The 69,725-nt window shown below is 39.0% G+C and overlaps 4 protein-coding genes and 1 long non-coding RNA gene across 5 annotated transcripts in view; 2 read left to right on the forward strand and 3 right to left on the reverse strand.

Moving 5' to 3' along the window:
- Nucleotides 1–8,114: 8,114 nt before the first annotated feature.
- LOC124252676 (sodium- and chloride-dependent glycine transporter 2-like) lies at nt 8,115–18,864 on the forward strand. Its single transcript, XM_046686336.1, has 13 exons — nt 8,115–8,246; nt 8,972–9,190; nt 9,689–9,854; nt 10,501–10,639; nt 10,761–10,895; nt 11,703–11,806; nt 12,015–12,139; nt 12,360–12,472; nt 12,798–12,929; nt 13,853–13,952; nt 15,143–15,285; nt 16,633–16,788; nt 18,298–18,864. The coding sequence occupies exons 1-13, from the start codon at nt 8,141–8,143 to the stop codon at nt 18,487–18,489; spliced, it is 1,830 nt and encodes a 609-aa protein (XP_046542292.1). The 5' UTR covers nt 8,115–8,140; the 3' UTR covers nt 18,490–18,864.
- A 4,091-nt stretch (nt 18,865–22,955) lies between these two features.
- Nucleotides 22,956–34,504, forward strand: LOC124252685. Its single transcript, XM_046686342.1, has 2 exons — nt 22,956–22,961; nt 33,903–34,504. The coding sequence occupies exon 2, from the start codon at nt 33,917–33,919 to the stop codon at nt 34,502–34,504; it is 588 nt and encodes a 195-aa protein (XP_046542298.1). The 5' UTR covers nt 22,956–22,961; nt 33,903–33,916.
- A 4,569-nt stretch (nt 34,505–39,073) lies between these two features.
- LOC124252657 (sodium- and chloride-dependent glycine transporter 2-like) lies at nt 39,074–44,433 on the reverse strand. The gene is made up of 7 exons (XM_046686319.1): nt 44,388–44,433; nt 43,428–43,540; nt 42,423–42,554; nt 42,084–42,183; nt 41,014–41,114; nt 39,622–39,777; nt 39,074–39,259 (listed from the first exon to the last, which is right to left on the reverse strand). Exons 1-7 carry the CDS (start codon nt 44,431–44,433, stop codon nt 39,074–39,076), a joined length of 834 nt encoding a protein of 277 aa, XP_046542275.1.
- Nucleotides 44,434–49,399: 4,966 nt separating this feature from the next.
- On the reverse strand, nt 49,400–50,517 carry LOC124252658 (sodium- and chloride-dependent glycine transporter 2-like). The gene is made up of 3 exons (XM_046686320.1): nt 50,415–50,517; nt 49,860–50,081; nt 49,400–49,569 (listed from the first exon to the last, which is right to left on the reverse strand). Exons 1-3 carry the CDS (start codon nt 50,515–50,517, stop codon nt 49,400–49,402), a joined length of 495 nt encoding a protein of 164 aa, XP_046542276.1.
- Nucleotides 50,518–69,650: 19,133 nt separating this feature from the next.
- LOC124252680 overlaps nt 69,651–69,725 on the reverse strand; it is a 22,174-nt gene continuing 22,099 nt past the window's right edge. The window contains exon 3 of the long non-coding RNA XR_006892000.1: nt 69,651–69,660. This is a non-coding gene — a long non-coding RNA (uncharacterized LOC124252680). The remainder of the gene's footprint in view (nt 69,661–69,725) is intronic.

Consider the following 69,725-nt stretch of genomic DNA (forward strand, 5'->3'; position numbering starts at 1 on the left):
GTTTCACAAATAAACGGGAAAGTGTTTTATTATACATTCGTCGTTTACACAGGTTTTTACGTGAACACTGACCTCCTCCATTCCTGTAGCAAAGGTAGGGAAATCTCCAGACGTTTCCCAGACCAATGGCGTATCCCAGACAGGATAAGAAGAACTCGAACCGGCCTCCCCAAGACCCTCTCTCTGCTTTCTCCTAGACATGCACACATTGACAAATGGACACAATATATATACATTTAGATTTAAATTCAATTTAACAGTATGAACTAACATTCAAAAACATGAATACTTGCCTGAATGGTGGGGAATAAAGTTAAAAGTGAACAAGGCATATGCATTCTCAATACCGGAAGTTCTCTCACCAAACCGGAAATAGGTTTCCCTATCGTGTTAGCTGGAGAGTTATACTTTTCTTCCTGCTGTAGACACAAACTTGTCAAAATCCAAACACGACAGAGTGAGATCGGAACAGCATTTGACAGCAAACACTCATTATTCCCCGCCTCGAAGGTATGGAGTTCTCAGTGAGGACTAATTTTCTCAAATTTTAGGACTGAAATTTTACACCCTGATGTTACTGGTCAGGGCCTATCGTGAGCTGTGTCTTATATCTAGTTTTTACAGAGATGTGGCCCTTGCTCCATCCTGTTTCCGACCTTTAGTCATTATGAGCGCTACTGTCACGTAATGTCCTGTCACAATGACTATTTCAAGGCTCAAGGCAATTTCGTACTATTGTCTTAAGTTTACTTATTTTATATACTGACGTACAAATGAAAGTATACACCCGGTGCTGTTGGATTACTTTCCAAAGAGCGACGTAAATGTTTTGAAAAGAGTTTTTAGAGTGATATATAAGTCACAGACTTTCCTAACATGTTACCAAACTACCAAATATATCATGCCCAATTGCGAAGTTGCCAGTCAACACTTTTCAAATAATCCCAAAACACCAGGTGTGTACTTTCTTTTGTACGTCAGTTTAGTTTCAGTATATATGGTAAAGTGATCAACTTGTCAGACATTAGTTGAGCGATGGTTGTTAAAACTACATTGGATATATATCTAGAAAGTCAGGACAAATGATATATTCAAGATGTCGACGTGTTGCAATACATATCCATAACATTATATACAAAGGAATTCACTAACACCAAAATAAGTTTTCTCTGAAATTATGAAAATCTCTGACTGTTAAAACCAAACTGTTCAGGCTGGATACAAAAAGACACATTGTTATTTTAGTTGGACCCTTTTTTCAAAGCGTAACGTGTAAACTCACCTTGCTTGTCATAGCTGTAAGTCGTAATGTGAAAGCAGTGCAACCACGGGAACTTCAAGTATCTGGGGGTCATTGAAACGGTCATGAAACCTGGCAGGAGCGAAGCATGGGCAGTCACGTCTTGTATAATGTGTACCATGTATGTTACAGACGTGTGTGTCGATGTGAACACTACTTGTGGATACCTATGCGACGTCATGTGCCTTGACTGGAACATGCAAGAACAGGGCTGTGAGGTCATGATGGCACCCAGAGAGTGAGTGAGTGAGAGAGTGAGAGAGAGTGAGAGTGAGTGAGTGGAGGAGTGAGGAGTGAGTGAGTGAGAGTAGAGTGAGTGAGTGAGTGAGAGTGAGTTTAGTTTTACGTCACTTTTAGCAATATTCCAGCAATATCACGGCTGAGGGACACCAAAAATGGGATTCACACATTGTGCCCATGTGGGGAATCGAACCCGGGCCTTCGGCGTGATGAGCGAACGCCTTAACCACTAGGCTACCCCCCACCGCCCCGGTGCCAAAGAGCTGGATATGCATAAATCCGACTAAATCAAGGAAGGACTTTCCTATTTGGAACAAGTAGAACTGAAACATATGGATTATCAAAACCTGAAAGGATCTGCATATTTTTCAAATTCAGTCAGATAAACGCTGTACACCACTATCACACATGTTCTTTGATTTACGCATTCCTTAACCCATGTGGCATTTGTTACATAACCTGCTGACCAGGTATATGGTTTCATCTGATCCAGGAAAACTTTCCAACGGTAGCAAATGTAATGTGAAGATATATGAAATGCCAGACAACCTCAGACCACGTCCATGTTAAAGTTTGGGATTGGACAATTTGGTAACTGGACATCCATATGCAATTCGTTTGGAGATCCCTTTCATTAATTATTTCTGTTCGACAGTGTGTGGACGTCTACAAGGGTACTAGAGGACGACTACGTCTCTCAAGTACCAAGAGAAGGATACAGAGTACAACTAAAAGCCACACCTCAGCTAACCCTCAGCCTGATGGTCTTCAACTATGCAGAGGAACAGGCAGACAAATTACAAGAAAGCCATCGACTCACTACTGATGAAAGATGGGGTAGAGATAATAGATCAGAATCATCTCACTCCAGGCTTCTATTCCCCAATTTTTCTAGTACCCAAGAAGAACTCCAAGGAGAAGATCAGACTGATTTACAACATGTGCAAATTCAACAAAGACTACTTACTAAAACCAGAGAGGTTCAGAATGATCCACCTACCTCAACTCAAACTTCCCGTCCGTCCAGCAGATTACATGGCCAGCATAGACCTGCAGGATACGTATCTTCACATCCCGATCCATCTGGAATCAAGAAAGTACCTACGATTCCTATTCAGAGGGCAGCACTTCCAATGGAAAGTCCTACCATTTGGAATATCTTCGGCTCCGTGGCTATTCACACAAGTAACCAAGCCTATAGTCGCATACCTATATCATCGAGGTCTACGCAGTGCCTTCTACTTGGACGACGGAATTCAGGTTCATCAAGATGCCAGTCAACTCAAACTACAACTGAACTTATCCTTTTATCCTGGTGTCCGGTCAGAGCCCTCAAGATATATCTTCAAAAGACTGAGACAAGGAGATAAAAATTCAAGCGCCTGTTCATCCCATTATCAACAGAGAGGTCAGCTGAATTCTCAAGAACGACCATATCGTTCTGGATGAGAGCCGTTATATTGAGAGCCACAGGCATTCACCACTTTGGGCCTCTCGTTGTAGCACAGCAACTAACGGTTCCTCAAAGGCGCTGAGTTGGAAAATCTCACCCTTTATCACGTTGACTTGTTGATAACTTTTACTAAGGAAAAAAGTAATAGTTTGAAAGTCCATGCGCACAGTCTAAGACAGGCTAGCATGAGTGATTAAAGATCCTGTACGGGTAAAGGTCTTACCTGTACGTGAAGGGGTTGCAAATCATTTATGATAAAGATCTTATCATAATCTATTGGTTGTTATAAGATATCTAGTAAAAGGAAGATACTAGTTTATCTGTAACCACATGAATCAACATGATTCAACTTGTCTGAGATTGAAGTAAGACAAGAAAGTGGTCCCCCCGAGTTATAACGGAAGTTGGAAGAAATAGGATCACGGAAATGCCGTTTCGCGGTTCCCTAGGGGCGGATACAGGACGTATCTAAGAACAGCTGTTGACCCACCACCAATCTGTTGGATTCTATAAGCAAAAGATCATGAGTTAGGATAAGTAAGAATATGTAATTTTTTAAGTAAAATTGATATTTTTATACTTATCCTGACTCATGACGAGAAGCCCTCCCAACCTCCCCGTTGAAGACACTTGAGATTTCACAGCAGATCCAAGTGCATGGGCAGAAATTCAGGAGAGAGTGACAAGTAAGGCTGGTCACCTGACTGTTTTGCGCGGGAAAGGGCAACAGGGAGGTAACTCGTCAGTGAGTGTATTTATACGTCCTCTTCGGGAACTTCGAGGGATTCAAGTGTTCCACTACCATTCGAAAAGGAACGGGAGATAAGCAAAAGATCATGAGTCAGGATAAGTATAAAAATATCAATTTTACTCAAAAAATGACATTTATTTACAAGACACGCCTTTTAACAATTTACATGAAATTTAGTATTGATACCATCTAAATACCATCGAAACTGTAACCATTATCCTTCATGGTTTTAACTCATCAACATTTCCACATAAAGAGTACACAAGCCGCCTTCCAGCAGCTAACGTTCGATAGTGCTATGTTCTCATGGAATTCATGTATTTTTATTCTGTACGTTGTTCAACAAGCGTTATCATATGAAGAGTAATATCCAAACCTGTATCTAAAAGAACGAACCATTAGGTGCATGTATAGGTTTCAAATGACATTGCTATAAAATGATTACAATTGTTTGAGTCACATATTTTTGGCACATTCTTTTAACTTCATGAATAATTATTGAAAGTGTATTTACGATTTGAACAATATGTGCTGTTTTATGCTTTCAAGTCTTATAACTTTTAGTTATTAAAGTATTTTGATATATATTCAGCATCGTTATATATCGAGAGTGTTTTAGGCACATCTGCCAGTTCCCACACTACCCCGTTCATGAATCAGGGTTGATCCTCGAGCATATCAATCGACCATTTCAGCGTCGCTCCTGCTTTTTAAAGACGATAAATGCAAACATTGTACGAACATTTCGAAAAACCTCCAGGGCGGGTAAGGTGTGTCAGTCTTTGCTATTTATCTATTATTATGACATCTCTGCTGCAAGTCGAGTCCACTGTGCGATTCCGGCTATAATTATATCCATGAGTCGGCGAACCACTATCAAGCAGTGATACCAAGTATTCTGGAAAAGGTGACAAGCCTCATTTTACCCAGTCATAAACACATGCAAAAGCAAGTCAAGAGTTCGTCTTGACAAAACTCATGATGGAAGCCGAACTAGGGAATTGCTTCGGACAACATTTTGATACTGACGGCGACAAATTTGAACATATCCTGCACGTTTGCCATAACGTAGCTTGAAAACACGACGCTCGTTGAAACAGACGAGGCAGCGTATCTTGTCTTTTAATTAGTTAACTTGGATAAGTAAGAGAAACCAAGCGGGGATCCGAACAGAAATAATTAATGAAAGGGATCGCTAAACGAATTGCATATAGATGTCCAGTTACCAAAGTGTCCGATCCCAAACTTTAACATTGCTGTTTTCTGAGGTTGTGTGGCATTTCATATATCTTCACATTACATTTGCTACCGTTGGAAAGTTTTCCTGGATCAGATGAAACCATATACCTGGTCAGCAGGTTATGTAACAAATGCCACATGGGTTAAGGAATGCGTAAATCAAAGAACATGTGTGATAATGGTGTACAGCGTTTACTTCACAGAATTTGAAAATATGCAGATCCTTTCACTCACTCACTCACTCACTCACTCCTCCTCTGCTCACTCCTCCTCCACTCACTCACACTCACCCACCCACCAACCCAAAACTCACTCACCCACTCACTCACTCACTCTTGGGCGCCATCATGACCTCACAGCCCTGTTCTTGCATGTTCCAGTCAAGGCACATGACGTCGCCTAGGTATCCACAAGTAGTGTTCACATCGACACACACGTCTGTAGCATACATGGTACACATTATACAAGACGTGACTGCCCATGCTTTGCTCCTGCCAGGTTTCATGACCGTTTCAATGACCCCCAGATACTAGAAGTTCCCGTGGTGGCACTGCTTTCACATTACGACTTACAGCTATGACAAGCAAGGTGAGTTTACACGTGACGCTTTGAAAAAAAGGGTCCAACTAAAATAACAACGTGTCTTTTTGTATCCAGCCTGAACGGTTTGGTTTTAACATTCAGATTTTCATAATTTCAGAGAAAACTTATTTTGGTGTTGGTGAATTCCTTTGTATATCATGTTATGGATATTTATTGCAACACGTCGACATCTTGAATATATCATTTGTCCTGACTTTCTAGACATATCCAATGTAGTTTTAACAACCATCGTTCAACTAATGTCTGACAAGTTGATCACTTTACCATCTATACTGAAACTACACTGACGTACTAAAGAAAGTACACACCTGGTGTTTTGGGATTATTTGAAAAGTGTTGTGATTTTAACTGGCAACTTCGGAATTGGGCACGATATCTGTGGTATTTTGGTAACATATTAGGAAAGTCTGTGACTTATATATCACTGTAAAAACTCTTTCGAAAACATTTACGTCGCTCTTTGTAAAGTTATCCAACAGCACCGGGTGTATACTTTCATTTGTACGTCAGTATATAACATAAGTAAACGTAAGACAAAAGTACGAAATTGCCTTGAGCCTTGAAATAGTCATTGTGACAGGACATTACGTGACAGTGGCGCTCATAATGACTAAATGTCGGAAACAGGATGGAGCAAGGGCCACATCTCTGTAAAAACTAGATATAAGACACATCCCATGATAGGCCCGGACCAGTAACATCAGGGTGTAAAATTTCAGTCCTAAGTTTGAGAAAATTAGTCCTCACTGAGAACTCCATACCTTGGAGGCGGGGAATAATGAGTGTTTGCTGTCAAAAGCTGTTCCGATCTCACTCTGTCGTGTTTGGATTTTGACATGTTTGTGTCTGGAAGAAAAGTATAACTCTCCAGCTAACACGATAGGGAAACCTATTTCCGGTTTGGTGAGAGAACTTTCGGTATTGAGAATGCATATGCCTTGTTCACTTTTAACTTTAATCCCCACCATTCAGGCAAGTATTCATGTTTTTGAATGTTAGTTCATACTGTTAAATTGAATTTAAATCTAAATGTATATATATTGTGTCCATTTGTCAATGTGTGCATGTCTAGGAGAAAGCAGAGAGAGGGTCTTGGGGAGGCCGGTTCGAGTTCTTCTTATCCTGTCTTGGATACGCCATTGGTCTGGGAAACGTCTGGAGATTTCCCTACCTTTGCTACAGGAACGGAGGAGGTCAGTGTTCACGTAAAAACTGTGTAAACGACGAATGTATAATAAAACACTTTCCCGTTTATTTGTGAAACATCCGAGGGATAAAACAGGGTTTAGTCGTCCTTGCCTTGGTGACATTCAAAACATTCCAAAGTAAACGTGAGGATGAGGATTTAAAAACTTATTAAAACCACGGAGAGGTATCAATGGTCGTTCTCATCTAACCGAAAATCTGATTATATGCATGTAAAATCTAAGGGACATTGTAACATCTGCATGTGTGATGTTTAACCTGATTGAAGAACAATAGGGTGAAGTAACATGGGGTTAAAGATTAGTTCAATGACTGAATCTTATACCATTTCAGGTGTTCCCCACAGTAATATTGCTGGAATATTGCGGTGTAAAACTAAAACTCACTCACCCACTGAATTTTATAACTACCAATAGAAGAGCTTTGCCAAGAAACAGACTTTAGTGACAATGTGCCTGTGAACATTCGGTCTTCAGCAACCAATGCTTGTCGCAAGAGGCAATATTTAATTCCCGTTAAAGCTAAAGAATAAACATTCTAAACAATATACAAACATTTAATCCTGTCACACAACTGACGGGATCGGGTGGTCAGTCATGCTTATCTAGTTCTCAAGTCACCGTATCCCAACTGCGTAGATGGATGCGCATGATGTTAATCACTGGAATGTCTGGTCAAGACTTAATTATTTACAGACCGCTGTCATATAGCTGGAATATTAACAAACATCAGTGCCAGAAATTATCAGTAGGTTCTAACGGTACGAATACACTGACAAGCAATACATCGTATATAAGTTTATATATGTTACTGATATACACACATGAACCAATATATATCCTTGTGGGGAATGACCGCCTCAGTGGTGTAGTGGTTAGAGCGTCCGCCCGGAGAGCGGAAGGTCGCGGGTTCGATCCCCGACCGCGTCATACCAAAAGACGTTAAAATATGGTACTTGTTGGTCACTGCCTGGCGCTCGGCATTAATGGTACAACAAGGACTGGTCGACTCGGAGTCAGTATACTGTGTCTGAGTGGGGTATTCATGCTTCACTGCGGCATGGTATCTCAGTGGGCTAGCACTATAAAACCAGCTTCAGTCTGGGCTAGTACAAGCAGCCGCACATACACATACACACGCATGCACGTTGTCATATGAGCGAAATATTCCTAAGCACGACGTAAAACCCAATTTCACCTCACCTCACCTTGTGGGGAATCGAACCCGTGTGGCCGGACCACTTGCCCAGCTACCCTTTTGGACATTAATGACTACAAGAGTGAGATTTCTGTGTAAGAAAGACCACCCGATCCTGTTTTCAGCCACGTTCCTGATCCCTTACGTCATCATGTTGGTGGTGGCTGGTCTGCCGTTATTCTTCCTGGAGCTAGCCGTCGGTCAGTTCGCCTCCGAGGGGCCGATCACGGTGTGGAAGGTCAGCCCTGCGTTCCATGGTATGTACCATTGTTGTCTTTGCAGTCGGTAGTTATCCAGATCTGTCGTAGGATCAGGGACATGTTGCTCTTCAGCCGTAAATGCTCTACACCCAAACACTGGGCATTAGAGACGCTGAACCAATACAATGAAAGTAACTGCGTATATACACGGCAAAGGATACAACGACCCTTCACTAGCTAAGATAAAATAGACAACACTCTTTGGCAGATGAGCGTTCATGCATGATTGCGTTGACCACTGATCACTGAACTAGTACAGGTGTAATACGCTTCCTTGATGATTAAATATCAATGAATATAATTATTGTTGATTTATCTACTCTTACTGACCTCATTATTAATTTGAGTTTATTGATGTATAAACGCGTGACTTCTTTGTGCATAAGTAAATAATTAAATAATCACCTGCAGAGATACGTTTAGGCTGGGTTGGGTGCAGTGGGGTAGCCCAGTGGTTACAAAACTCTGGTTCGATTCCCCAAGTGGGTGCAATGAACCCATATCTGGTTTCCCGAGCCGTAATATTGTTGAAATACTGCTAAAAATAGGTATCGGTGTGAGCCAGTACTTATTCAGTTAGACTAGGTTGGTACTTGTTCATTGATTATTTTTTACACAATGAAGGAGAATACATAAATTTCAAAGTAACAAACTACGTCATGAGGGTTCAGAGGTCATATTACCAACGAGTACACTTGGTCTGTTGAACCCATATATTCCAGGCATCGGGGTTGCTATGGTGACCATCAGCGGCATGGTCTGTATCTACTACAACGTCGTCATAATGTACGCCATCTACTACATGTTCGTCAGCTTCGTCAGCCTGGATGGTTCAGTTCCCTGGGGATCCTGTGACAATCCCTGGAACACCAACTCCTGCAGGACGAGTTATCCGCCCCTAGATCTGATGAATGAAACTTCCAAGATGGACATACTTTTCTGTGAGATATACACACATATATTGCGTATTTGGTATATTCGTAAGAGGAGGACTAATACTTTAGGAAGTCAAATTAATCCGTAAACTTCAGAAACCTGCATCAAGTGTTTTCGGACATTTTGTACATTAGCAAAATGACTTCAAATTATGTTAACTGGACGTTAACCCATCGTCGCCATGTCGTTGACTAATGCCGTCGATGGAATTGTATCCGCTCACTTTTTTAGACAAATATCTTTGTCAATATATAAATTGTTTGATAAAATCTTAAACATATGTACCATGATACAGTTGGAATAGTAGTTGACTCAACAGAAACTTCGTATAATCTTTATACACTTACATTTATAAACGCTGCCCTATCAACTGATCTATCTCTGCTACTCTCAGTTTTTTAACCAAACACTGAATCGTGTTTAACTGCATAACCTGAACCTACGTGTTTAAGAAACATATGTCAGTTTTACGATACAATCCTGACAATGTCCTTATGTTCCAGCCGAGCTGTACAACAAAGACTGTGTAGTGTCTCTACTTGATCGCATCTCCATCAGTTTCAACAACACCTTGACCGACTTCTCGCAACTCAATTCATCCATGATCGTACATGATGCTACAAAGGAATGCCGCACACGGTTCACCTCGCCTAGTGCCGAGTATTGGGAGTTAGTAACAATACCTTTACACTTCAATTAACTTTTCCAACAGTCATCTTTCCCTATATGAGGAGCATTGATCCAGCAGCCCCAGCCTTTTGGGTCTAGATTTTGAAGTTAAAACGTTCATGTCTTTTCTCAAATATCAAAGTGCTTAATATACTCTGCAAAATGTTCAAAAGAGACAAGCAAAAGTGATTAGGGTTGTATGGTTTTTTTCTGTTTTGTTTTCTGATCATTTTTATGTGGAGGGCTTGGGGTGGGGTTGAGGGTTTGTCCCGGGAACAACTGACTTGAATTGAATCGTTATGTTTTTATAGTCGGAATCATCGTATTGTCGTCTCTGCTTTTATTAAACATTCTCTTGATTATCAAATATTGGACCATTTTCATATTCTTTTAAGACATCTGGGGAAAGTGGATACATTATTTAAAATACACAAAAAATCAACACCACTTCCCCTCAACACACAATCACACCCCAACCCCACACCCCAACCCCTTCACCCACACCCCAACCCCCACACCCCTCAGCTACATACGACAACAACTAGGAACGAGTGAACCGAATAATGTGTTTAAAATGTGTTATTTTCATATTCAGATCTCATATTCTCATTCTTTCAAGCCGTCACTGTATCACTGTATTTTCAAGGCGGCATGTGCTCCGTCTTCACGAAGCTGATGGCTTTGAAGACATGGGAAGCATCAGCCTGAAAAACGCTGCTAGTCTCGTGGTTGCCTGGATCATAGTCTTCGCTTGTATCATGAAAGGAATCAAGTCCTCTGGAAAGGTCGGTGTCAAGCAACAAATTTAAACAATGTAAAGTTAGTTCAACGTAATATTTACTGACGGTTTGACACACGTGTATATGTGTGTATAGGAATTCGTCTTAAGGCTCCTATTACTTCCAGGTCGTGTACTTCACCGCCACCTTCCCCTACATCATCCTGGTGGTCCTGCTGGTCCGAGGCCTGACTCTAGAGGGATTCGAGAAGGGCATTACATTCTACATGACTCCACAGGTCCACAGGCTGACTGAGGCCAAGGTAAGGAGATATATATTAAGGAATAATCAAATGTTCTTGTAGATATTATAATTACCTAGATACAGTTCCATAGAGATAAGGTGCTCATTCATTTTTCAGCAGAGCTCTTAAGGCACTTTCGTAAACTCTAAAATCGTGCCACGTCTAATAATATAGTAAAACGTGATTCATCTAACAGGTAAACAGCACATTTTGCTGTCGGGTAAAAGGATATGGATGAATAAAACTGCAAACATTTCACATTCATGAAAGTTATAAGTACTCTTAGACATATATCAGTATTGAAATTATTATTGCATAGGAATTATGGCTAAAATGTCAGAACTGACTATGGATTTATATGTGTATGTTTTCAAACGTGCTTTGGTCTTTTACTAACCATATTTCCGTCTGCACAAGCCATTTCTCAAAGTGAGATAACTCTCAACCGTTACTTTTTGGTCAGTCAGTATTTTTGGTTTGGGATTATTAGATGACGTATGTGATTGAGAAGACTTACATTCCAAAACATGTTTTCAGGCCACTGGTTGTATCAGCACACATCATGAAGATATATGTAAATTGTAAACAAATGTTATGTAGAATATTCGAATACAGTTCCACTTACCATGCTTTGTACTGTCCGCTGCAAGTACATCTGTAAGCCAGAAATCTAGTTTGTGCATAGGCTAAGAAAACAGGGGCTAATCGTTTGTGGCTTACTATTACTTCCAGCTTGTGTTATGGTGCGGAGGAAGATGTCGTTTCAAACACGAGTACTGTTATACAGGTATGGGGATCATTTCACACACGAGTACTGTTATACAGGTATGGGGAGACGCAGCCACACAGATCTTTTTCTCTTTGGGTGCTGGATTCGGGTGTCTGTTGACCATGTCCAGTTACAACAAGTTTAAGAACAACTGTGAACGGTGAGATCTTGTGCGTATTGTTGGGTTTAGTTATAGAATTAAAACAGTTCCTGGACCGTTTCTGTTAAACTGTCAAATTGAGGCAAAATATCACAGGTGCGTGCGTTTTCTTTGCAGATGTTCTTCCAAATTTTTATCGAGAAATATGTGGTATCGAATAAGTGTAGAATATATTGTATTTAACATATTCAATTGCTTATTCTTTCAGGGATGCTCTCATCGTCGCCATTATCAATTGTTGCACCAGTGTGTTCGCGGGCTTCGCCATCTTCTCCCTCCTGGGTTCCATGGCCCACACCACCAACAAGGATGTGGAGAGTGTGGTCGACCAAGGTGATTACCAGTTCAAAACTTTCGACAATGTTAAATATAGAATACCCCGTCTTGACTGTCCTCAGAAACTGATTCCGTTTGGTGTAAAGGGAAAAAATATCTGTGAAAATTATATGAATGGATCACTGAATATTCGCGACATATGTTTACGAAAAGGATATCCATGTCTGTCTATAGATCCTATCACTGCTACTCGACCTATTTAACCAAACGTTTTCAGGACCGGGTCTAGCTTTCATTGCCTACCCAGAAGGCATTGCGCAACTTCCGATGTCACCACTGTGGGCCTTCCTGTTCTTCTTCATGCTGTTAAACATTGGCCTCGACACTCAGGTTAGGAACTCACTCTTAAATGACTTGAGGACTCGAACTCGGGTCTTCGGGGTGGCGCGCGAACGCTTTAAAGACGAGGCTACTCAATCGCCCTGTATGGTAAAGAACACATAGGAATTCAGAGACCATGAACACATGAAAGGCATAATCCAAGTCCTGCAAGGAATTAATTATAATATACGATACGAACATGTATAGCAGAACTACATTTAGCTGTTAAAGAGACGTTGATTTCTCACTGAGATTCTGGATGTCATAATCCTCCCAGCTCATTAAGTTTTTGTGCTGACTCCTTGTGATAAAAATGTAAACCTATCAACCTCAGTTCGTCATGATGGAGACATTGATCAGCGGCATTAGTGACATCTTCCCACGTTTCCTGAGGACACACAAGGCTCCGTTCGCTGCATTCTGTTGTTTTGTTGGATTTCTACTCGGTCTGCCCCAAGTTACAAAGGTAGGCAGAACCCAACTAGACAACAACTAAATTTATTTCATGGCGTGTTAAAAAATGTCATAAAAACAAATTTATAGTTGTACCAAGGCACCCATGCGAAAGAAAACACAGAGTGCTTCATCATTCATTCGTGTGTGAACACGGCGTTTTGTTGAGATGAGTTGGATGATGCATTGACTTGTGTTGTTTTGTTGTTGAAGTGAGTGAGTGAGTGAGTGAGGTGAGGCTAAGTGGAGGTGAAAGCGAAACTGTATTTACGAGGAACAAAAATCTCTCTATAAACTGTCTGACAAGAGGGAAATCAATATTACGACTGCTCCAGGAGCTCTGTCTATGGAGATTTCATATGATTCATGTTCAAGGGCTGTTTCATTAAGGCTACAACATACAAAGCTTTTGTGAGGCTTTCCTAAACGTCTGTGGCAGGACATGGTAGGACAGTGGAGGACATTACCACAACATATGTCCGATATACAAGGGGTTGTGGGGTTCACTCGTCAGGCCGAAGACCCGGGTTCGATTCCCCACATGGGTACAATGTGTGAAGCCCATGTCTGGTGTCCCCTGATTGTCTGTTTGCTTGTATACCGTTATCGGAATGTAGAAGTACTGATAAGCAGCATGCACTTACTCTTTAGACAAATTGTGTGAGCGGCAGTTGCTACCGGTCCTCAAGACAATGTCACGCTGACCCATCTCGTGAACACTTAGTGCCACCACTTGTTTTCAGTGATACATTATCGTTAACTCTACTTCATGCATTTGACGCCATGTGGAATTCGTTTTCTGCAGATAATCGAGACCTTATAATTTCATTTTTAATACAAGAAATATGTTTGATATGTAATTTTATAGTAGATGATTATGAATAAATCCATGGCATAAGAATAATGCTTATAAAACTAAAACACTTACTCCCCCAGGGTGGTATCTACATGCTGACACTGATGGACTGGTACAGTGGCAGCTACAGCGTCATGCTGCTGGCTCTGGCGGAGATCATCTGCCTCATGTATGTCTACCGTAAGTACTTCATCTTCTCAAGCTTAAATATAAGTCAAGGTGCCCGCGAATGTCATTACACTCATCTATTTACAGTTTCGTTTGGCTACACGTTCAAGCAGTAAACTCTTTTCACTAGCCCCCAGTGTTGAACAGACGGAACTTTAACGTTAATGAACGTACGGGTAAACACAACGGAGGTTCCTGTTCCAGATTTTTTCTCTGATGTGATATCACTCATCAAGAACTGGAAACCCCTCATGAAAGGTCACATCAATCAAATTTTGACCGCCATAAATCGGATTTGAGGCAATGGGATGTTATCCTTTTAAAACAAATGTGACTCGCTTGATAATTTTTTTTCCACTTCACAAATTCGGAATAAGAGTCACTTTATCGATACAGAACTCAGACTGATACATTCGCTTATCTTGAACATAAAAGTAGCCTTCACTGATGGTGTTAAGAAAGGTCACATCACAGATGTGTCGAATCGGAGAAAAAGGTCAGGTTTAAATCAAATTTATCTATTTATCAAACTTCCAACTTCACCTCATGTTTATCCTTATGTTGTGATTGTTGTAAAATGCTGTACAATACTTTTGTTTAAATGATAGATGTTGATATTGTATTTAGATAGGATTGTGTTTATGATAGCAATGACATAACGCAATATTTAATAACCATTTTGTCTAAACCTCAGCATCATGGTCGATCAAATCCTCACTCACTGGTGACCTTGACATAGACGCACACCTGCTGACCTTAACTTTACAGTGATCCATGAATGTAGGTTCTGTACAGTATTGCTTCCTTCTTATGTTAACATCAATACCCGTATGTTAATGATGGGTTCTCTCTGTATACAGTAAACTTCGGTTATAGTTTTACGCCGCACTCAGCAATCTTCCAGCTATATGGCGGCGGTCTGTAAGTAATGGAGTCTGGACCTCACAATCCAGTGATCAACACGGTTATGACGAACTTAGAGCACCACCATATAGTAGTTCGTTACAATCATAGTTTGATTTACTTATTTCGACTAAAATATACAGCAAGGGTTGTATGCATTAGTTCGTTATAGGCGGTTCGTTATAACCGAAGTTTATTGTATATCTGTACACACGAATGTGTCAAACTCAGGTATTAGGTAGAAGAAGAATAAATAATTCCAACAGAAGAAAGTTTTTCACTTGTCGTAACCATTTAAGCTTTGGTTGGCTGGTTCTGGCCTCGGGATGGGAATAGGAAAAGTCTCCTCCCGTTCATGGAGGACATCGAGATGATGATTGGCCACAAGCCCAACCCCTACTGGGTCATCAACTGGGTCTTCCTGACTCCTGTCGTCATCGTCGTAAGCGCTGAAACTCTTAGACGTCGCCAACTGCTTACACGTTTGAAACATACACACCCGTGCATTAATTAAGCACCACCCTATTTTGAAAATAAGATGTGATGCTACAGCCATTAATTTTAAAAGCGTGTAGTTGAAGAAGCCTTATCCACTGACAGTTTTACAAATACCATAACTTTTTCTGTTCTTTATGAAAGAATATGTTTTTGAAAATGTGATTGGACTGAATTTTTACCCAAAATAACTATTCCTTCAATGCTCAAACTATACAATTAAATTAAGTTTTGACTAAAAATAACAATTCTGTTATATACCAAGATGACATTTACACATCAATTAGCTTGAATTGTGCATAATCAGGAAGAACCCGAATGTCAAAGATTCAGACCTTTTTCCAACAATTCAAATTGCTAATTGACAAAAAATGAAAAAAGGCCACATTAATAAGATTTTGGAATAATTGTTTATGATTTTGAGTTTATTGTAATGAATAAACACTTCTCCTTGCCGGATACTGATAATTACAGCTAAAATCTGTTTGTTTTGTTTGTAAGCAACTTTTACTGCATTTTAAAATTTTCCTTTTTTTTAGTTTGACCGTAACTTTTCCTCAATCTTAGTTTATAAACTTCCATCCATTCACGATAAATAACGAATTTATAGGCCACACAACAATCAATTATTACTTTCACTTTACAAAATAAGGGAACTTGTTTTAGGACAGAAAAACACCTGTTTTAAACGTAGGCAATTATCCTAATTAAAGTACTTGGTAATTTCAATGACGTTTTCGTTTTTGAAATGTTAAATGCTAGCTCTATCAAATTACAATGGTTATTTTTGGGAAAGAGTTTCGAATTTCATTTCGGACAAAATTAATTGGTAAAAATACAGGGTGGTGCTTATTTTATGCACATATGTAAATATGGTCTTCTACATAGTAGTTGCTTTTTACCAAAGTACCTTTTAAAATGCTACTTAAACTACGTGATCATTGAATACTTTTAAAGTTCATTTTAAATGTATACGTGAATATGTAAGTTTTATATCTGCTGATAATGTTAAATATTATAGCTATTTGTTCGTCACGATCCTCATACAATTTCCTTTTTAGCAGTGATAAATTATTTCTCAATAATAATGTCCAATTACCACAGCTTTAATTTGGCGTCATAATGGTCAATACAGAGGAATGTTACATATCCAAATATTTAACATTTTAAAAAAACTCTCTTAGATTATTTCTCCGATAAAGGTTTGGATAAATAACATGTACAAAAAGAGTTTTAAGCATGTTTTCAGAGGCAATAACTGTGTGACAAATACAAATGCTGTTTCTATTTGAAGTTCATCGTGATAGTGTCAGCCTCTCAGTACACACCGGCCTCCTATGGTGACTACATGTTCCCGCCGTGGGCTGAGGCGATTGGCTGGTGCATGGTTGTCGCCCCTGTTGCTATGATACTCCTCGTCATGGCTGTACAAGTCTGCAGATTGGGAATGGTAATTATGTTATTAACAACTGGGTTCCGATGTGTGATGAGTAACAAACCACATACAGGAGATTCATGTGCCGCTGTGGTTTGGCTAGCCTAGTGGTTAAAGCGTTTACTCATCAGGCCATCCACATTTTTTTTTATGTTTCTCATCTCCAAACTGGTGCTGATGAGGGGCGGGCGGGCGGGCCAAACAAAAAAATTAAAAGAAGAAAAGAAGCAGTTTGCCATATTCTTTTCAAGCTGGTGACAGAAAATGACCCTCCTACACTACCCAGACCATAAAAAGAGGCTTTTTTTATTGTGAGAATCCCTTTTTCTCAATTTTAGACAGTTCATATATCATTAAACATAAGGAAACTATATGGAATAATTATGCTTCAAACATTTAAAAGAGCCTCTTTAAATGTCACATTGTATCAGAATACAACAAAGTCAGTTCTTCAAAACTGGCACTTTCTTTATTTTTTGAGCGATTTATCACTTTTTGTATTATTTTTGGCCACCGGTCAAAGGCTGTTTTCCACTGGTAGCTCACTGGTTGCAGGTCCACAGTTTGTTTAATTTCCAAGCTCAATACGAATTAACACGATAGAAGATAACGGGAAAACGCCATGCAAAATCGGTATATTGTCACGGTATTACCTACGACAGAACACGAGACAGTGTAAGTCTCGGGTGTCATAGCATCTCTGAAATAATGTAAACTCACTTTATATATCAGCCCTTATGTTAATTCCGACGGCAATTCTTCAACTATTGCCGCTTTCAAGTTTAACAAATAGTTCTCATACGAGGCACTGGTATCGCTTCATTATCCACTGTTTTAATTCTTACTGTTACAATCACAACATTTCATTGGTTTGTCTTGAGTTTATTTAATGACACACAACCTGTACGAAACTTGTAATACACCCTACGCTACGTGCTTTGATAGACACATGCATGCAAGTCGGAGTCGAACCTTCCACTCCTCTTTAGCAATGATGTCTCTGGATGGGCATGTGTTGTGGCTTTTGTTTGACGGAGCACTTATCTCATCCATTGATACGTCTAAGTCTTATAAGGTCAGAGGCGCTGGGGGAACCTAGTGGTTAAAGCGTTCGCCCGTCACGCCGAAGACCCAGGTTCGATTCCTCACATGGGTACAATGTGTGAAGCCCATTTCTGATGTCCCCGTAGTGATATTGCTGGAATATTGCTATAAGCGGCGTAAAACTAAATTGACTCACTCTACAAGGTCAATAGAATAGTATATTATGTATATTCCAGTTTCCATCTCTGGTGTGTAGCGTATTCTGCCACTTAGCTCTGGCGGCTGGTGTCATACCTCCATAAGTAGTGTGTGATCAGTTGTGTTCCTGAACCTAGCTACGTCCGCTGATCGAATCATCCTCATTTCTATCCATGTTTCAGCGGCTTGAGATTTTTAAACATTTGGCCATGTTTGGAGTTCCCCAGGTTAAGCTAGTACCATACATTACACTTATGACACATTCACATTTTGTTCACACAGTTGAAAGCCTTCAGCCCAACACAGGGCTGGGGACCTGCACTTCCGGAACATCAAACGGGGAAATACGCCAGGAAGGCCGATGGAACTGTGAAGGATTCAGACATGCCCAAAGTCATTAGTGTTAAGAGGACTGGGAGCGCCACCTACAGTACCGGTGTAGAAAACAAGGCATTCTTCACCAACATATCCTAGCCTTACATTGTTGCAGTAGATGTCATAAATTTGTTTTACAACAAATAATATGTTGGTTTGTTTGGTTTTTTGGGGGTATTTTTTTCTTTAAATAAATCATTGGGAATTGGTTATTCCTTCTCCGTATTTCATCAAATGAGCATTCAGTCTGCATCCATGTGATATATTTCGTTTAAGAGCATCTGTGTACAGTGAGTTCAATTAAAACATGCTTATGCAGACTAAATCAACAGCTAAGTAAAAATTGTGTGTCATATGATTCATACCATGTTTTATGCTGTTATTTGTTGTTATTTCAAATTGGAACAATAAGTTAACCTTGAAATCTGTACACAAGAATTCATTGTGAAATCACCTATTAAATGATAAAATGAATTAGGTTGTAATTTCAATTCAAATTACTACGAAGTACTTACAAAAGACACACACAATAAAGTGTCATTACAAAATTCAAGGGCAGTAATATTACAACCAGAGCCTTCTCAGCCAACGCTCGTATTCTCTGGAACTCTCTTCCTATCAACCTTAGATCCTGCACTTCACTAGACTCTTTCAAGAAACAACTGAAAACCTACTGACCCTGTAAAAGCGCCACTAAGCAGCATCGGTTGGACATTAGGAGCTCAACAAGTGCATTACTATCATTAATAAGAGACTACATATGATAGCAGTAGCCAGAAGTAGTTCTTATTCAGTAATAACCATACTCGCAATCGGACCAGGTTGGTTGGTTTGTTGTTTAACGCCGCACTCAGCAATATTCCAGCTATGGCGGCGGTCTGTAAATAATCGGGTCTGGACCAGACAATCCAGTGATCAACAGCATGAGCATCGATCTACACAATTGGGATACGATGACATATGTCAACCAAGTCAGCGAGCCTGGCCACCCGATGCCGTTACTCGCTTCTTAAGACAAGCATGGGTTACTGAAGACCAATTCCTACCCGGATCTTCACACAATCACTGGACTTGATGTTCTGGCCCCATTGTATACTTAAAACTCTCCAGAATGTTCTGTATATTGACAGATGTGTATACATGCCGTTCTTGAAACTTCCACACCAATTTAACCTGCCAAATTGTCTATTATAGCAACTTCCACACCACTGTTTACATAAGATAACAATATATTCCTGACCTACTATTGTTAAAACACTGTAATGAACTTAATTGGATCGTAACAGAAAAAATGTAATACAATTACAATGTCTAAAATAAAAAAAACTATTTATGTAATGAGTGTAACTGTGTATATTTTTAACTGCATATATATTTACAAATAGAAATATTCGAAGTGAGTAAGTAAGGAATCTGAGGATGTCGGAATACCAAACCATGTGGTGAGCGAATTTCATTAAATTGCAATTAGTATTTCAGTCATATCGTGTCAACATCATGTAAAGTGATGTATGATCTGGATGTATAATCAAACATTATATCCACGTCCCTTGGCCTGATTATTCCCGAATAAGAAGAGGAACGATTACAGTACAGTAGTGTACGGTCAGTGGTCTTGTGGATACAGTGCAGTCGCGGCGAGACACGGGACAAAAAGGTGTCAACGCGTAGAAGTGTCGACAGGGGAACTAACTCGAAATAAAACGTTGACGAAGACAAAAGAATATGTCCAAACGTGTTTAGTTGGCTATACAAGAAAAGACAAACAAATACCCAAGACCGTTATGAGCTGGGTTGTCGGCTCAGACATAAATGAGGTGAGCGGAGCTCCAGCTCAACCCCAGGGCGTTTCCTACGAGCGGCATTATCCTGCTGGCGGTCGTCGCCACAGGCAGTCGGCATACCGGACTAGTGACAGTATAGATGTGAGCATTTAGTTATAGACAATAATGGACAGACGAAGAGACAACAATAGACAGGTAGAGAAACAATAGCATTGTCTTGGACCAGTCCATCTAACTGGAGACACGGCCAATTGGATGACCAATTAGGCTATAAATGTCATATACAGTAAATAATTAGTGGTACAGGGATGTCTGCCAAGTCAAACTACACCTGTAGTATTAATGCTTAAAGAGGAAAGTTGGCCGGGGAGTTAGGGAATATAGCCGTAGGTAGAGCAAGTACTCAAAACATAGCGTAATTAAAGCATCGTCAGCTCAAGTCAGGTTATTTGGTAAATAACAAGTGTAAAAAGAAAATGAACAACAGCAAAGATTCAGATTCCTGTGCTCGCATTAAGTTCGTAACGCATTTTAGACTAGAACCTCGCACTCGCATTAAAATCGTGACGCATTAATTTCATGATTTACAGTATACGTTTATGTTTACGGAGGGCATTTATGAATCACAACACGCACAGAATCACCTATGACTGCGTTTGCACGTTAAATCAGTATGTACAATTCTTGGATTATCACAACGCGTTATTTGACAAATTTACATATATACACGATGCGCGACAGTACCAATAACATCAGACATGACATTATTTGGCACGCAATGATAGAACTAGGATATAAGAGATATTGAAATTCATGATGATCATATATTGCATTAATTTATGTATTACGCCAATAGATTTGACGTTCATCATTGGTTTGCCATCGTGCGCATCAAAGCATAATACTTTCAGTATCTAAGTAACAATCACTGTAACAGTCGAACCTTAGATATACAGATTATACAGATGTTTTATCATTAATTATATAGCCCGATTTACCTTCACTTTGAATATCGTATTCAGCCGACGTAATTTTTAAGGCCTGATACATAATTAGATATAGATAGCTGGAAAATGGACATGTATATCTGTTGGTCTTATCTGATAGTATTTTGTTTTATTCCAGCATCTTGTAGGAGGAAAAGGACCGAGCTGAGAATATCCTGACCCAGTGCCTGCAGACGGAGCCTGCCCCAAGCCAGTCAGGAAACTACCCCTGAAACGCCCAAGCCAGTACACTCCCTGAATGTCGGATAAAAAGCAGAGGTCATCTCTTGTCGGAGAGAATATTCACATGTGTGTATTTAAAAAATTACACAAATCAAACTAGATGCATTCTTCAAATTCAATAATGGAAAGTACATATATACCGTAGGCCTAAATCATAATTGTGGGATAATTATTAATATTTCTGGAAATGTATGTATGCAAATTTATTTTAAATAACTTCAATCAAATTTTAGGTTTCATTGCTATTTCTATGTTTTTCATATCTTTTTTCAGAGTGCCCAGAGTTTCCATTATCCCCTTATTCATTGTCATCATTTTTTGTGTCTGTCTGTAGATGTATGTCTATTTTCATTATGTAGTGTAGTCGGTTCTCAGAGAGAATATTGACTTGTATATGTTTCACAAATTACACACATCAGAGTAGATTCATTTCCGTTTTTTAATGATGGAAAAATACATGTAAATAATATTCATAATGACAATAAATAATAAACATCACCATAGTCATGTCAAACATTATTCATTCCCTTTTTTCAGACTGAACACAGGAAAACCATCCACCCAGTCGACTGCTTCAGTTCAGATATTGTTACCCAATGACCAAGCAGAAATTAAGTCCACTGACTTCCTGATCAACACATCTACACAGACTGGATGAAACATGTATGTATATATGGAGATTCTGTGTTCATTTTATTCCTCGGCAGTTGCATTCTTTAGGTAGGATACCGCATGATCTCTATAGAACATGGCTAGTTTCATTAACATTGACTGCATGAAAGCAATATCTGGAGTTATTCTCTCCACATGTATGTCCAGTTGAGTGAGCACAATAAATTCACAAAACTGCCCCAGTAACCATCAACTGACCTTGTACTTGTGCGTAGTGATGGTGAGATCTTCTCAAAGAAATTACACCATTTTCCTTTGTAAGGAAAAAGTCTAAAGCTTCACAAGCATTGTCAATGGTCATGTTGCGTGCTCAGTAGGGACATTTTGATCTCAACAATCCCACTTTCACCATTGTCACAAATCTTGCCATCAGGTGTTGCTCCCAAAAATGAAAACTCATTGTTTACAACAAACCCGCAATTGTCTGTCTGGATATTTCTGATGGTACCTTGCCTTAGCATCTTTTTCATGTTTTTTCCCATATTCTAGTGATTGTGCGTTTATATTTCTTCTAGTGAAAATAGAGTTCAAGAAGCCATGATTTGGTCTTTCTTTTCTGGACAAAAGCTTTTCAAAACTTGATGCAGTTAGACGTTTCCTGCGTTCATCAAACCAGGGTTCCTTACAGATTGTATCTGCATCATTTAGATGAGCAAATTCCTGGGTAAGCTTCACTGGTGGTGGCAAGATAACACTGGTGTTCCCACATATGTGTGTAGTTGGTGTTACATTCTTGATATGTTTGATCTGAAATTATAAATAAATCATTTCAAATATTTTGTCATTTCAGGGATATCAGCAATGGACATACAAGCTCTGGCAGCAGAAAAACATGATTTGAAGCAACAATTACAAGTCAAGAGAAATAAGAGAGTTGAACATCAAAGTGGCATCACATGAGAAGACAATTCAGGAATTACAGAGAGAGCTTCAACAATCATCATTATCTTCCATAGATGTTGTGATCACCAGGGGTAAAAAAATCAAAAACTTATTCAAACACTATACAGGTGTTACATATGTGAGATATCTCACACTACTAACATTTCTGCTACCCCAAGGAGAGGACATTGATTATTCATCAGGGAGAAAAGACATCAAGAGACTTAAACCTCAGGATGCATTATTGCTTACTGTCTGTCGATTAAGGCATGGGTTTGGACTTAAAGACATTGCAGTTCGCTTTGGACTAAGTCCTCAGTTAGCAGGTATCATTCTCAACACATGGCTTGATCTGTTATATTTCAAGCTAGGGCAGATTCCAATATGGCCACACAGGGATGATATAATACAACATATGCCTTTCTCACCCGATCCATGGCACGTCTATAAATATAATACAAATATTGGTTAAATTGAAGATTTGATAAATCAATACAATAAGTACAGCGCAAGCTGGAAGAACATGGTTATATGCACGAAGGGCACTGGGGGTGAGGATCAGCCACGGATAACCTGTGCCCGCAAACACTGCAGGATTTCATGAAATGTAAACAAAGTTACATAACGATGAAAACTCAACTCAAATGTCTATAAATTTTACAAAAAAATTACAAATACTAGATAGTAGTTATCGCCAAATCCATATACAGCGTTATTTTGAAGAATAGGACCTAAACAAAAAGGATATAATGCCGTATACGGGACTCCTGTGCTCGCCCAACCATCCGCTTGGGCGAAAAGGGAGAGAGTGACAAGTAAGGCAGGTCACCTGACTGTTTTGCGCGGGAAAGGGCAAAAGGGAGGTAACTCGTGGGTGAGTGTATTTATACGTCCGCTTCGGGAACTTCAAGGGATTTAAGTGTTCCACTACCATTCGAAAGGGAAAGGGAGATAAGCAAAAGATCATGAGTCGGGATAAGTAAAAAATGTCTTTTCTCCCTGATGAATAATCAATGTCCTCTCCTTGGGGTAGCAGAAATGTTAGTAGTGTGAGATATCTCACATATGTAACACCTGTATAGTGTTTGAATAAGTTTTTGATTTTTTTAACCCTGGTGATCACAACATCTATGGAAAATAATGATGATTGTTGAAGCTCTCTCTGTAATTCCTGAATTGTCTTCTCATGTGATGCCACTTTGATGTTCAACTCTCTTATTTTTCTTGACTTGTAATTGTTGCTTCAAATCATGTTTTTCTGCTGCCAGAGCTTGTATGTCCATTGCTGATATCCCTGAAATGACAAAATATTTGAAATGATTTATTTATAATTTCAGATCAAGCATATCAAGAATGCAACACCAACTACACACATATGTGGGAACACCAGTGTTATCTTGCCACCACCAGTGAAGCTTACCCAGGAATTTGCTCATCTAAATGATGCAGATACAATCTGTAAGGAACCCTGGTTTGATGAACGCAGGAAACGTCTAACTGCATCAAGTTTTGGAAAGCTTTTGTCCAGAAAAGAAAGACCAAATCATGGCTTCTTGAACTCTATTTTCACTAGAAGAAATATAAACGCACAATCACTAGAATATGGGAAAAAACATGAAAAAGATGCTAAGGCAAGGTACCATCAGAAATATCCAGACAGATAATTTCATGAATGCGGGTTTGTTGTAAACAATGAGTTTTCATTTTTGGGAGCAACACCTGATGGCAAGATTTGTGACAATGGTGAAAGTGGGATTGTTGAGATCAAAATGTCCCTACTGAGCACGCAACATGACCATTGACAATGCTTGTGAAGCTTTAGACTTTTTCCTTACAAAGGAAAATGGTGTAATTTCTTTGAGAAGATCTCACCATCACTACGCACAAGTACAAGGTCAGTTGATGGTTACTGGGGGCAGTTTTTGTGAATTTATTGTGCTCACTCAACTGGACATACATGTGGAGAGAATAACTCCAGATATTGCTTTCATGCAGTCAATGTTAATGAAACTAGCCATGTTCTATAGAGATCATGCGGTATCCTACCTAAAGAATGCAACTGCCGAGGAATAAATGAACACAGAATCTCCATATATACATACATGTTTCATCAGTCTGTGTAGATGTGTTGATCAGGAAGTCAGTGGACTTAATTTCTGCTTGGTCATTGGGTAACAATATCTGAACTGAAGCAGTCGACTGGGTGGATGGTTTTCCTGTGTTCAGTCTGAAAAAAGGGAATGAATAATGTTTGACATGACTATGGTGATGTTTATTATTTATTGTCATTATGAATATTATTTACATGTATTTTTCCATCATTAAAAAACGGAAATGAATCTACTCTGATGTGTGTAATTTGTGAAACATATACAAGTCAATATTCTCTCTGAGAACCGACTACACTACATAATGAAAATAGACATACATCTACAGACAGACACAAAAAATGATGACAATGAATAAGGGGATAATGGAAACTCTGGGCACTTTGAAAAAAGATATGAAAAACATAGAAATAGCAATGAAACCTAAAATTTGATTGAAGTTATCTAAAATAAATTTGCATACATACATTTCCAGAAATATTAATAATTATCCCACAATTATGATTTAGGCCTACGGTATATATGTACTTTCCATTATTGAATTTGAAGAATGCATCTAGTTTGATTTGTGTATTTTTTTAAATACACACATGTGAATATTCTCTCCGACAAGAGATGACCTCTGCTTTTTATCCGATATGCAGGGAGTGTACTGGCTTGGGCGTTTCAGGGGTAGTTTCCTGACTGGCTTGGGGCAGGCTCCGTCTGCAGGCACTGGGTCAGGATATTCTCAGCTCGGTCCTTTTCCTCCTACAAGATGCTGGAATAAAACAAAATACTATCAGATAAGACCAACAGAAATACATGTCCATTTTCCAGCTATCTATATCTAATTACGTATCAGGCCTTAAAAATTACGTCGAATCAAATGAATTGAGATCGAACTTCCTTTGCCAGAAATGGTTGCAAATGAATTTTCCAGATATATTATTGCTCCGATCTCGTGTTATAACAGTGAACATTCTGTATAAAATTAAGTATGCCTTTTTATAAATATTATTTAAGTGCAATTACTTTTACTTTAGAACATACAGCTTTGTGTTGATTTATTCGGGATAAATTTAGCTGCTCACGAGGACGACCGCAAGCTTTAATCCAGCGCTTGCATTTCTTCATTCCGTTTGACAGTTTGAAATCGGTCGAAAAAACCTCCTTCCAGCCTTTCAGAGTAACGTTAGCATTGCATGTCCCCCACGCGCATCGTAATACCATTTTCTGTGCTTTTCACCACACGGTAACTAAGGACAACGGCGTTTGTTTGTGGGTAAAATATGGCGGGCGTTTGATAGCAGATCGGCACAGAATGGAAGCTTTTTTCTGATTCGTTGATACCAGCTGTCAATCAATATACGCGGATCCATGAATTGTCCAGTATCGGATGATGTATCGCCATACCAGTGATAATCATATAATAATTAGGGGCGGTGGGGTAGCCTAGTGGTTAAAGCTTTGCTCGTCACGCCGAAGACCCGGGTTCGAATCCCCACATGGGTACAATTTGTGAAGCCCATTTCTGGTGTCCCCCACCGTGATGTTGCTGGAATATTGCTTAAAGCGGCGTAAAACCAAATTCAGTCAGTCAGTCATATAATAATTAAGCATCGTTACCGAGTCAGTATCGTCGCTCGCGATTTACATCCAGACAATGTAGAATTCATTGAAGTCAAAGTGAGTGAGTTTAGTTTTACGCCGCACTCAGTAATATTCCAGCTATATGGCGGCGGTCTGCAAATAATCGAGTCTGGACCAGGCAATCAGGTGATCAACAGTATGAGCATCATTCTACGCAATTGGGATACGATGACCAAGTTAGCGAGCCTGCCCACCCGATCCCGTTAATCACCTCTTAGGACAAGCACGGGTTACTGAAGATCAATCCTAACCCGGATCTTCACGTGTCTCTTAGTCAAAACCTAGGAGAGCGGTTACTATAAAGATCAAACATTTTCACCAGTCTCTACCAAACATGCCTGAAAGTAAATTGTCAGTTTGGTTGTAATCGTTCATATGAAGGTAGGAAACAGTTTGTCTCTACATAGGGTATCTTGGTATATTCAAATAGTCTATGTGTTCAAAGGTGACATTAACAATCAAACGAAAGAGGATCGGCAACGTGTATGTATCATAAATAGATGTTTCATGATTCAATATTTTCTAGTGTGACACTCAAAATTGGGGTACCACTCCTACCTACCTCTCATATCCTTTCTGCGAGGTAGCCCAGTCGTTTAAGCCTTCGCTTGTCACGCCAAAGACCCGGGTTCTATTCCCTACACGAGTACAATGTGTGAAGCCCATTTCTGCTGCCCCCCGCAGTGATATTGCTGGAATATTGCTAAAAGTGACCTAATTCCAGATCACTCACTCATTTAAAAAATCAGCCCTTGAAATACCACCAATTTATCTTTGAAAGGAAAATAGGTGAATATTAATTCACCTTGCTTCATTGAGACAACTTTTCGGTTTGGTACTTGGAAACCTTTCGATCCCGTTTTGTAAAGTATACATTATTGAATCTAATGGTATTGAAAAGCGTTTTATTCATTCGTTTCTTGGTAAACTGTTGAAAACAATACTCAGATAAAAGAATAAATAACACACACACACACGCACGCACTCACGCACCCACACCCACACACACAAATCATTCAACGATATCTACCCTTGATTCTCAAACTATTTACCAGGAATCTTCACGCTTTTCTTCTGTACATCGTGAACACCACTTGATGTATTACCGTCTACCTTTCGGGTCACTGGTTTACAAATCATATTCACAATCTTATTCATTTGTGCTGAGTTGTTTAGTCATTATTTACACGTACTACTCGGCTATACAGTCAAACATAACACTCGACAACCGGAACCAATACAGAATATAATGCCCTCGTCTACATTGATGGGCACTGGATTAACATAGGTTCCCCTTGCTCTTGTACTTCATTCAATAATACGCTGGATTTTTGGAACATAGAGACCTCAGCACAATTGAATAAATTAACGTACTTCGACGGTAGACTATACAGTGATATATTTATCTGTTCAAAGCCATTTCAACCCACCTCAGGAAATCGAAGTAGGCATAAATATGTTACATGAAATTACACTAACTACCCGTTAACCTCCTTTGGTTGTCAGTCCAGGTCATTATTCGACGATGTCGTATTAGCCATTCGATACATACTCCTGAACATATATTAAAAGGTGAAGATCCTTCATTTTGTATATCTTGTGATGAGTGATTGCTTGACTGTATTGATTTTTCTATCACAAGGAAGGACTTCTTCAAAGTTCATCCATGAAGGATCTTTTTAATAATGTTAGTTTCTATTTAATTATTTTGTAAAAGGAATAAAATTGATTGAAAAAATTATATTAAAATGTCTTGTAAGCACATAATTACTATTTCATGTTTGATAGATTAATTTAACGGGTGAGATTGTTAGTGTCGGTTTGCTTGTATGGTAAACCGTTTTCATTGTCAATTTGTAACTTGCATGTATTTCAGTCTCGATATGACTGTAATACTGCCGATGTGACTAAAACACTTAACACACCCATCTGACAGAGAAAATCATTCAGTGCGGCAGTTCTTCACTGATGAAAAATGTAATATGCTTATAACGTGCCTATTTGAAGAGCAAGATATGATATATACTATTCCCAAAAAGAAACGCATAACCCAGAAAACTGTTTCGAAAATGTTGTATTTGTAAACATGTATAACTCGTCCACAAATAGAGTTTAGTACATGATATTTTACATCAGTTTAGAAGAAGGTCATGTCCATAAACCAAGTGGATAATTTTAGTTAACGGAGACGCTGAGCGCGATGGCGACGACGTAGCACGGTCCCGACGTCGGGTCTCCTGGCCTGTCAGTCCAATCTCTCTCAACCTGTTCCATACCGTTTGACCGGATATCCTCCGAAGTCCAGGCACCCTGGCTGTTGTGCTTTCACCCGTGGCAGTACGATCACGCAAATGTAGTACCCGGATATACCGATCTTGGACTGCAGTGGTGACTCGAGGTCTGCCTGTACGGGGACCGTCATTTGTTATACCTGTTTGGTTGCAACAAGCTGCAGGCCGTGATATCATGCTCAGACTAACATTCAGACGCCTGGCAACAGAAGATTGATAATCTCCAGCGTACATTCTTTCAATGGCGAAGTTCCTTTCGCAGCGTCAAGACGTGGCGTAATGATTTGACCTTGAAACTTCTTCAAAACGAATGTCGATTTCCGAAAGTAATCTGGATTTTTATAGCCAGGCAGTGCATGCTCTTTGCTGCACAATTTCAACTGGAAGGTGATTTTGTTGCGTTGTGAGTGCCTTGTAAGAAATCTCATCAAAATCAACATTTTCAGGTAAAGTCGATTTTTGACTTTTACAATTGTGTACAATCAGGTTATCAACACTTTTGTTACATATTTTGACGAATGTTTGAACACAATAGGTAATTAATAAATTTATAAGAATACAAAATGCCTATGCGTTTCATTTTTGGGACAGTATATTTGAATATGACATGTGTTGTGGGTTGATATAATGTACAATCCAATGTTCGATTCTGACTGTATAATAAGCAGGTGTTTTGGATCACTATCTTATCGTGATGACATCCCTCACAAACTCATGCATAGGACCACAGGGGTTCGAATCACTGTTTGGACAATAATTTTAAAAAATTAAAAATTAGATTTTTGTAACCGTATATTGTTTTTATATGTTATGAGTAACTTATATTTATAATGTGAAGGAATGGATTTTTTAAGAAAATTCTCCCACCACACTCATTACATAAAATACACAAGGGGTGACACTCGCGATGCTAAAAGCCTGATCGAAAACTGGAGAGCCCGACTATTTTAACGTGCGTTCAATCAAACCTTACGTTTTTCACAAAACAATGGATTGAGCTTGTAGATTATTCGTTTGGCCTGCTGCTCATCGTGTTCAGTTTGTCTAACTGCATTTCATATTTGACCACTGACCCTCACTACCCTCCGTTTTGAACAAACGTCTGGCCACCCTTCGGTAAACATCGACACTGTCCGAAAATCTCGGAACGACTCGGAACTCAAAACGGCTCTCATTGGTCAATTTCCACGTGTGCGGGGGAAAACAACAAACGAACAAGGCAGACAGGGCAGTGAGAGGGGCTATCGATGGCCATGCATAATCTGTTGATTTGGGGCCAAGCGGGCACAGGCTTGACCACCTCACTGCGCACGATCAGAGACTAGAGGAATTATATAGGAAAGGGAAACGATTGAGGACTACTATACGACGACGACTGGGCTGGCAGCCGCTAATATCGGTGGGGTTACCCTCCATCGTTTCACATGTATTTCTCAGTTATTTTTTTATTATTATCAAGCTTATTTCCTCCATATAAATGGTGTGCGTTACATAGATTAGTATACATTTGTGCTTTCAATGAGTTATGACAGGTTTCTATTAATGTCAGTCAATTTTACAATCTTCGGTATACATACGGAAAATGTATTGTCAGATGACCAAAGCTACGCAGGTGTTTTATTTTCTTACATAGCACATACTCAGTTTGGAACATCATGTTTTCATAACATAGTACCAAAAGATCCTAAAGTCATAATTGGGGGTACGAAATAAGAATGTATAATATTTAAAGTGTATAAAATTCACAATGACATAATTGGCATTGCATAAGGATTTGATAACAAACATCAGCCACACATAATGACAGAGGTAACCCAACAAATTGATTTTGTATGTGAATTAATTGTAAACTACATCTGATTATGAATAGTTTTTATATAAATGTAGTTTAATTTTGTGTTTGTGAAAGTGTTCCAGAAATTTGGATAAATTGTTTCACCTTAAGGAATTCATAATATTTCACAATTGTTTGCAATCAACAATGCAATTTTTGTGTGTGGATAAACTCTACTCTTTTTCCACCATCATTTGTTATATCGTGTACAACAATACTAGCAATATTAAGAACTGTTGGAGTTATGAAATATTCATGACAAATTAAGAGTTTTAGAGAAATGGGAAATAAATATGTAAGTAAAGATTCAGTTTTGATACGGTAATTGTGTAATCTATCATTATAGACCATGAAATGCATTGACCAAAAATTATTTGATTGTTTTATTAATTTTGAGACCATCCATAGGGTTTATCCAGGAACAAATAGGAACAAATATAATTGGGTAAGGAAAACTATTTGATAGATGAAAAGATATCTTGATATCCACTATCATTCCCTGGTAAGGGGTTAAAAGGTTGGAGGGCAGTAGTTTCTTATATTAGTACCAACAAAAGTATTTTTAAGATTGGATAAAGCTCAGAATATTGTTTTGTTTCCAGATTCACCAACAGTCAGGTATTGTGCACATATTACCAAGCATCTCTCCATGTTTTGAAACTAACCTCTTTTCAACCTGCCACATGTGACGAAATAAGGAAAGTGTTCTTGAAATGTCCAACTAAGTCCTGCTCATTGGATCCATTACCGACTTGGCTTCTGAAACTTGCAGCAGATGAGATTTATACTACTATAACACAAATAGTAAATCTTTCACTGACAAGTTGTGAAGTTCCTCCATGTCTGAAGGAAGCACTTATAAGACCCCTCCTGAAGAAACCTAGTTCAGATCCTGATACTTTAAAGAACTACAGGCCTGTGTCGAACCTCACGTTTCTATCTAAGCTCATAGAGCGTGTAGTAGCCAGTCGTCTCCAAGCTCATCTCAAGACTTGAAACTTACACGAGACTATGCAGTCAGCCTACAAGTTAGGTCACAGGACGGAATCTGCTCTGATACGTGTCCGGAACGATTTGCTAATGTCTGTCGCCTCTGAAGGTGGAGCTGCATTAGTGCTACTAGACCTCTCAGCAGCGTTTGACACCATCGACCATTCCATTCTGCTGTCCCTCCTGGAGACTCGTGTCGATGTTACTGGAGATGCTCTGAAGTGGTTTGAGTCGTACCTATGCAACCGATTCCAATCTGTAATCATCGACGGCAAAGAATCACAGAAGCAGAACTTGTATACGGTGTGCCACAAGGCTCGGTATTAGGTCCCATACTATTCACCTTGTATACCCTACCTGTAGGAGACATTGTCAGAAAATACAATCTGGGATTTCATCTATATGCCGATGATTCCCAGATCTACATGGGTTTCCGACCTTTCCACCCATCCTCTGTTGCTAATGCACAGGCGACCATCGTAGATTGTGTCAAGCACTGGATGTCCACGCACTTTCTCCAACTCAACGCCGACAAGACAGAACTTATTATCTTTGGATCCAAATATTTGCTTTCAAACTTTCAGTTCCCACCATTGAAACTTGGTGACAGTTCTCAAGCAAGGAATCTAGGTGTGTTTTTTGAGTCATCCTTGTCATCTGAGCGACACATCGATGCTGTTTGCAGGTCATGCTACTACCATCTTAGAAACATCAGCTTGATCAAGAAGCATATTGGTACGGATGCAGTGAATACACTAGTTAATGCGTTTGTTACATCTCGCATGGACTACTGCAATAGTCTATTGTATTGGGCATCGGAATACTCACTCTCCAGACTCGAGAGAGTGCACAACAGTGCAGCCAGAGTAATCACCAACACGAGACGACGAGATCACATCTACCCGGTCTTACAAGACCTCCATTGGCTACCAGTGAGACAACGTATCCAGTTCAAGATCCTGGTGTTTGTCTTCAAATCGCTGCATGGTCTAGCTCCTGAGTATATCACTCCTATCAGCCTACACTCCAGGGAGAGATCTTAGGTCAAGACCATCAAGAGCACTGGATGTTCCTATGAATAGGAGAAGACACTATGGAGATAGATCGTTCTCCAAAGCCGGTCCCTGGCTTTGGAACCGTCTTCCTCGGCACATTCAGAACATTGTCAATCTCGACCAGTTTAAACGACAACTAAAACTAAAAACCCACTGTTCAACACAGCCTTCGCCTAAGCGCCTTTGAGCAATATGTTCGAACAGGCGCTATACAAATATTAACTTTATTTATTTAACTTTATTTATTATATTACTAATGGGGTAAGGTAATACAGGAATGATTAAGAAGTTGAAATTTATTTCATATATGACCGACTCGCTAGATGAGATTTAGAATTGACATTTAATGGTTTCATTGTTGATAATGGTTGAGGTCTTTGACTTGATCAGTCACAAGTATTTCTATAAGAGTTTTTCAAATTTTAGAAATTGTACTATACAGGGAAAAGTTAATGATCATATATTGCCAACATGAAAGTGTCAGCATTTAATTATTCTTAAAGTCAATTTTCATAGGATATTATCATTTTCAAGAGATTGTTAAGATGGGATTTAAAGTCAAAGATGAGCGCATGCGCGAGCAAGGCAAGACGTGTTTGAAACGCTGAGAGAAAATGGGTATCTCTCAAGCTCAATATCGAGCTAAAATAGGTACTTTTATTCATCCAAACAAAGCAAAATGTTTGCTATGCGGAATCACACTTGATAAATGTTCGATTTCCTTGCAATTGAGACTTTTGCTACTACTAAGCACATTGCTCGTGACAAGCGGATCAGTCGAGATGAACCCAGGCCCAGCTACGAGGCAACAAACTCTCACTTCAGACAGGGACGGTTCAGTCGGATTGGAGGTAAACGTTGATGCAATTAAACTGCTTAAAGATATCCAACTTGATTTGAAGACACGGAACAAGAGATTTGAATCGATAGATAACAAAGTCGACAAGATGGCGTCCGATTTCAGCTCCCAGTTGAATAGCCTACGTTGCGAAAACAGTGAGCTGAACTCAAAACTGAAGGAAATGGAAGATAAAGTTGACGATTTGGAAATGAGAAGTCGACGTGATAATCTTGTGTTCCACGGTTTACCAGGATCGGCGGGTGAGACTTGGGAGCAGTCAGAAGAGAAAGTGCGTGAGTTCATGTCTGAGACTTTACATATGGGTAACGAGGCTGAGACAGTGTTGATTGCGAGAGCGCATCGAATCAACCCCAGAAACTCACGATCGCCTGTAATAGCGAAGTTCTTGAAAACTAGTGAAAGATCAACAGTGTTCAAGAAAGCTAGAGAAATTCTGGGAAGAGATGGTTATCAGCGAGTGACCGAGGATTTCACGCAGCGGGTACGCGAGGACAGACGATCACTCTCGCCTTGGTTTGTCAAGGCCCGGGACGACAACAAGCGTGTGAAGATGAGGCAGAATAAGCTGATTATTGATGGATCAACCTACATGTACGATCGTGAGAAGGGCGACATTGTGTGTGTATCAGGACGGCGATCAGACCGTCTCCGATCGACGCGTGGATCTTCAACTCCATACAGAGATGCAGTGACAATAAACGCACGTGGTGCTTTGTTTACATCCGAACGCGGAAGTAGTGTTGAGGAAAGGGAGGTCACTCCAAGTGCAAGCTAGGGAAATGGCCGAAGCCCGAACGTCGTCTCCAGTGACAACAATGTAAACATCCTGAGCTGGAACATTGAAGGTTTGAGAAAACATGACAATCCTGTTTCTATACTCAAGAAGTATTGTGCTAGCTACGACATTATTGGTTTTTGTGAGAGTTTTGTGCGCAGTGCGAGTGAATTCTCTGATTTTCTTCCGGGCTACGGAGTGTTTAATAGTGTAAGACAGAAAGTAAAACGTCTCGGTCGGTACAGCGGAGGCGTGACTGTGTTTGTCAAGAACATATTCATTGATAATAGGCTCGTTAGCCGTGTGTATGAACATTTCCAGGACTGTGTAGCTCTCATCTTGCATACATCTCGCTTGAAGTTGGGCCATGATATAATTCTCATGTTTCCATACGTTTCACCTGAGAACTCTCCAATATATGATAATGTTGACTGTGATGGTATTTCTCAACTGGAAGATTACTTCCATAGAGTGAGATCAGATTATCCAACTGACCATATATTTCTAGGGGGTGATCTTAATGCAAGAATGAAGGACTTCCTTGATTATATACCAGATGATACTATTGAATATGTTTATGATACGGATGGTTATCCAGGTGATATGTTTGAAACCCCAAGGAACTCTAAAGATGAACAGTATAATAATTATGGTATGAAACTTGCAGAACTATGTCGTACATTTGGGATACACACTCTGAACGGTCGACTGTATGAAGATCTGTCTGGAGAGTTTACATGTGTCACCCACAATGGGGCCAGTGTTGTTGATTACATGATGGCATCCTCATCACTGTTTCCTCATATCAATAACTTTGGCATAGGTACTCATGACTTATCTTGCCATTTCCCATTATATTGCTCTATTGCCATTGCTGCTGACACTGACAGCAGGGCTAATGACACTGTGTCTGATGAAGTAAATGAAACATGGATCAAATATGTATGGTCTAAGGACACAGAAAATAAGTTTATCACACACTTTGAGCATGCATTTGCAGACTCTCTTGGTGATTTGTTATACCTATTGAATACATGTGTTGACGACTCTATATCTATGTTTGTAAAGCTACTCCATCATGCTGCTGCCCACACTAAAAGTGTGTACCCTCCTGTGTGTAGTAAAGCTGATAGGGACAGGGAGCAGCCTCCATGGTGGGATCAAGAATTAGAGGAGTTAAAACATGATAAGTACAAGGCTCTTAGAGCTCATAGAGATTTTAATCAAAGTCTGGATATTTTCAGGTGTTTTAGAAATTGTTTTAAACATGTTTTCAGAGTGAAGAAGGAAGCCTATTTCTGTAAACAAAAGGACAAATTGGTAGCTGCTAGCAAGGATTCTAAGTCATTTTGGAGGATTTTGAAAAAGTGTAATTCTTCCAGTGGTATTTCTCAGTCTATAACTAATCTGCAGTGGGTCAGTCACTTTATGTCTTTACTTGGTGCAGATCAAGATGGGTCTTATCTTTTAGATGAGGATAGTGATGTTTATTTGTCAACTCAGAGATCAGAAGGGCTTGATGATCCTTTTACTCAACAGGAAGTTTCACGTCAGATAGTTAATTCTGCTAATAATAAATCTCCAGGGCCAGATGGTGTTGCTGCTGAATTCTTAAAGGCTTCTAGTCATCTCATTGTACCATATCTTACTCAGCTTTTTAATCATATTCTTGATAGTGGTAAATTTCCATCTTGTTGGGGTAAAAGCATTATTTGTCCTGTTCATAAGTCTGGTTGTAGAGATGATACTAATAATTACAGAGGAATTTCTCTCATAGATTCCACTTGTAAAGTGTTTATGTCAATTCTTAATCGCCGCCTCCAGCGATGGTGTGAAGTTCATGATATTATCAGTGAATCACAGGCCGGTTTCAGGGCTGATTATTCAACAATTGACCAAATATTTTCATTGCAGTCGTTAATTCAAAAATATATTAGCAAAAAAAGGGGTAGATTTTATTGTCTCTTTGTAGATTTTGCCAAGGCTTTTGATACTCTAAGGCATGATGTTCTTCTAAAGTCACTTTATGAAGCTGGTATACGAGGTAAATTTCTTATGCTGTTAACTTCTATGTATAGTTCTTTATCAGCTTCAGTCAGGACATCTAAGGGTATATCAAATAGTTTTTTATTGTAACATCGGTACTCGCCAAGGCTGTGTTTTGAGCCCTCAGATTTTTATTATCTTCATAAATAAGCTATGCAGTCTTATGGAGTTGGAAGGAGGTCAAGGTATTACAGTTTCTTCTTCTATTAGCAATCTCTGCTCTCTTATGTTTGCTGATGATGTGTCAGCAATAGCTGACACCTGTGCACAGCTGCAAAAAAAGATCAATGTACTTGGTAAATTTTGTGAGCAAACTGGTATGAGCGTGAATCTAAAGAAAACTAAGATTATTGTTTTTACAAATGGTGGTCCCTTGCGCTCATATGAAAATTGGTTTTATAATGGCAATGTTATTGACACTGTATCTTTTTACAAGTACCTTGGAATTATGTTCACTCCTAAATTATCCTGGAGTAGAGCTACATCTTGCCTTGCATCACAAGCTAGTAAGGCAATATTCTCTGTTAAAAAATTTCCAAAGGAAACTTGGCAGCATTAATTGTACAGATTTATTTAAAATCTTTGATTGTATGATATCACCCATTCTCTGTTATGGGTCTGAAATCTGGGGCACATCCTACTGTAATACCATTGAATCTGTCCATATTAAATTCTGTAAATATGTCTTGAAACTTGGGAAATCCACCTGTAACAATATGGTCTTGGGTGAATGTGGAAGAGTGCCTTTACAGTTTACTTATACAACCAATGCAGTGAAATACTGGTGCAGACTTCTAAACATGCCTGACTATAGATTACCAAAACAATGTTATTTTATGCTATTATCTTTAGACAGGGTAGGACGAAACTCATGGGCAACTAGAATTAAAAATATTCTTTTCAATTTGGCTTTGGATTTGTTTGGATAAGTCAGGAAATTGGTGATCACAAAATATTTATGGAATCATTTAAACAGAGACTACGTGATAATTTATTTCAATCTTGGCATTCATCTTTGGACAGTAACCGTAAATGTCTTTACTATAAGCAATTCAAATCTTTGTTAAATGTTGAGAGCTACTTGATAAATAATGATATCCCTCAATATTTAAAACTATATATGCCCGATTTCGGTGCTGTAATTTTAAACTAGCAGTTGAAACGGGCAGATACACTGATGTTGCATATAATGAAAGGCATTGCCTGTTTTGTAAATTAAATGGTATCTTTGTTGTTGAAGATGAATGGCATGTGTTTTATATCTGTGATGCATATTCTCATATCAGAAATAAGTACATATCAAAATATTTTAGTAAATGTCCATCAATTATTAATTTTATATCAATATTACAGAGTAAAAATGTTAATATTATCAAGGATGTATGTCTATTTTTATACTTTGTTGACAAGAAACACAAATCTAAATGAAATATATATGTGCTCTACTTATCATCAATTTATGTACATGTATTTTGGGCCGGAGGCCTGTTACTGAAATAAAATTCTGTTCTGTTCTGTTCTGGAGGGTCAGTGGTCAAATATGAAATGCAGTTAGACAAACTGAACACGATGAGCAGCAGGCCAAACGAATAATCTACAAGCTCAATCCATTGTTTTGTGAAAAACGTAAGGTTTGATTGAACGCACGTTAAAATAGTCGGGCTCTCCAGTTTTCGATCAGGCTTTTAGCATCGCGAGTGTCACCCGTTGTGTAATGAGTGTGACGGGAGAATTTTCTAAAAAATCCATTTCTTCACCGATTTCGTTCACATTTTAAATATAAGTTACTCATAACATATAAAAACAATATACGGTTACACAAATCTAGATTTATATTTTAAAAAATTATTGTCCAAACAGTGATTCGAACCCATGTGCATAGGACATCGTGCTTAGATGCCATCTGGAAGTAGGAACACGCCGTCTAAACACCGCACATTATCAATATAATTTCAAATCGGCTGAATTTAATATTGCTGGTCTCTCACATGGCGAAACATTTGTGGAATTAGAAGAAATGTTCATTTAAGATAAGAGAGATAAGTGGGTTGAAGGACAACATGTATCCGTTTGCGGGAGAATTGATGGGGACATAAAATAATGTTTCTTCGTTTGTGTTGAGTTCAGAGATTCAGGGACACTTATACCAATAATTAATCGAATCGTTAACCAAAAATGAAAAGATTGTTGGCAGTGTTAAAAATGGACATTATGGTTTGTGGCAAGACCTAAACAATTTTCCATCGTTTGATGGCTAATATACAGCCTGTTAGGTATAACTGGGAAAAAATATATTGTTAAAATACTTTAATGCGACTTAAATCAAGTAAACGGAAATCGAGTTTTTTTCAAGTTCCGAACTCACGAAATACATTTGATTGGAACTGGAATAAGGTTTCAAAATAAAATACACAAAGAAAAGTTTTGAGCACTCATAAAGATTTATATAAACACATAAAATATCATCGCTTCCAGGAATGACCTTCGATATTTTTAGCAAAATATTCTCGAAACCGAGTCCGTTTACATTTTGCTGCTATAGAATCCATGGTTGTCAGAACCGCACTTGGCGGGTGGTTTGTCCTCGGTGTTGGCACTGATGCTGTCCAAAGCGTGTCCGTCAGGAACCTCGGCACTGGCCCAGTATCTTCCTGTCCGGTTTTCCTGTCCGGCAGGTCCCCAGCTGGGTGTTGGGACAAAGGCCTTCCTCTGAATAGACAATAATCGCCATGCTAGAGGGATGCTACGTAATTTGAGTCAACATTTCAGCAAAAAGGCGAAAATCCTGCACCCTGTGGGATGTCGTCATCTCATGTCAAGAAATGTGTCGTTACGTTCGTCCAGTAGAACGGCCCTTCGATGACTGGTTTTATAATATAGATTTATTTTGGTTAATGTTTAGATTGTTCTCGTCACGGTATGGCTGAAATATTGCCGATGGGACGTTAGATATAAACTCACCCAGTCACCCAAATAGAACGACTTAATTTAAATATAATAAAACAGCATCGTAACTTTGTGGAAATTTCTAACAGCGTTAACACATTTAGAAAGCGTTGTTTCGAACTTACAGGTCCGAGCCTGAAGATCTGTACCACAAAGATGAGGATGACTGTAATAACAGGGGCGACAACCATGCACCAACCAATGCCCTCCGCCCACAGGGGGAACTTGTAGTCTCCGTAGAAGGCTGGGGTGTACTGAGAGGCAGACACTATCAAGAGAAACTGAAAGAGCGAACATGCATTCAGATTGTTTTGTATAAATTGGGTGAATAAATCACTCAGTACTGAAGGAAAACCAAAGTTCTATGGATAGTCAACTTCTTTATTGCAATGAGTGCGGCGTTTCGGTGTAGGTACTAACACCGTTATCAGGCAGCATGGGACACAAAGTATCACGCTTGATTACTCATCGCAATAAAGAAGTTGACTATCCATAGGACTTGGTTTTCCTTCATCTGTACAACTTCTAAAGTGCCTCTCAAAGAAGTCACTCAGAACTGGCAATAAACCATTTTTTTCTCAAATTGAGCTACGTTGAAGAATCACCCTCATCATAGGCTGTAACGCGACAACTCTTTAGATAAGTATGGATGCTGTAAAGAAATGAGTAACGTTCATGTTGAAGTTTGTAAATGGGTACTTGGAGTATCACCACATCACTACACACAGTGTATTATGACCAGGGTTCTGAAATATTGGTTTAAAATCCATATTTGTCATCGTAATGGGGAACCATAATGAGAAGAACTGGAGATTTAGACATGAATTGGGAAGCACATCTCATTAACATGCTGTGTAATTAGGGTTTAGTCCTGGATATCCCATAATCCAGATTATCAGAAGGGTTGTGTTTCTGGCAGCAAACCCCGGTACTCTCCTGATGTCACCCGTCAGATTAGGAGGTACCAAATGTAAGGAACCAAAAACCGTGTCTCGGAGTCGGACAACTTGGTACATTGAATGCAAGCGTGACATTTCCTTGGCAATGTCCACATCCACAGGGAATTTAATTATATGAATAATTTCATTGTATTGATAAGAAAAAATCCGACATGGTCAGGTGTGTCCCCATTGATTCGTCGGAGGCTCCATAAAGAATTTCATAATGAGAATATTCCATGACGCCCTCTATGTAGTGCTGATGGAACTAGTGAATGACCTCTGAGTAAAAAGCATATTAAGCATAACACTAATACGTAAAGCTGATCATGCAGTAGATGAACACTGTGGACCAAACATCTGACCAATAATACAGTACAGATAATCTTGATATCATCATGGCACACATTCCGTTCCCCACACATGCCATCAGCATATTTCAGAGACACCTTAAAGCGGGGGTGCCTATTATCCCGTCATGCCATCAACATATTTCAGAGACACCTTGAAGTGGAAGTGGCTACCATCCCGTCACTACGTTCAGCATATGTCTGAAATACATTAAAGCGAGGAGCCTACCAAAAGGGCGGCAGGAGTCAGGAAGACCCAGTTGATGACCCAATATGGATTGGGACGGCGACCAAGCATCATCTTAATATCCTCCATGAACCGCTTCACACCTGAATAACGATACAAAAGATTATAAAGAGCTATGATTGTTTGCTTGTTTGCTTGTTGGTTGTTTAACACCGAACACAATATTCCAGCTACATGGTGGCGGTCTGTAAATAATCGAATTAGGACCAGACAATCCAGTGATCAACATCATGACCATCGATCTACGCAATGTGGATACGATGACATGTGTCAACCAAGTCAGCGAGCATGACCACCCAATCCCTTTAGTTAAGTATGGGTTGCCGAAGACCAATCCTAACCCGGATCTTCATGGGTCTTAAAGACATTTATATCACGTATTGGCTTGCCAATAAAAACGACATTATTAGGGAACCACATTTGTTAGTTAACATCATATCCGAAAGCGGGATGTTAAAAGAAGTTTCACGACATGCAATCCATTGGAATCATAAGGCGGCCACCTTACTAAGTTTATTTGCTGTAAAAACCACTCCCATATACAGTATCCTGTTTATCAATTTTCCAACATCAAGTGTATGCAAGAACATTACGGCTAGCTACATATCATATATTTACAGTGGCTTGTGGCTAATTACTGAGATCTAAAATACAAAATATACTTTAATGGCGGGATAGAAATATTATACTTGGCAAATATGAGAACCTTGCTTCATCACTCAACAGTACATGCTCTCTTTTAAACATGTACTTCGTATCAACACTTTTTGACAGTGATAAATAAAAACGTGCTTATCATGTAGTCTGACACATACAATGCTATTCGCTCAGATTCTCGTAATGAATTTATGTATATTTATAGTGTATTATGCCAAAAAACAGCCAAACTGCAAATTTTAAGCTGCCATTTTCAGCCACAAATGAAGTTTCACATAAACTATATGACAAGCAAAATATTCCCCCCAAACTACATCTCAAAGACTGAGACCTCTAATTCAAATTTTGATGTTATTCTCACCTTAGTTTGAGAAAATAATTAAGAGCATACACACCATAGACATACATGATGCAGATGATCTCCGCCAGACACACTAGCATCACGCTATAGCTGCCACAGTACCAGTCCGTCAGTGTCAACACATAGATACCACCCTGGAGGAAAACATAGACGACAGTGAGAGCTACAGGCATGGCCATGAATGTCACATCTGTCATATCCGCGAACATAACTGTTACCTGTTTACAATATTTAGTTATGGATTGGGATGATTAATTTAGGTTATAAATGTCGATTCGGATTAAGTTGGTTGCACATTTTATATATGCTTAATAAGGGAACATATGTAGCCAACTATAAAACGACAGCAAAGATCAGTAATAGTTAATCCAACCTTTGTGACGAAAGGCAAACCGAGGAGGAAGCCAAGGAGACAACAGAGGGCTGTGAAGGCAGTTTTGTGGGGTCTCAGGAAACGTGGGAAGACGTCACTGATGCCGCCCACTATTGTTTGCATAGCTGTGAACTGCAGAAAAAGAACACAAAGATAAGCGATGGTTCTGTCATGTATGTATTTTGGAAAATCACATAAATCTACAAGGTGTGACAGTAAGTATATCAAATTTGACCATTCTGAGCGAGGACTGATGTCTTTTGTTGATAACAGAGACTAGACTGAGACCCAACCCTTCGTCTGATATGTTTGCAATTTGGAAATGAACAGGTGTTGGAATACTGACATTGGATATTAGAAGAAAATTAGCCATAGAGGTTCCCCTTTGTTTGTTCATCATTTGTTATCATTACGTCATTTTTTAATACTTTGTAATGCTTATAAGAACATCATGTCACTGTTGACCGCCTCCGTGGTGTAGTGGTTAGAGCGTCCGCCCGTAGGGCGGAAGGTCGCGGGTTCGATCCCCGACCGCGTCATACCAAAAGACGTTAAAATATGGTACTTGTTGGTCCCTGCCTGGCGCTCGGCATTAATGGGTACAACAAGGACTCGGCTCGGAGTCAGTATACTGTGTCTGAGTGGGGTACTCATGCTTAACTGCGGCATGGTATCTCAATGGGCTAGCACTTTTAAACCTGTGCTAGTACAAGCAGCCGCACATACACATACACACGCATGCACGTCGTCATATGAGCGAAATATTCTCATGCACGACGTTAAAACCCAATTTCACCTCACCTCATGTCACTGTTGCAAAAATGTTACGATAACGTCCTCTCATGCCTAAGGGTTACTTAATTAGGCGAATAAATTAATTGTCTATAACATAACGTAGTTCGTGGGTTCTGAAAATATTGCTTTCTGTCTTGGCTGTGAGAAAAAAAACTAATTTATGACGGTATAAATGTCAATATAGGTACGGTGAGGTGTGTTTTATTCCACCTGAGTGTCCATTCCGAGTGAAAACAGCATAAAGAAGAACAGGAAGGCCCACAACGATGACACTGGAAGCTTCGCGATGCTTTCTGGGTAAGCAATGAATGCTAGACCAGGCCCTGAAACGATATCACACATTTCACCTTCATAGTGGGTAAGTTCCCAGTTTTCAGTGCTGGTTGCAGAGATCAAGTGAAATGAAGCTCTAGAGGCTGCAGTGCATTCTACACGGTGTCCTTCTTGAACCCTGACAGCGTGGACCCTTGTTGGAGCTGGCAACCACTAGTTGGGGGGAGAATTCATGGATTATTGACAGCCAAACCATGAGCATACCCTTATTAGTTGTTCCTCAATGCATTGTTGGGTCAGCTACTGTAGTAGAACACCTACATGTAATGACATTGACTGGAATCTATGGTGAGGACTTCAGACAAAACATCGGTTTTGTTTTTTTTTGCTAACTTCATTCTGTGCTTTCTTCCACATCCGTCTGGTCAAGTTATTGGTCAGGTTTAATCACTCTTGTATATTCATATTTATTTTACTTTTAAATTTAAAACTTAAAGGTATTTTTGTCATTTTACCACTTACTATTTGACAGATTTTCAAGGATTACAATGATTTGTATATCCAGTTCTAAGTCAGTCACAGTTGTTGGCATCAAACAAAAGAGATGCTCATTTCATGGAAACCCAAAACATTTGCAATAAACCGTAAATGCGTGTATCACAATCCTATTATTACTGACATATATACCTACAAAACCGTTCAGTAAACCAATGCCACCACTTACACATGAAAAACATGTACAAAGGTGTTGAATATTTTGGCCGAAATATTTACCTCTGAATGGGCGAAAAGGAATCAATATTTCGCCTCGTGCACACGTTATCAAGGCATCCCGCTTGTACCCATGTGATCCAAAGAATTACAGTTGTATTACTTCTAGGGTTCATTCTGCCTTACCTTGGTCGACCACGTTCTCGATGTCCTGGTTGGTGATGTCAGCCATGAAGCCGAGCACGGAGAAGATGGTGAAGCCAGACAGAACGCTGCTCACACAATTGACGAAAGTAATAATAATAGTATCCCTGCAATGATATAAAACTGAAGTCGGTCATCCTCGCGGGTCATGCTAACTTACACCAGTCCTGCTGTCTCTATTTAAACAATTAAACAGCAAAGCCAAATATGTTAGTGTCGTAGATAATTTATTTTAATTATTTATTTATTTATTGTTTGTTTGTTTTCTTCTGTTGTATTTTATTTATTTTTATTTTTTTGTTTTATGGTGTGTTTGTTGTTGTTTTTGTGGGGGGATTTAGTTACATAAAATATTAAAATAGTACTATTTAAAAATGAAAAAGACGCTCAGTGAATGCAATATGCTGTTATTTTAATGCTATAAATAAAATGTTTAACAGTAAATCATTTCTATCTTATATTATTGCTTCAGTCAAAGACCATAGTCACAGACTTTAGCTAGTGCCGCTGGTCCCGTGCATCTTGATACAGACTATAACTAATCCCCCTTGAGAAATTCCAATTAAGAGTTTAGTCACACTCTGTTGCACAATCCACTTTTGAGCTGGCTGGGACCACACCTTCCGAACAGACATTGTGATGCAATACGTACATAGATCGTTATATCAGTAGTTTTGGACATATTGTATTGAACGAGAAGATGTCATGTCATTCAGTACATAAGGTTCAAATATATTTAGTCTGGTATGACGCTCTATATTTAATAGATAGACTTTTCATGACTCAGATTGTTTTTTTCCAAATCTAAACTCCAAACGTCACTTTCGCAGTACGTAGTACACGATGTAAACAAGAGATCACATCCATCCACCTGACGTCAACAATCAAGTGCCAGGACATGATCACGAAAGAAACAATACAAAATAACATTTGGCCCCAAACAACTTCCATTTAATAACTATAATGGTTCAAAGATTTCATTTTGGACACTCAAAGGAAAAAGCAGACCCGGTAGCCGCGCAATACCGTAATCGGAGAGCACTGCGGAAGTCGACTAAGCTCGCCCTATTGCACTGCTGTATTGCTACAGTAATGAAATGGCTATCTGACATAGCTCTGTGTTTTTCCAGTGGGAGTACTGCATTCCGCGGTTGTACACATCACACTGGTTTTACACCAGCACGTCTAGTTGATGGAAACATTCATACATCGTCACGAACGCATATTGAAAAATCTTAAAATCTCCCACTTTTCCCTTGTCAACACATAAACCTGAAATACTCGAATTTTGAAAATAAACATTATCGATATCACAGGCAAGAGAAGATAATAGTATCAACCCACCGTTCACAGTTGCTGTTAAACTTGTTGTAACTTGACATTGCCACCGAAGTGCCAAATCCATTAGCCAAACAAAAGAATACCTGAGTGGCTGCATCCCTCCACACCTGCAATACAGCCAGCAAATGGTGACAATACATCAAGTAGGTATTTGGTGATCAGAATCAGTGCCTTAAAATAATGACTGCTCTTCTCATGTCACATCTGATATAATAAAATACAGATACTAGAAAACATGGTAAAACTTCACACTTTTATTAGTAGCAGCTAAATGTAATACAGGTTGGACATGAAAATATGAACACTGTGAAAAGAATTCCTCATTAACAAACAATGACCAAAGGAGAAACTTGACTCACGTCGAGACAATGTTTGTTTTTCTTGATTAAACCTGGGCCATCCCGATCCCACTGGTTGTTCGTAGATTACTTATATAGTAAGTACAAAACATAACACCTTAGACAATAGGTTTAGCTCAGTATCACCAGAGGTATATCAGTACAATATGAAAATCTGTGTTATTCAATCTGATTGGTTGAAAAACATTATCAAATGGTATTCAATTCCTTAAAATTGCAAGACTATACGCTGCGTATTAATGCGTACAATTATCGCACACAATTGTATTGTTACGTCGTCAGCAGTGGTGACGTCATTCAAATCATATTGTGACGTAAAGTCGGAATGACGTTATAAATGAGCAGTTCCAGATGCTACCATGGGAACCAGCCAGAAAGGCCGGCTAATGACACCCGTACTCGAGAGAAACACGCGTGGGGACCTTTTGCTTTTCTTTTGCGTTTACAATGTCTATAAATATCTTGTGTTGGCTAATTTCCAGGTGTTATTGAGTACTTGAAGCACGGGGATTTATTTGGAACCGATGGCGTTAGCCGGAGGTTTCAAATGAAATATTATCGTTTATCTCCTAGTTACGTACGAGCCAAACTTAGTTTGGACCTGATTATCAAGTAACAGTACCACCCCTACAAGTGCCTGGGAATTACCAGACTTGTGTTTTCTGAAAAAATGAGACACAAGTAACAAACTAACTACTAAACAATAGGGGAGATGTAGGTACCAGAATAGAGATACCTTTATTATCAGCCTTCCCACAAAACCAAGAGACCCTAAAAGAAATATGCCAATATAAATGTAGCTTTTAAGAAGAACATGAAAGCAACAGGAAACCACCATCCTGCCAGCAACAACCGCTGAGACCTGTATACCACCTTTCGTGCAATTGTGGACCTGCTTATACTGGCGAAACCCCTCACAATCCGAATCAAAGAACATCAGATATCAGCATTATAACTTTATTCTAAATCAGACAGCTGACCATATCCGAGACAATCCCGACCACAGCATCTGGTGGGACAAAGTCAAAACCCTATCAACCAACCTCAAAGACTTCAACAGAAAACTCCAAGAAGTTGTGGACATCAAAAGACTTCCACCATCAATCAATCGTAACACACCTCCAGTCTACCACCAGCTCACAAAAGATTCCCATCAATCAATCGTAGTCAAGGTTATTGCATACCTTCAGCCTACCACAAGCTCACCAAAGATTCCATCAATCAACCGTGGTCAAGGCTACTACATGCCTTCAGCCTACAACCAGCTCACCAAAGATTCCCATCAATCAACCGTGGTCCAAGGCTACTACATGTCTTCAGCCTACAACCAGCTCATCAAAGATTTCCATCAATCAACCGTGGTCCAAGGCTACTACATGCCTTCAGCCTACAACCAGCTCACCAAAGATTTCCATCAATCAACCGTGGTCCAAGGCTACTCCATGCCTTCAGCCTACCACAAGCTCACCAAAGATTCCATCAATCAACCGTGGTCCAAGGCTACTACATGCCTTCAGCCTACAACCAGCTCACCAAAGATTTCCATCAATCAACCGTGGTCCAAGGCTACTACATGCCTTCAGCCTACAACCAGCTCACCAAAGATTCCATCAATCAACCGTGGTCCAAGGCTACTACATGACTTCAGCCTACAACCAGCTCACCTAAGATTCCATCAATCAACCGTGGTCCAAGGCTACTACATGCCTTCAGCCTACAACCAGCTCACCAAAGATTTCCATCAATCAACCGTGGTCCAAGGCTACTACATGCCTTCAGCCTACAACCAGCTCACCAAAGATTCCCATCAATCAACCGTGGTCCAAGGCTACTACATGCCTTCAGCCTACCACCAGCTTACCAAAGATTCCCATTTAAAAACAAAATCTTTTTTATTCATTTCAATTCAGTAGGTATGCATTCAGATTGGGTGTGTACAAATATATACATATATTATGTATGAATAACAGCTTCATGTAATTTATATATAGCAACAATACATTGTTGGTTGGATACTGTACTGAAGCGTGCGTGGAATAAGCACGTATGGACATCCAAACTGATATAAGCTGTGTACTATGAGTACTGATAACAGACAAACTTAAAACATGAGACAACTACAGTAAGACTGCAATACAGTGATCAAATGTTTCCACTTTGCATGGAATGAAGGCAGAGCGTTATTCTTCTTTGCAATAATTTCTTCAACATTAAAAACATCCTTGACAGTTTTCCTAAAACCTTCTATTGTTAACATATTTATTTTGATGCTTGTGATATGGATATATTTTTTGGCTAATAAGATTATATGTGATTAATGACAAACCTTGGCTTCGGTCAACTTTGTCATCTGTAGTGTCGTGAAAAATGCGACGCCCTTCTCGTGTCCTGGAAGGGTCATGCCCCTGATCAGCAACACCAGGAGAATAGCATAGGGGAAGGTGGCAGTGAAATAGACGACCTGAGAGAGAAATATCAGCAACCTTACACATCTGCAGATCAATACACCTCCTCTGTATGTTTCGGAGATCGTGAAACACAATTGTGAATTCTATTTTTCTATTGGAAATATCAGAAATTACTGACAATCCACATATGCACATTGCTGGGCCATCATCACTTTTCTTTTATGACCCTTAAACTTTTCGACACATAATCGAAATTGATTTTCCTTTGACATTGAAGTTTTAACTATCTTGGAAATAAATGTTTACCGCATCAACTGAAATGTACATCAAATGTGCTGAATATTTAGACTGATTGCTTTCTGTGGTCACGCATTTCGTCATACAAGAGAACTACTTGATCACAGATTACATTCAAATTATCACTACAACTTCAGGACGACCATCCCACAAGGGACAATGACACTTTTTGTACCTTGCCCGATGTTTTTATTCCTTTCTTCAGACAGAGGAAGAGGAGGACCCAGGCAAAGAATAGATAAATGATGTTCTTGTAACTCAGCCCTCCCAAATCCTCAAAACCATCAGATTCGTGAAGACGTAGTACATGGCGCCAAAAATACAAAACAGGATTCTTATAAGTATGCGGTTATTAAGGTATAAACGTAATAATAACGGAAACAAATATCGATGTTCATTAGAATTATAAGTCAACAATAACAACGTCAAAGAGAGTCTGTTTATTATATTTTTGTTGGGAATGGTGCTAAATCAGAGCGAACGTTCTGTGCGGTACTGCAACAACTGACTCTATTATCAGTCATTAGGAAAATAGTAACATGCCACTTCACTTGTAAACTGGCCTTTACCCGTTCCGCCGATCTCACACTTACTCCCAGTACTCTTCACTGGCTGTAGTGTATTTGTTCAGACATCTCTTGGTGATGTCATCCTGGATCATGGTGGAGTTGAGGTCGTCGGTGGTGTTGAAGGTTGAGTTGTAGACTTCAGAGATGTTGCACAGAAGGCTCTCTACACAAGGTTGGTTGTAGAGCTCTTCTGTATAGAAATGAGTGAATATGTATATGAAAAGTCGAAACAGAGCAAATATCAGAGAATTCACTCATTCCTTTATTAATAAAAGAATATATGCTTATAATGCCAACACAAGGGGATTCCCTAACAACCTATGCAGGATGTAAGAGGCAATATTCCGAATCAGGTCGCGGTCACTGTTTAATCAATATTTGATTATTTACAAGCCGTCGTCGTACAGCTTTGACAGAAACCCAACAAAGCAAGACGAAGGCACTCATACACCCTTCTAAATTCCAACCAGAAAATCTTACTGAACAAAGTCGTTGTTCTGTTTGCCTCATCCATCAGCGTTAGCGGAGGGAATGGCTCCGACCTACAGGAATTGGTGTTCCAGGGATTGCCACACGACCCCCAGGGTACAGCGTCGTCAAGGTTGACGAAGCTGACAAACATGTAGTAGATGGAGTACATGACGAGGACGTTGTAGTAGATGGTAATTATGGTAAGGATGATCACCATAGCAACCCCGATACCTGGAATGAATCAGAAGGATAGGAAATATTACTGACACAAAAGTGAGAAACGACAATGCCAAATGCAAAAGGGTAAAATCGATCGTTCATAAAACATGAACGGACTGATGCCAGGTACGTCGTCAAACATCATCTTGGGAAGGAGCACTAACTTGTAAAGGAAAAAAACAACAAATATACGATTCGAGGAGAAATTATGCATATGATCCTGTCTGCAGGAAATATCATCTCATTATTTCTTAATGTATACATCTTTGAAACAACTATCTCAATCACTACTCATCGACATGTATATTGATAAATGACGGCTTAAATGACCACCCAGGCTCTTACCGTGGAAAGCCGGGCTGACCTTCCACACCGTGATCGGCCCTTCTGAGGCGAACTGACCGAGGGCCATCTCCAGGAACATTATTGGTAGGCCAAGCACCAACATCATGATCAAGTAGGGAATCAGGAAAGTGGCTGCAAGAGTACATAGACCATAGACGAGTACATTAACACGGTGGCTACCTGTATGTATTTTATCTAAAGACAGTTACATAAGTAAAATACTCACAAGTGATTTTGTTTCAATATTTTTTAATGAGAACTGAGTCATCAGTTATCAGAGGTACTAAGGTAGTAGATAATCAATAATTGATGTATGGGACAATACTTAGATGATACAAGGCGTAAATGAAAACACCACCAGAGCACATACCTCCTCCATTCCTGTAGCAGAGATAAGGAAACCTCCAGACAGTTCCAAGGCTAGCTGCGTAGCCAAAACAAGACAGCAAGAACTGGGCCTTGTTTCCCCAGGAACCCCTCGCAGAAACCTGAAGTGATGCGTAGATCTGTCATATCTTGTATTATTGAGAACCCCATGGAATAACGCAGATACAGACGCTAACCAAACCATTAGGATTATTTTCATCTCCTGTAGTTGTATTTCTATAGATCATTTCATTTATATTACAAGAGATCATTTCTATTACATTACAAGGGACCGTTTCTATTATATTACAAGAAACCATTTTATTATGTGACAGAACATTTTTATTATATCACAGGAGACCATTTATATTATTAAGGTTTGGACAGAAGGTGTCATGAAAGGAACAAACAGGAGAGTTACGTCCAATTGATCTCTCGCCTAACACTGGTTTGAAACTGTAACGAGGACGCCCTGACCTAGAATGAAGTGCAATTGCATTTCCCCAGCAGAGTAACTCTCCAATGTGTTGTGTTGGAAGGTGAACTATTTTTACTCTGAGATTAACAATTCTGACTTCGAGAACTTTGTTTAAATGGGATGTTATTTGAAATATTAACTCTTCCAACGCCAGTCAACCACAGGCTTTTACTGCCATGACACCGAGGTCCCAGAGATTCTGATATGGTAGATGAAACCTTCGTTTATCAAGGAGAATATCAGCTTGTAAAATACTATTATACACCATTTGAAAGGAGTACCCCTACTGTTGATAAATATATATTTTAACGTTTATATATTTCTACAATTTATAAAAAAAGTTAATAAAATACAAGCTTGCACATTTATAATGCCCAGATCAAACACATTTTTTCAATTGGCAGGATGCCATGATATCCTCTTACCTATTTCTTTTTTATAAAGAAGAAAGCAGGTAACTTCAGCTAAGGGGTCGCGGTATTCCTTCGATTTTACTTTTCAAGGATACATAGGGAACAGGTTCACGGATATTTTTTGTAAAAAAGTTAAGTTATAGTGCGCATTGCTAGTTTCGAAAGTCATTTGATATCGTCAATAGGTCCAAGTAAATATGGTTTGTAATGCGAAATGGTATCGTCAAGAGTATACGACGTTACAGCAACGGTAATAAACGTAATGAAGGAAGCATCAGTTTAAAATACCAATCAGACTTGGCGGCAACAAGGACTGGCAATCCATTTTCTTCCTGCGCAGAGTATTTAGTTATTCCACAACTTTTTGTTCCACGGTAGAAAACAACGAGGGGTTCAGATGTAAAAAAAAATAGGCAATAGTGGTTCTGTAATCATGATTACTGTCTTCTTTAAGTTCAGTTAATTGTACGATTCCGACTGTATCATACAGATGGGATAACTATCATATCACATAGTTCTGGGCGGTGGGGCAGCCTGATGGTTTAATCGTCCGCTCGTCACGCTGAAGACAAGGGTTCGATTCCTCACATCAGTACAATCTGTGAAGACCATTTCTGGTGTCCCCCGTCGTTATATTGCTGGAATATTGCTAAGAGTGGCGTAAAAACATGCTCAAATTGTGGCTATATCTGGTGTTCTTGAAAAGTGAAGGTATCCTCTCTTCCCACAACAAGAATATGTATTGGTGAACGAAGGCACCAGCTGCAAGTATCCTGATCCAGGCGGATTTGGGATTTAACCAAACTATAAAACAACCCCTGCTAAATTTCGAAAAACTAATTAATTGAACAAAATGTTGCTTGTCTTTTGGTGTCAGAATTCTTCAGCGGGTCGTCGCTGATATTTCCCTTTATACTTTGGTCGTGTGATAAATTGGACCTGAACGTATCAGCTTTGTTGGGCAATAAAGCATCCTGCTTCACATTCAGACTTTACGACGAATTCACCTTTCATCTGTCACCTGCCCACGATTGGTAATGCTAATGGATCTCGGGGAGTTTTCTGTGCTCGGGAATGAACGGAACCTGTGAGTGTCAGTAGTGGTTGGCTTCTCCTGCCTGGAGGCTCATTCCCCGAGAACGCTTGTAATTGTCACACTGCTGTGACACACTCGCTTAAAGCAACACGATTATGGTAAGCAGTCATCTGAATAGCAAGATGGCACTAAGAGTCCAAAGGGTTTCAGCCATAGGCGAGATATGTTAATAACGCTGTGCTTTATCTGAGTTGAGTTCAATTAGTTGTAGTTTATGTCATGATAGTTATAGACACAATAAAATAATTCCTTGCTTTTCAAATGGGTCGTTATTAAATTATATTTCACTTTCAGTGGAGAGATACTGGCATGGTGAATGATTGAAGTCTCTTTGGCCAAGTGGTTTTCAAATCAACTATCTGAATGTATTCAATTTACCCGAGGTCTCTAAGGGCGGATCCCAGAGAGAAACAGCATTTTCGATCCCCCCGAACGGAAGTGTTTAGCAATGGAAAGTATTATCGTCAAAATATACCCTTGCTCAAAGCTGAGGTATTTTCAATTTATGTTAACTTAATTGTGGTAATTTTTAGCGTTTTCTCCCCGCAGACGAGACATATTGATAAGGTTGTATCTTTGCTGACGTTAGTTGAACTATGGGCCTTGATTCCTGTAGACACACTTTCATTAATTGCAAACTCAAATCACCCACGATTGTTGAGAAAAGGAAAGTATTCTCGCCCCCAGGCTGCAGTTCGTCCACTGGGCGTAGTTTAACGTTTTTTAGCTTTGTATAGATGTCCATAAAACAGCATGTAGAAGTTTGTAAACTCATTATCAGAGGAGCTGGGGATTTCTGGGCAAATGAGTTTTGTATCAATTGCACTGTTTCCGTGAAAAAGCTGTAACATATGGTATTTTTGGGATTACACTTTCTCAGTAAGTTACAGATTCTATTACTTATTTCTGGTTGAGTCACATGCGGGATTTTGTTTAGTATGTAATTAATCATAGGAAATAAACATTCCTGTGTTATATAATTGTTGGATTATGTTATTATGTAGTTAATCATCGGAGACAAACATTCTTCTGTGATATAATTGTTGCATTATGTTTATTATGTAATTAGTCATCGGAGACAAACATTCTTCTGTGATATAATTGTTGGATTATGTTTATTATGTAATTAGTCATCGGGGGTGGCGCCACCTGTAATGGCGAGGGTAGCACGCACATGACATCATGGGAGTAGACATTCAGCTCTGGCGCATACGTATAGGCACAAATGTACAGCCCAATAGTACACAAACCAAGTACAAATGTGGTTTTGTGTTATCGGGGTGCTTTTTGAAAAGACAACTGCAAATTCTGCTTGTTCTCGGAATTTTACTCATCATGAGTGGCAACGTGGAGTTAAATCCGGGGCCCCTGACACGTCAGACCCAGAGCAGACTGTCCCTGTCATCCACGGGTGTCCAGGTAGACAAGCGGAGAGCGCATGCTGCTGCAGGCGATACTGACGATACAAGTATCTGCGGGATACTGCAGGATATACAGCACCAGCTCTCCAGTCTCAACTATTAGTTTGACAAATTCGAGCCTACTATAGAGACCATGAGGTAGAAGCAGGACAACATGTGGAAAACTATTGCGAGACTAGAGGATGAAAAAATGATTTTGTCAGATAAAGTCGAAAATTTAGAGTCACAGTCAAGGAGAAACAATCTTATATTCTTTGGAATTAAGGATGAAGAAAAAAACGAAACGTGGTCAAGCTCAGAAGATAAAGTTAAAAAATGTTTGTGTAACGAACTACATATGAGTGAAAGCTCATACGCAGAAAGCTAGGAGAGTTTGTAAAACACCATAGGGACAATGGCGACGATTGTTACATATCCTATAACAAACTGATACTAAATGGCGATGTCTATGCTTATGATTGGGGTAAAAAGTCCACCGTCAAGATAGGGACACGTCACAGTCCCGCTGACGACACTCGGGGTACAGCCGACACACAGACCTCTAGGTCCGGGGACAGGTCTCCAGGTAGCAGACGACAAGTCAACTCCGACGACCCGGATGCCCGAAGTGACAGTGTCCATGAGACCTAGGGTGCGGCCGAGGCCAGTCTATTGAGGAAATACAGATAAGTAAAATACTAGACTCCGATTTTCTAGAATCTATTAAGTTGTTTACATGGAATATTATCGGACTTTATTCTAAAATCCGGTCAGAAAAGAATAATCTGATACATTTGTGCACAAATTATAATATCATATGTTTCATAGAGACTTGGGCCAAGAACACTGCAGATTTTGAAACTTTGTTTCCAGATCACACCTGTTTCCAGTGTGTGAGACAACGTCGCTTTGAACGAGTACGTTACTGCGGGGGTATTGCTGTCTACGTCGCAACTCCATTGCCCACAGTTTTAGCAGACTGCATACTGAATGGACAGATTGTGTATTCCTTCTCCACACCAGCCTTGATAAACAGGTAACCTTGGATTCGTATACCTCACAAGTTTCATACAAAACTATGGCACGTCTTATTTGCCACTTGACGAATTTGAATATGACAATGATGGTTTTGATATTTTACGATCTTCTATATGTTGTGATAAATGATGAAGGGACACAATTACTATCAATATGTCGCAAATTAAATATGCATATCCTGAATGGAAGGGCTGGAAATGATAGATCAGGGGATTTCACGTTTATAAGTCAGCAAGGGAATATAGTGTCAGGCTATTGCATAGTATCATTTGATCTATACGCACATATAACTGATTTCAATATCGCATGTAGGAGTGAATCAGACCATTTACCACTGACAGCGGAGATGAGTTTAACCTCTGACACAGGTATACCACATGACTCGTCCCACTCACGCGCACCCCTCCTGCGAGGGTAGAGCACGTGGACAGGTTTGTGTGGACAGACAGCGTGCGCGGTGAGATTCATCAGTATCTGTCTAGTGTAATTGACAAATACTCATCGCATTTCTATGAGCATGTGAATAAGGACATAGATAAAACCATACATACATTCAATGAATTATTTAGTGAGTGTTTTAACGCTGTGAACTCATATAGTTCAAAGCATAACAAACCAGACAGGCTGAATATGAACAACACACAATACAAACCTCAACCCAAGTGGTTCGATCGGGAATGTGAACAACTTAAACGATATTAGTGCACATTGTGCATTGTAGAAAATACCTTGAAGTTAAAAAACAGTTTCAGAAATTGTGTAGTGAAAAGAAAGCAGAATATGATAAAGATGTACTTGATGACATTATTGATGCAGCGAACGATAAGAATTGTGCACGATTTTGGAGAAGTAATCAAAAGATATTGCTATGATAGTGTTTGTTCACACGTTATTTCACCTGAGACGTGGCATGAATATTTTCAGCAATTTCTAAACCCTGATAACGCAAATAATGACATTGCTGAACATATTTCTGATTTCTTGTCTAGTCACAATATGGACGATTGTGAATTTTGTAATAAGAGTGATATTGAAATTGCCAGCTGTATAAGTGATCAGTAAATTATTAATGCTATTAAAAAGTTGAAATGTGATAAGGCACCGGGGCAGGATGGTATACTCGCCGAGTCAATTAAGGAGGTTTCTATAGTTTTGTTGCCTTTGCTAAATAGACTATTTAACCAAATCCTTTGATACGGGATGTTTCCCGTATTCTTGGAACTTAGGACTAATAGTACTTTTATTCAAGTCTGGTGTAAAGAATGATCCAGGGGATTACCAAGGTACCTCGATATTAGACACAATAAGTAAAGTATTTCTCTCTATTATGAAAGACCGTATACAGTCGTGGGTAGAAACACAACGCCTTTTCTCTGAATCACAAGCTGGTTTTAGAGAAAGATATTCCACCAGTGACCAAACGTTTATTTTACATTCAGTTATCCATAGATTTATTAGAAAAAAGAGAGAGGTAAATTCTATTGTATATTTGTAGATTTCCAAAAAGCGTTTGACTCAGTGAACAAGAGCAAATTGCTCTACTTGTTGTTGCAAAGAGGTATTCATGGTAAAGTCCATAAACTTTTAACAAATATTTACAAGAACCTTAAGGCTTCAGTTCGGTGTAGTAAAACAACTATGACTGACATGTTCAATACATCATGTGGATTGAGACAAGGTTGTATATTGTCACCAGTATTATTTATAATGTATATTGATGAACTTGTAAATGAAATAATGAAATCTGACGACAGTGGCATAATTATTGATGAATCCTAAAACCATTATCAATATTGCTTTTTGCTGATTTTGGGGATGGGAAAAACGTAAACAAATCGGAAAGGTTCATTCAAGGTTTTGTAAATATGTATTACAGATTGGTTCTAGGGCATCAAGTAGAACCGCACTGGCAGAATGAGGTCGTTATCCTATTGAAATATATGCTATATTAGCCTTGGTCGTTTTGGATGAAGATTTTACGGCAACCGCCATACAGATATACAAAGAATATTATGAAATGTTAAAAAGACAAGATGATAATGGGGATGAAAACTGGGTATCAAAAGTGAGAATGTTATTATTTAGATACGGTTTCGGCTATGTATGGATAGCACAAGATGTTGGTAACGAGAAACGTTTTCTGGAGAATTTTAAACAGCGTTGCAAAGACATATAGTATCAAGAGTGGCATCAATATATAGCTTTTTACGAATCTTTGACGTTCTATTCAACCATAAAGACTGACTATTTTCTTGAAATATATCTTGTAACTATTACTTCAAAAGATTTACGGAGATGTTTGACAAAACTTCGTAGTAATGTACATGATTTTAATGTTAATTCGTAAAGATACTCCAAAAACTATGAAACTGCGTTTTGTAGTTCCTGTGTGACTGAACTAGAAGATGAATTCCATATTACATTAGTATACCCTCTTTATAATGAGTATCGTGCTAAATAGTTTCCTGAAAATTGCCCTCATGTTCAAATGTTTATTGAATTGACGAGAACAAGCGATATGAAAAGACTATTAAGACTGTATCTTTCTTAAAAAAGTGTTTGTACTTCGATCGAAACAAAAATCTCTGTGAACACATAATCGTATCAATTGTAATAAGATCTACATTCTCAGTGTGGCGCATATGCATGTCTTTACCATACTGTTTTACACATGTTGTACTGTTTGCCATATAAACGTAATAAAGATGTAATTAGTCATCGGAAACAAACATTCTTCTGTTATATAATTGTTGGATTATGTTTATTATGTAATTAGTGATCGGAAACAAACATTCTTGTGTTATATAATTGTTGGATTATGTTAATTATGTAATTAATCATCGGAAACAAACATGTATCTGTTATATAATTATCATTATATTGCTGATACTTTGAGACTGGCTTGGAAATTACACAGATGTCAGAGTTAATGTTTGAAATGAACATACTTTGTTTGGATTCGCAGGGAAGAATAACAATTCAATCAGTGTAGTAATAGGGTATACGTAACACAATCTGTGCTCTACAGACTTAACAAGAAAAACAAGGTTAAACCTTTAGTAGTTCAGATATTGAAAATACACAACATATGGCATATTCAAATTGTAATTATGCAAAATTGTATGCCTTCTCGTCTTCTTTACATTTGTTACACGGTTTTGGTATCTTTCTGTCCATAATACCCCCTCGTATTTCCAGCACGAGATACTATATATTAGGTTACCAATTATCAAGGATATCTTTGATATGTCCATCAAATATTTCGTTTTAAAAGTCATACAAATGAGATGCTACATGTTGCCGGATTCGTTAAACCAACCTAAAAAGGCATATAAAGGGTCAAGAGCAAAATTTGTCAGCAACTATACTTACTTCAGTTGTCATGTTTTTGCATCAAATTCGATCTTCCGACAAGAAGCTCCAGAATGGACCTACAGAGTTATCTAGGCACATTGAGACGGTGCCGTGACGGCAGGCATTTTATAGAATTATTGTGTAACCAATGAAAGGTCTGATCTAAATCACATGGCTGTCTGACACCGTTGAGATCCTGTTAGAATTGGTTGTTACTAACGGGATCGGTTGGTCATGTGTGCTTGACTTTGTTGACCGCCACCGTCGTGTCACAGTAAAAATCTGTCATCTTTGTCTGGTCCAAACTAGATTTACCTTCCCACGTTAGATAACTAATAATAACTAATAGAATAATGGTACAACTATCGTATTGACTTAAGAAATAGTATCTCTATACTTACAAAGATATAACACAACGGCAGAAGGGAAGGAATTGAAATAAACTAAAACTGGTTTGCCATGGTACTTTCTTAGAAACTGCCGTGACAGTTTGGTGATTTCTGGAGCATCTTATTAAAATAGCGAATTAACGGCTATAGCGAACTGATTTACTACCCCAAGACCCAATTAACGGACGAGATTAGCGAACTCTTTACCTCAGTGTCAGCTCCGTGTCAGCTCAGCCACTTAAGCGGTATACATCAAGCGGCAAACATGTCCGGGAGTGAAACACCTGGAAAGAGTAGGACGAGACAAAACGTAAGATCCTGATGTTTGTAGACAATTGTCCTGCCCATCCTGTTGTGAAACACCTGACACACGGCAAACTGGTCTTCCTTCCACCGACACTAAGTGTTATGTCAATGTACATGTACAAGAATAAAGAAAGATTTGCTTAGCCTCAGCATATACATGTCTCTACATCTCTACAATCAAGATGGCGGTCCAAATGTGAATAACGAACAACGGATATATAGGGAACTAAATTTCTTGGTCCTTAAGGTTCGGTATATCCGCAAGTTCTACTGTATACTAATGACAATCAACTTGAAGTCATTTTAAGCAAACAGTTTATTGATAACAATGGGGGCAGATGCTTTAAATGCTAGCCTTACCCCACTGCCCACCACTACGATGACAGTTAATAGACAAGCTTGACTGACACGACATGGTGTGTGAAAGTGTACTCCCAAAATGTGAAACTCTGGATCAGTTTTTTCTTTGGTGTTCGTTTCATGCATTACTTAGAGTGAGTGAGCTTAGTTTCTGCGCCGCTTTTTACCCATGTGGGTAATCGAACACAGATCTTCGGCGTGAGGAGCGAACGCTTCCAATCACTAAGCTACCCAAACGCCTTGGCAGTACACATAGACGCTTTATACGCACATCATCGCTTTTTTAACTGGTTACTGCAAGGTGATTTTAGTTATTTAGATTACAGTGAAATAAAGGACACCAATGAGTACAATCGCTAGTTCTAGCACTGTTCACTGTGGTCATGTATACTGCCAGGAAACAGCTAATCCCCTGGCAGTGTGGTGGCTAAGTCAGGTCAGCCTGTGACATCCTGATGGTGAGGAATTTAATATGTATTCAAACTCATACTATTTGTCGAAGCGGATAAAACCATCTATTCTAAATTCCTTCAACATTCGCTGGGGGAATTGCGGGGTCGCGATCAAAGTATTTAATTACAATCTGCAACACCAAGTGTGGTGGGCATTACCCATGTTGATAAACCTCGCTGACAGTAAACAAATGTATAATGCACTGAACACAAAACCATGAAATGATTACAGAAGAATTGATGATATGCCTTGAAATGCAATGAGGAAGAAATGGCGTACGTAATTTCACACCATCTTGATCATCGTTTACTGTCTTTTGAAAAGACAACTGCAAATTCTTGCTTGTTCTCGGAATTTTACTCATCATGAGTGGCAACGTGGAGTTAAATCCGGGGCCCCTGACACACGTCAGACCCAGAGCAGACTGTCCCTGTCATCCACGGGTGTCCAGGTAGACAAGGGAGAGCACATGCTGCTGCAGGCGATACTGACGATACAAGTATCTGCGGGATACTGCAGGATATACAGCACCAGCTCTCCAGTCTCAACTATTAGTTTGACAAATTCAGAGCCTACTATAGAGACCATGAGGTAGAAGCAGGACAACATGTGGAAAACTATTGCGAGACTTAGAGGATGAAAAAAATGATTTTTGTCAGATAAAGTCGAAAATTTAGAGTCACAGTCAAGGAGAAACAATCTTATATTCTTTGGAATTAAGGATGAAGAAAAAACGAAACGTGGTCAAGCTCAGAAGATAAAGTTAAAAATGTTTTGTGTAACGAACTACATATGAGTGAAAGCTCATACGCAGAAAGCTAGGAGAGTTTGTAAAACACCATAGGACAATGGCGACGATTGTTACATATCCTATAACAAAGCTGATACTAAATGGCGATGTCTATGCTTATGATTGGGGTAAAGTCCACCGTCAAGATAGGGACACGTCACAGTCCCGCTGACGACACTTCGGGGTACAGCCGACACACACAGACCTCTAGGTCCGGGGACGGAATCTCCAGGTAGCAGACGACAAGTCAACTCCGACGACCCGGATGCCCGAAGTGACAGTGTCCATGAGACCTAGGGTGCGGCCGAGGCCAGTCATTGAGGAAATACAGATAAGTAAAATACTAGACTCCGATTTTCTAGAATCTATTAAGTTGTTTTACATGGAGATATTATCGGACTTTATTCTAAAATCCGGTCAGAAAAGAATAATCTGATACATTTTATTGCACAAATTATATAATATCATATGTTTCATAGAGACTTGGGCCAAGAACACTGCAGATTTTGAACTTTGTTTCCAGATCACACCTGTTTCCAGTGTGTGAGACAACGTCGCTTTAGAACGAGTACGTTACCTGCGGGGGTATTGCTGTCACCGTCGCAACTCCATTGCCCACAGTTTTAGCAGACTGCATACTGAATGGACAGATTGTGTATTCCTTCTCCACACCAGCCTTGATAAACAGGTAACCTTGGATTCGTATACCTCACAAGTTTCATACAAAACTATGGCACGTCTTATTTGCCACTTGACGAATTTGAATATGACAATGATGGTTTTGATATTTTACGATCTTCTATATGTTGTGATAAATGATGAAGGGACACAATTACTATCAATATGTCGCAAATTAAATATGCATATCCTGAATGGAAGGGCTGGAAATGATAGATCAGGGGATTTCACGTTTATAAGTCAGCAAGGGAATATAGTGTCAGGCTATTGCATAGTATCATTTGATCTATACGCACATATAACTGATTTCAATATCGCATGTAGGAGTGAATCAGACCATTTACCACTGACAGCGGAGATGAGTTTAACCTCTGACACAGGTATACCACATGATCTCGTCCCCACTCACGCGCACCCTCCTGCGAGAGGTAGAGCACGTGGACAGGTTTGTGTGGACAGACAGCGTGCGCGGTGAAGATTCATCAGTATCTGTCTAGTGTAATTGACAAATACTCATCGCATTTCTATGAGCATGTGAATAAGGACATAGATAAAACCATACATACATTCAATGAATTATTTAGTGAGTGTTTTAACGCTGTGAACTCATATAGTTCAAAGCATAACAAAACCAGACAGGCTGAATATGAACAACACACAATACCAAACCTCAACCCAAATTGGTTCGATCGGGAATGTGAACAACTTAGAAGCGATATTAGTGCATTGTGCATTGTAGAAAATACCTTGAAGTTAAAAACAGTTTAGAAATTGTGTAGTGAAAAGAAAGCAGAATATGATAAAGATGTACTTGATGACATTATTGATGCAGCGAACGATAGAATTGTGCACGATTTTGGAGAGTAATCAAAGATATTATTGCACTATGATGTTTGTTCACACGTTATTTCACTGAGACGGTGGCATGAATATTTTCAGCAATTTCTAAACCCTGATAACGCAAATAATGAGCATTGCTGAACATATTTCGATTTCTTGTCTAGTCACAATATGGACGATTGTGAATTTTGTAATAAGAGTGATATTGAAATTGCCAGCTGTATAAGTGATCAGTAAATTATTAATGCTATTAAAAAGTTGAAATGTGATAAGGCACCGGGGCAGGATGGTATACTCGCCGAGTCAATTAAGGAGGTTTCTATAGTTTTGTTGCCTTTGCTAAATAGACTATTTAACCAAATCCTTTGATACGGGATGTTTCCCGTATTCTTGGAACTTAGGACTAATAGTACTTTTATTCAAGTCTGGTGTAAAAAGAATGATCCAGGGATTACCAAGGTACCCTCGATATTAGACACAATAAGTAAAGTATTTCTCTCTATTATGAAAGACCGTATACAGTCGTGGGTAGAAACACAACGCCTTTTCTCTGAATCACAAGCTGGTTTTAGAGAAAGATATTCCACCAGTGACCAAACGTTTATTTTACATTCAGTTATCCATAGATTTATTAGAAAAAAGAGAGAGGTAAATTCTATTGTATGTTTGTAGATTTCAAAAAGCGTTTGACTCAGTGAACAAGAGCAAATTGCTCTACTTGTTGTTGCAAAGAGGTATTCATGGTAAAGTCCATAAACTTTTAACAAATATTTACAAGAACCTTAAGGCTTCAGTTCGGTGTAGTAAAACAACTATGACTGACATGTTCAATACATCATGTGGATTGAGACAAGGTTGTATATTGTCACCAGTATTATTTATAATGTATATTGATGAACTTGTAAATGAAATAATGAAATCTGACGACAGTGGCATAATTATTGATGAATCCCTAAAACCATTATCAATATTGCTTTTTGCTGATGATGTAGTTATATTTATAGATTTTGTTATCAATCTCCGAAAGAAAATAGATATTTTGGTAAGATACTGTAAGAAATGGGGATGAACTATAAACAAGAATAAAACCAAAGTTGTCCTTATTAAGAAGGGAGGCTTTTCATCGAAATATGAAAAATGGTTTATTAATGGACAGTCCATTGAAACTACATTTTATTATAAGTATCTTGGCATTGTATTCTCCTGCAGAAACATGTTTTCAAAAGCACGTGAGACACTTTCCGAAAAAGCAGAAAAGGCACTCTACCCAATTAAACGTTTTATCAACAAAATACAAAATCTGCCAATTGAGGCAGCATTCAAGCTGTTTGATGGCAAGATTAAGCCTATACTTTTATATGGGGACTGAGCTTTGGGGATGGGAAAAACGTAAACATATTGAAAAGGTTCATTCAAGTTTTTGTAAATATGTATCACAGATTGGCTCTAGGGCATCAAGTAAAGCCGCACTGGCAGAATGCAGTCGTTATCCTATTGAAATATATGCCTATATAAACCTTCTGTCGTTTTGGATGAGGATTTTACGGCAACCGCCATATAGATATACAAAGAAATGTTATGAAATGTTAGAAAGACTAGATGGTAATGGGGATGAGAACTGGGTATCAAAAGTGAGAATGTTATTATTTAGATACGGTTTCGGCTATGTATGGATAGCACAAGATGTTGGTAACGAGAAATGTTTTCTGGCGAATTTTAACAGCGTTGCAAAGACATTTATTATCAAGAGTTGCATCAATATATAGCTTTTTCCGAATCCTTGACGTTCTATTCAACCATAAAGACAGACTATTTTCTTGAAAAATATCTTGTAACTATTACTTCAAAAGATTTACGTAGATGTTTAACAAAACTTCGTTGTAATGTACATGATTTTAATGTTAATTCGTATAGATACTCCAAAAACTATGAAACTGCGTTTTGTAGCTCCTGTGTGACTGAACTAGAAGATGAATTCCATATTTCATTAGTATGTCCTCTTCATAATGAGTATCGTGCTAAATATTTACCTGAATACTGTCGTAATTACCTCATTTTCAAATGTTTGTTGAATTGATGAGAACAACGATAAGAATAGACTATTAAGACTTTGTATCTTTCTTTAAAAAGTGTTTGTACTTCGATTGAAACAAAAATCTCTGAACACATAATCGTATCAATTGTAATAAGATCTACATTCTCAGTGTGGCGCATATGCATGTCTTTACCATACTGTTTTACACATGTTGTACTGTTGGCCTCATGGCTATATATACGTAATAAAGGATGATGATAATGATGATGATGATGATGATGATGTAATTAGTGATCGGAAACAAACATTTTTCTGTTATATAATTGTTGGATTATGTTTATTATGCAATTAGTGATCGGAAACAAACATTCTTCTGTCATATAATTGTTGGATTATGTTTATTATGCAATTACTGATCGGAAAGAAACATTCTTCTGTTATATGATTGTTGGATTATGTTAATTATGTAATTAGTCATCGGAAACAAACATGTATCTGTTATATAATTGTTATTATACTGCTGATACTTTCAGACTGGCTTGGAAATTACACAGATGTCAGAGTTAATGTTGGAAATGAACATACTTTGTTTGGATTCGCAGGGAAGAATAACAATTCAATCAGTGTAGTAATAGGGTATACGTAACACAATCTGTGCTCTACAGACTTAACAAGGTTAACAAGAAAAACAAGGTTAAACCTTTAGTAGTTCAGATATTGAAAATACACAACATATGGCATATTCAAATTGTAATTATGCAAAATTGTATGCCTTCTCGTCTTCTTTACATTTGTTACACGGTTTTGGTATCTTTCTGTCATAATACCCCCCTCGTATTTCCAGCACGAATGCTATATATTAGGTTACCACTTATCAAGGATATCTTTGATATGTCCATCAAATATTTCGTTTAAAAGTCATACAAATTAGATGCTACATGTTGCCGGATTCGTTAAACCAACCTAAAAAGGCATATAAAGGGTCAAGAGCAAAAATTGGTCAGCAACTATACTTACTTCAGTTGTCATGTTTTTTGCATCCAATTCGATCTTCCGACAAGAAGCTCCAGAATGGACCTACAGAGTTATCTAGGCACATTGAGACGGTGCCGTCACGGCAGGCATTTTATAGAATTGTGTAACCAATGAAAGGTCCTGATCTAAATCACATGGCTGTCTGACACCGTTGAGATCCTGTTGGAATTGGTTGTTACTAACGGGATCGGTTGGTCATGTGTGCTGACTTTGTTGACCGCCATCGTGTCACAGCAAAAATCTGTCATCTTTGTCTGGTCCAAACTAGATTTACCTTCCCACGTTAGATAACTAATAATAACTAATAGAATAATGGTACAACTATCGTATTGACTTAAGAAATAGTATCTCTATACTTACAAAGATATAACACAACGGCAGAAGGGAAGGTGAAATAAACTAAAAACTGGTTGCCATGGTACTTTCTTGAAACTGTCGTGACAGTTTGGTGATTTCTGGAGCATCTTATTAAAATAGCGAATTAACGGCTATAGCGAACTGATTTACTACCCCCCAAGACCCAATTAACGACGAGATTAGCGAACTCACTCAGTGTCAGCTCCGTGTCAGCTCAGCCACTCTTAGCGGTATACATCAAGCGGCAAACATGTCCGGGAGTGAAACACCTGGAAAAGAGTAGGACGAGACAAAAACGTAAGATCCTGATGTTTGTAGACAATTGTCCTGCCCATCCTGTTGTGAAACACCTGACACACGGCAAACTGGTCTTCCTTCCACCGAACACTAAGTGTTATGTCAATGTACATGTACAAGAATAAAGATTTGTAGCCTCAGCATATACATGTCTCTACATCTCTACAATCCAAGATGGCGGTCAAATGTGAATAACGAACAACGGATATAGCGAACTAAATTTCTTGGTCCCTTGGAGTTCGTTATATCCGTGTTCTACTGTATACACGAAAATCAACTTGAAGTCATTTTAAGCAAACAGTTTTGGCAATGTATGGGGAGCGAATGCTTTAAATACTAGCCTACCCCACTGCCCCACCACTACGATGACAGTTAATAGACAAACTTAGACTGACACGACATAGTGTGTGAAAAGTGTACTCCCAAAATGTGAAACTCTGGATCAGTTTTCAGCTAGGTGTTCGTTTCATGCAGTACTTAGAGTGAGTGAGCTTAGTTTCACGCCGCTTTTACCCATGTGGGGAATCGAACACAGATCTTCGGCGTGAGGAGCGAACGCTTCAATCACTAAGCTACCCAACCGCCCCCGTAGTACATAGACGCTTTATACACATCATCGCTTTTTAACTGGTTACTGCAAGTGATTTAGTTATTTAGATTACAGTGAAATAAAGGACACCAATGAGTACAATCGCTAGTTCTAGCACTGTTCACTGTGGTTGTATATATACTCAGAAACAGCTAATCCCTGGCAGTGTGGTGGCTAAGTCAGGTCAGCTGTGACATCCTGATGGTGAGGGAATTTAATATGTATTCAAACTCATACTATTTGTCAAGCAACGGATAAAACCATCTGTATTCTAAATTCACTTCAACATTCGCTAGGGGAATTGCGGGGTCGCGATCAAAATATTTAATTACAATCTGCAACACCAAGTGTGAATAGGCATTACCCATGTTGATAAACCTCGCTGACGAAAGTAAACAAATATATAATGCACTGAACACAAAACCATAAATGATTACAGAAGAATTGATGATATGCCTTGAAATGCAATAGGAAAATAGCGTACATGTTCACACCATCTTGATCATCGTTTACTGTATCTGGAACTGTTGAAGGCAAGATGTTTTAATTCATTTATCATTTTGGAACATGAACAGATTATTTGGGTAGTAAAATGATAATAATGTATTTCTTGAAGCTGGAAAGTATTCACAGTTAAGTAATTGATGAAACTCCATCAGGATAAAATGTTGAAATAAAATGTATGTATATAGCCAAACGTTCTTTCTCAATAGTAACACCTCAACTGTCTTCAACAATTAGATATAGTTCTATATTATTCAGAAAATGTTTTCATAAGAGACGGTCAAATTTATAGGCATTTACGAGGGAGATCATATTGGAGTAGTTTGCCCCACCGATAATTCTCCACACACAGTAAATTTTAGTTTCAAAGCTGTAAAATCATTGGACGTAGCACAGTATAAATGAGGTTGTTATCAGTGATAATAATATATTGTATAATTGTATAAATAATATACAATACATAAAAAACACAGAGCAGTTTTCAATATATATTCTTTTATGAAAAGAATATTTTTCTTGATTGTCACAATATGCTGTAGAGTACACAATGTACTCACACATAACAACAACATTTTAAGTCTTAGGATTTTTGAATGGATCAAGTGATAGTACAGAAATCCAGTCTAACCATGGCGAATATACAGTCAATGTTGACTTTCAACAGATATTTATTTTGGAATTACCTGTGTTGCTTATCATTGATTACATGTTACCCTTCATTCAGTATCTGAATATACAGAACCCTAGCTGTAGTCATCATCCAGTAATATCACAAAATCCGTGTCTCCCTGTGTAAGAAAAGTTGTTTTACTTTTGTATGCTCCTAGTGAGGGTTCCCAACACATGTACGACACATTGTCAGTTTACAGTCTCTAGCTGTAGAGTAACTGGGTTGTCAGTTTACAGTCTCTAACTGTAGTGTAACTGGGTTGTCAGCTTACAGTCTCTAGCTGTAGTGTAACTGGGTTGTCAGTTTACAGTCTCTAGCTGTAGTGTAACTGGGTTGTCAGTTTACAGTCTCTAGCTGTAGTGTAACTGGGTTGTCAGTTTACAGTCTCTAGCTGTAGTGTAACTGGGTTGTCAGTTTACAGTCTCTAACTGTAGTGTAACTGGGTTGTCAGTTTACAGTCTCTAGCTGTAGTGTAACTGGGTTGTCAGTTTACAGTCTCTGGCTGTAATGTAACTGGGTTGTCAGTTTACAGTCTCTAGCTGTAGTGTAACTGGGTTGTCAGTTTACAGTCTCTAGCTGTAGTGTAACTTGGTTGTCAGTTTACAGTTCCTAGCTGTAGTGTAACTGGGTTGTCAGTTTGCAGTCTCTGGCTGTAGTGTAACTGGGTTGTCAGTTTACAGTCTCTAGCTGTAGTGTAACTGGGTTGTCAGTTTACAGTCTCTAGCTGTAGTGTAACTGGGTTGTCAGTTTACAGTCTCTAACTGTAGTGTAACTGGGTTGTCAGTTTACAGTCTCTAGCTGTAGTGTAACTGGGTTGTCAGTTTACAGTCTCTGGCTGTAATGTAACTGGGTTGTCAGTTTACAGTCTCTAGCTGTAGTGTAACTGGGTTGTCAGTTTACATTCTCTAGCTGTAGTGTAACTGGGTTGTCAGTTTGCAGTCTCTGGCTGTAGTGTAACTGGGTTGTCAGTTTACAGTCTCTAGCTGTAATGTAACTGGGTTGTCAGTTTACAGTCTCTAGCTGTAGTGTAACTGGGTTTTCAGTTTGCAGTCTCTGGCTGTAGTGTAACTGGGTTGTCAGTTTACCGTCTCTAGCTGTAGTGTAACTGGGTTGTCAGCTTACAGTCTCTGGCTGTAGTGTAACTGGGTTGTCAGTTTGCAGTCTCTAGCTGTAGTGTAACTAGGTTGGAATATCTAGTTCCGGACTGTGATCCAGGAGATATGACATGACATAACAAGTAGATGTGGCACCTGTGGCTGTACATAATAATGCAGGATACAGCGTGGTGGTTATAAAACGCCCAATAGTTTAGACCCAGCTAGGTAACGACAGTGGGTTCAAGCCCGGGAAGTCGACAAATGAATGCCGGCATCGTAGACTATTGTTGCGCTTGGCTGGTTTCACGCTCCATTGACTTAATCTCCAAGGCGAACAGTGAATACAACAAGGATTAGCAATGGTATAAACATTTAATGTAATCTGAATATGCGAAATGTTTCCAACAAATATAAAGCATACAACGAGCATGTACATCAACATCTGTAAAATGTATAAATCAGTCTTTCATTGAAAACTAGCATTGATATAGCTAAACAAGCATTTAGGTCTGTAATCCCAGGTGAAGGAGTTCCGAGACGTGATCTGTGTAGTCCATCTCACACAGTCTCTGGGTGATCAAGTCATCCTTCAGAGATCTGATTCTCAGGTCAGTTTGCCGATACTTCCTCTTTCTAACAGGTCTTCCTCTGCCATGTCCTTGGATCTGCTGGATCTTAACCTCAGCCACTGACTGTTCTTTCTGAAACGTACGAGTTCATATATGTTCGGATGTGTTTTCTTCTGACAGCAGAACAGCATTGTGTG

The sequence above is a fragment of the Haliotis rubra genome, unplaced genomic scaffold (assembly GCF_003918875.1).
Source record: "Haliotis rubra isolate DU_JTF1 unplaced genomic scaffold, ASM391887v1 Scf520, whole genome shotgun sequence".
NCBI lineage: Eukaryota > Metazoa > Mollusca > Gastropoda > Lepetellida > Haliotidae > Haliotis > Haliotis rubra.

Excerpts from the sequence above, each read along its gene's own strand:
- LOC124252658 (XM_046686320.1), bottom strand. The coding sequence starts at position 50,517 with ATGTTGGTGCTTGGCCTACCAATAATGTTCCTGGAGATGGCCCTCGGT. Across the intron at positions 50,082-50,414 it reads GGTCAGCCCGGCTTTCCACG|GTATCGGGGTTGCTATGGTG; the intron begins GTAAGAGCCTGG and ends GATTCATTCCAG. Across the intron at positions 49,570-49,859 it reads CAGAACAACGACTTTGTTCA|AAGAGCTCTACAACCAACCT; the intron begins GTAAGATTTTCT and ends ATTTCTATACAG.
- LOC124252676 (XM_046686336.1), top strand. The coding sequence starts at position 8,141 with ATGTTGGTGGTGGCTGGTCTGCCGTTATTCTTCCTGGAGCTAGCCGTC. Across the intron at positions 11,807-12,014 it reads TTTAAGAACAACTGTGAACG|GGATGCTCTCATCGTCGCCA; the intron begins GTGAGATCTTGT and ends TTATTCTTTCAG. Across the intron at positions 13,953-15,142 it reads CTGCCTCATGTATGTCTACC|CTTTGGTTGGCTGGTTCTGG; the intron begins GTAAGTACTTCA and ends TAACCATTTAAG.
- LOC124252657 (XM_046686319.1), bottom strand. The coding sequence starts at position 44,433 with ATGGCTGACATCACCAACCAGGACATCGAGAACGTGGTCGACCAAG. Across the intron at positions 39,778-41,013 it reads TGACTCCTGCCGCCCTTTTG|TTTCTCTTGATAGTGTCTGC; the intron begins GTAGGCTCCTCG and ends TCGCTCTTTCAG. Across the intron at positions 39,260-39,621 it reads AGATCTTCAGGCTCGGACCT|AGGAAGGCCTTTGTCCCAAC; the intron begins GTAAGTTCGAAA and ends TTGTCTATTCAG.
- LOC124252685 (XM_046686342.1), top strand. The coding sequence starts at position 33,917 with ATGAGAAGTCGACGTGATAATCTTGTGTTCCACGGTTTACCAGGATCG.